General features: G+C 37.7%; 3 protein-coding genes across 5 annotated transcripts in view; 1 reads left to right on the top strand and 2 right to left on the bottom strand.

The window, feature by feature from the left end:
* Positions 1-11,732: 11,732 nt before the first annotated feature.
* Positions 11,733-23,820, bottom strand: LOC121387561 (receptor-type tyrosine-protein phosphatase alpha-like). The gene is made up of 12 exons (XM_041518716.1): positions 23,796-23,820; positions 23,015-23,140; positions 22,506-22,657; positions 22,032-22,167; positions 21,073-21,219; positions 20,462-20,495; positions 19,413-19,477; positions 16,279-16,395; positions 15,165-15,290; positions 14,301-14,458; positions 13,291-13,429; positions 11,733-12,618 (listed from the first exon to the last, which is right to left on the bottom strand). The coding sequence occupies exons 1-12, from the start codon at positions 23,808-23,810 to the stop codon at positions 12,547-12,549; spliced, it is 1,287 nt and encodes a 428-aa protein (XP_041374650.1). The 5' UTR covers positions 23,811-23,820; the 3' UTR covers positions 11,733-12,546.
* A 4,449-nt stretch (positions 23,821-28,269) lies between these two features.
* Positions 28,270-37,294, bottom strand: LOC121387699 (protein draper-like). Of its 3 annotated transcripts, none has more exons than XR_005959853.1 (6): positions 37,157-37,294; positions 33,811-33,954; positions 32,976-33,122; positions 32,463-32,629; positions 31,715-31,858; positions 28,275-28,500 (listed from the first exon to the last, which is right to left on the bottom strand). XR_005959853.1 is itself a non-coding variant. In XM_041518891.1 (5 exons), exons 1-5 carry the CDS (start codon positions 37,158-37,160, stop codon positions 28,400-28,402), a joined length of 540 nt encoding a protein of 179 aa, XP_041374825.1. In that variant the 5' UTR covers positions 37,161-37,294; the 3' UTR covers positions 28,270-28,399. The 3 variants fall into 3 exon arrangements, 1 of the variants encoding a protein (XP_041374825.1); XR_005959852.1 differs by having other exon boundaries at positions 28,276-28,500; positions 32,468-32,629; XM_041518891.1 differs by lacking the exon at positions 32,463-32,629 and having other exon boundaries at positions 28,270-28,500.
* A 34,079-nt stretch (positions 37,295-71,373) lies between these two features.
* LOC121387186 (mucin-17-like) overlaps positions 71,374-72,089 on the top strand; it is a 3,833-nt gene continuing 3,117 nt past the window's right edge. The window contains exon 1 of the mRNA XM_041518212.1: positions 71,374-72,089. This exon is cut by the window's right edge and continues 848 nt beyond it. Within this exon, the coding sequence (XP_041374146.1) occupies positions 71,374-72,089 (716 nt within the window).

Here is a 72,089-nt window from a genome sequence, read left to right on the forward strand (position 1 = left end):
CTGCTACAGCCACAAAGTTTACTTCGACAATACATCGAATACCATTTTATATGACATCTCCCACAGACGGGACAGTACATACCACGGACGTGTGTCACAAGGGAAGAGACATGGGAAGGAAGATGTGGTGTACAAATGCATGTATGTATGTCTCTATGTGTATGTATGCATTTATATATGAATATCTATATATTGTATGTATGTCGAGGTTGACTGTTACATACATAGATATTAACGCACTGGCACAGGGGATAATTAAATCCTTTCTGGCCTCACAAATTATTCCATGCCTTTGCTGAGAACCTGTGGCACCGAATCGCCCACAAACTGCAGACTAACCACGATGCGCTCTGAGCTATCGAGGCATGTATGTATGTATGTGTGTGTATGTATTTATATGTATGTATGTGCGTAGGTATATGCATGTATGTATGCATGTGTTTATGTATGTATGTATTTCGTTTACTCTTGAAACGTTTTGTTCACCCTCCCTCAAAAAATCCTGCATCCGCTAATGTATGTGTACGTTAAGTTTATAATCAGCAGTCTATCACGGTATCCATAGTTTATCCATAGTATTAAGTCATAATAGCAGTGCTGAAGACGTTTGGAAAGAACATTCTGTCGTTGACATTCCCAAATAGAGTATCAGTGAGTTTACAATGAGTTTCTATTATCTGTGTCACTGTTTTCCTTTCTAGGAGTTTGTCCAGGTGGTCGGTATGGCTTAGGCTGCAGCTACACGTGTCACTGCACTTCCGGTTGTGATGATGTCATCGGATGTTCTGGGAACTGCAAAAGCGGATGGTCTGGACCAACATGCAGTAAAAAACATATTAAACTGTTATTTGTATTGTGTTTTTATTAGGTAATAACAGATTTGTAATTTCTGAACCCTTAAACTTAGCAGTCAGATACCCAATTTCAAATACTTCACTGACCTGAGTAATATTAAAGATGTGTCTCCTGAGTGTTTGAATTAGAAATGTATTATCAATCATGCATTGCAGAAAGAAAGAATGAAAAACAAAGAATGAAAGGAAGAACGAACGGACGAAAGAAAAGAAATGTTTGTTAAGGAACCTCGGAATATGTTTAACAATTAATATAATTATTTTGACACTTGGTTGAGAGAGAAAAGGAGGAACCCACTATTACTATTACTACAAGGGGTCTTGTATTTGCACTTTCACACAGAGAAGACAATACACACAAAGGCCTTTGATTAATCAGTCGTGTGGCACTGGTTGCGACAAGGAAACACGAAGTTAGTATAGGGTGATCGACCCCCTGACCTATTTTGGGGTAGGTATACAGTGCTACCCGGTGTATTGGCGCATCTAAGCATTCAAATATCATTGATTGTATTTGAGAAAACTATGAAATACGTAGTAAAATTCGTCTTTCACCAAAAAACTAAATATAAAAAATAAATAATAACAATAATAATAATAATAATAATAATCTAAAATATACAATATATTTGTTTTAATGTCAGTAGTAAATAAACATTTGAAATTATTAAACGTAGGCTCCCCATGTGTCCAAAATGATATCTATGTCCAGTGATTCGGCACAGTAAATGTGGTCATGTCAGGTCAAACACTTGTTCCATGCCCATATCCTCTCAAGGTTCAGGCTTGCCTACACTGGGTCCCGTCCCTGGTATGATCATATCCACTCACGGTTCAGGCACGCTCATACTGGGTCCTGTCTCTGCTGTGACCATATCCAATCAAGGTTCAGGCACGCCCACACTGGATCCGGTCCCTGGTATGACAATATCCAATCAAGGTTCAGACATGTCCACCCTGGGTCCAGTCTATGGTATGTCCAGTGGCCGATATTATTATTGCAACTACTGATGTTTATATTATTATTATTATTATTATTATTATTATTATTATTATTATTATTATATTACTAGATGTAACCCGTACTGACAAGTAACATTCAGGTGGGGTATGGTGACCTAACTATCCAGCCCTCATTAGTCATGGGGCGGAACGTAGCCCAGTGGTAAAGCGCTCGCTTGATGTTCTCGTTCCGTGGTATGTGCTATCTTATCTGTGGGATAGTGGATACAAAAACAATTCCTTGCTGCTGACTGAAAAATGTAGTGGATGTTCTCTCTAAGACTATACGTCAAAATGTTTGATATGCAACAGCCGGCGATTAATAAATCAGTGTGCTCTAATGGTATCGTTAAAAAAACTCCCTTTCTTTGTTTCATTAAACAATGTTGTGTATACGGCCGCTGTGTATATATTGCCACTTCTGTGTAAAGTGAAAACCATGGCGGTTTCCATTAACGTTGTGTCTACGGATTTCTTCTTTGTAAGTTATATTTAGCACGATGTGTGTACGGTAGACTAGTGGAATGGACCCGAGCGCGAAAAGATCAAAGTACAAATAAGGCAGTAGACTATTCCGATAAGCCTATATAAATGCCTCTCCAGGAGATTATGTTGCATACTGTATTTGTTGTGTTTAACGACACCACTGGAGCACATTGATTAATTAATCGTCGGATATTGGATGTCAAAAATGCATGACGTAAAACATAACATTACAAAACTATAATTTCATCCATTACATAAAAACTACAAATACTGAGCTGGGTTTGAGCATAGAGTACACATACTTGAACCAAGCCAAGAACTCGCACACCTATACCTATATATATGAAGTACGTGTTATATATATATATATATTCTTAAAAAAAACTAGGGGAACTCAAACAAGAATTTACAATTGCCAAAATTGTAAGGTATATTAGCTTTGGGGAATGGTTGTATGATAATAGTGAATTAATTGGGCAAACATTACAACCGGTAGTTCAGTATTACAGTAGGTTTTATGATCTTGAAGGACGATTGGGGTCAAAAGTGAAATTTGAAAGTTGACGGGGTTTTTTATCAGTAGTGGGTGATACCGCCACGATGTTTCATACATTTATTCAGTCGATGAGGCATACTGCGTATGAGTCTCCAAATGGCCATTTGAGGGAGTCTGTTCCACACCTCTTGCATTGCCTGACGAAATTCCGCTAACGTGGTCGGCGGTCTTTGACGTTGACGCGCCCGTCCCCCTATCATGTCCCATACGTCTTCAATGGGGGAAAGGTCTGGGTCATTGCTGGCCATGGCATTCGATAGATGTTGTGCTGCTGGAGGTGAACATTGACGATTTGTGCACGGTGAGAACGGGCATTGTCGTCCTGAAAAAACAAAACGTCGACCCACACGCCTGGCAAACGGGACGACAAAGGGTGTCAGTATGTTGTCCCGGTAGTACTGCGCAGTGACCCTTCCTTGCACAATATGGAGGGGGGTTCTGTCAGTCGAAATGATACCACCCCACACCATAACCGATCCACCGCCAAATCTGTCATGAATTTGCATTGTGACTTTGGTGTGCCGTTCATTTCGTTGTCGCCAGACTCGACCACGCCTGTCAAGGAAGTCCAAAGAGAATAGGGACTCATCTGCAAACATGACACGTGACCAACGACTAATACCCCAGTTCTGACTCTCCCTACACCATTCACGTATGTGAGCAATGTGACGATTTGTCAAGATAGGCACCACCCGGGGCCGTCAATCATGAAGATTTCGTAGAGCCTGGTTACGGATGAATCGATCTTGTACTCCTGTCGTTGCCCTGGGACGACCTGAACGGGGTCGATCGTCAACATTTTGGGTTTGTTGGTACCTGTTCCATAGTCTGCTAATCCCTGACTTCGAATCACTGAATGTATTGGCCACTTCACGCTGACTTCTGCCCGTTTGCAGCATGTCAATAGCCCGTAGAAGGTCATCGCATTGCATATACGCCGCATCGCAAATTCAAACAATAAACATTACCAAAAATAAAACAATAAAAACTGTATGATCCACAGAATGAAAAAGAATTGACAGAAATAATGTTCCACAGTGATTAATCGACCATTGTCAAAATCGAGAATGACACCCCACGCACGTGTACGGGGCAACTGCGTGATGCATGTGCAAACATTGAAATTATTTCCGGTGTGTTGATAAACAGACCTGATCGTTTTTTACTAGTATGTCTGTGGTCAAAATGTATGTTTCAATATTTCAGGTTCCCCTACTTTTTTATATATATTCTGTTTAAATTCTCATCATATTTCATTTAATGTTAGTGATGATATTGAAAGGAAGCAAACCGATGACTGAATGGCCGAAACAGGATATATATATGACTAAAAGAAAATTAATAGAATAGTTGGACATTCGAGACGTTTTTGTAATTATTGAATGTTGTTGTTGTTGTTGCTGCTGTTCCCTCTCCTCCTCCTGCTACTACTACTTCTGCTTGTACAGGTGCCGCTGTCATAACTACGGCTACTACTACTGCTACTGTTGCCGCTTCTACTACTACTGCTGCTGCTGATACTGCTGCTGCAGTCGTAGTAGTAACAGCAGCAGCAACAGTGGTAGTAGTAACAGCGGTGCTCATCATCAGCAGTCGCAGTAGCGATGGAAGTATCAGATGCAACAACTGTAGTAGTAGCAGCAGCACCAACTGCAGCAGTAACAAACAGGTGATCAGTAACAGCAACAGTTAAAGTAGCAGCAGTGGTAGTAGCAACAGCAACGCTGGTAGTAGTAGTACTGGATCTAGTGCGATTTCTTCAGTCTTAATAAACACGTGTTTAATGATCTTTCGTTACACAAACTAGTTGGAAACAGGGCCCAATTTCACAAAAAAAATCGTAAGCCTAGTTTTGCACGTAAACGTAAATCTACGACTAAATCAGTTTTTATTAATATTATAGTGCAATAATTATAGTTAAAAGTACACATTTTAATTTTATTTTGTCATTAAAATGCTCCATCTGTTGTAATGATGTAATTTTCTGCGTGAAATAGATGCGAAACAGATGTAAATGAATAACCGGTATAACAGCTAGTCGCAGACGTAAACTTACGATGTTTTGTGAAATAGGCCCCAGGACATATTGGCGTCTGGGATGATATTTTGTTTCTGCTAACCCTACCTACCCCATTTTACCCCTACTCTATTTTTTACCCATACCCTACACGTTGTTAGGAAATTAATGACCAAACGTGTTTTCATGCATAAATATTTTATAATCATTGCAGATATTATATTTCACTTAGAAATTGACATTTTCATTTAGATGTTGCCATGTGTTCATAGATATATGCAAACAGACTTATTTAATTTATAAAACAGTTTTGTTTACAGTTTGTCTCTGACCATAAAAACTTCTTTTAACAAAAAGTATCATGCATACCTATCTACCTTATTGTTTGGAGCACGTTAGTGGAAACAAAACATTTAGTTTAGCTCACCTATTGTGAGCTATTGTGATCAGTCAATGTCCGTCGTCCGTCGTCGTCAACAATTACTTCAAACGACATCTCGTCCTAAACTGCTGGGACAATTTTGATAAAGCGGCGGTATATTGCTTTGCTCATGTCGGTCGGTAGACAAGATGGTTTCCAATCAATAACTTGAGAACGGTTGAGCCTTGATATGAAGGTTGACCATGACCGATAGATGACCCCTAGCAATGTCGCTAGGTCAAAGGTCAAGGTCACAGTGACCTTGAGAAGTTAAGCGCTTTCTGACCAATACATTCCCAGTCTGGAGCTCGACATGGTGAGACATGTTTGTTTCGCTTGTGCACACTGCACGTGCTTTCGTGTGCTCGACTTGGGGATCCTTCATTTCGTTGTTTTTGTCAGCGAAATGAAGTTTTCTACTGGGATGTATGCCGCCATTGGAATTGATTGAACGCTAAAACGCCTCTCGTTTCGGCAGCCTGCACCACCAGGTTGGATTCTTTTTTTAGCGAGGTTCCTTCCCTCCGCGTCATTTCTCCGGCTGACTATGTCGACTTGTTTTTTCGTGACTCGTATGACGGCCATTCTGCAGAACGCCACGATTGTTCGCGTTTAGTCTCTACACGTCCGAGCCTGTCCTAGCAGCACTGGAAGATTGACCGCCCTACTCTAAGAAGAAATAGGAAGCGGGGTGGCCCCTACTACTCTTTTCTAGACTTTACTATGATTTATAATGATGCCATCTCGTATCCTCCGAAGTCTGGCCCGTCCGTACTACTATTCCAACCCATGACGACTGGACTAGTCTGATACTCTTTCTCGTTCAGACGGATCCGGGTTCTCAAAATCTGTATGACTGTCAATCTAGGGAATACAGAAATAGTATGAATCAAGATACGAAACTTGTAACAGTAATGATTCATCTATACATGTCCTACAGTGACTGCAATAAAGACAATATTGTAGACATAAATAGGAATAATAGAGTATTCCAGTTTTGTAGTGTGACAGAATACTAATTTTAAACACATTACAGGAATACACGAGTGTCTGTACACGACTACAAATAATACCTAAGACAGGTGAGAAAACAAAAATGTTCATATATTAGAGTTAATTTTGTTGTCCACTGAAACAGAAGTAAAAGACTAAATTTTACCTTTAAACCCGTTTCTTGTTACATTACATCCTGGCACTTGGTGAAAAAATAGCAGATGACTATGTCGGTCAGATGTCAATTTATTTTAACTGATGACTATTGTCAGAAGAGGAAATTTGGGACTAGTGAAAACTGTTAAATGTTCCATTGTATATTCATTTACAGAGGCGGATCGGGCCCACCCCCTAAATTTTGCGACGGTTATAATTTTATTATATATTATTGTTCACCCACTCTAAACCTAACCCAAAGTTCCTTTGGCATTCTGCCTCATGTCATTTGCCTCCCCCCCCCCCCCCCCCCACACACACACACACTAAATGGATTTTCTGGATCCGCCACTGATTATATATATATATTGTTGGGTTTTTTTTTACTATTTCTACAGCTGGATATCATACAGAACAAGTTATTGCGTGAGATATCGATATTTTTCGGGCCCGAACTAAAACAGAACTCGAACGAAAATGAGACCTCTTGCCATATAATAGCTATTTTGCAGTAACACGAACCACTAATTCCAACTTTGGGAAATGTTCAAAATATTACTTGTCACTGATTCAAACATTTCAGGGTTCTGACACCATATTGTGTTATATTTGGGATTAGGTTCTAAATCCTTGCGGGAATAGAGGGACGAAGTATGAGTAAACAAGAAACTTTGATGTGCTGTAATTTTGATGGGTGCCATTACAAGTGTTGTGCGAAAACGTAAGCAAACTATCTTAGACACCCTCCAACCTCATAACTATCTTACACACCCACCAACCTCATAACTATCTTAGACATCCTCCAACCTCATAGCTATCTTAGACACCGTCCAACCTCATAGCTATCTTCCAACCTCATAGCTATCTTAGACACCCTCCAACCTCATAGCTATCTTAGACATCCTCCAACCTCATAACTATCTTAGACACCCTCCAACCTCATAACTATCTTAGACACCCTCCAACCTCATAGCTATCTTAGACATCCTCCAACCTCATAGCTATCTTAGACACCCTCCAACCTCATAACTATCTTAGACACCCTCCAACCTCATAGCTATCTTAGACACCCTCCAACCTCATAACTATCTTACACACCCTCCAACCTCATAGCTATCTTAGACACCCTCCAACCTCATAACTATCTTAGACACCCTCCAACCTCATAGCTATCTTAGACACCCTCCAACCTCATAACTATCTTAGACACCCTCCAACCTCATAACTATCTTAGACACCCTCCAACCTCATAACTATCTTAGACACCCTCCAACCTCATAGCTATCTTAGACACCCTCCAACCTCATAGCTATCTTAGTTACCCTCCGACCCAATAGTTTTAACTGATTCTGCATCCATCTCTTCCGCCATTATGTATTGTGTGCTTCTCATTCAAATCTGAACTTTGCTACAGCAGTTCCCGTAATGATCATGCTCAAATTAATTGATAAAAAAGTGTCCTTTCCCAATTTGAACAAGATTTGCACCACCAATTCTGATACATAATAGTATAATAATACAACAACAAATTTGTCATCTAAATGTTTTATTGTATTCTCCTGCTACTTGTAACATATGCGTATTAAGCTTTTATTTCAGTTATGCTAATTAGCTCATTAATATACACAAACACAATACATACGATTAACTTAATTTAGGAAATTAATATGATAACTGTAAAACACAAGATCAGCTAGAAACAAGTTACTTGGTATGAATTAGCAAAGCTAAAATTCAGTAATATTATCATCACCACTGTCCGCTATTTATAAAGTATTCATAAGCATGTACACGTTTTCAATTGTATGTACTTTGCTCTCTACTGCAGTCCCACAATGTGTTAGTTGCAAGTTCTCCGAAACACGCAGTGCATACTCAGTTCAGATTACACTCAGTGTACATTCAGCACTGTTTCTCACGTCGGTGTACACTCACGACATTCAGCACTGTTTCACACATCAGCATACACTCAGTGTACATTCAGCACTGTTTCTAACGTCGAGGTACACTCGGTGTATATTTAGTAGTTTCTCACGTCAGCATACACTCACCAGTTTCACTCATGTTGATGTATGCTCAGTATACATTCAGCACTGTTCCTCACGCTGACCTACACTGGCTGTACATTCAGCACTGTTTACCTGTCACACATTGGAGTACACTCAATGTGCATGCAACAATTTCTCTTATGTTGTCATTCACTCATTATACATTTAGCACTGTTTCGGTCATGTTTACATACAATCGGTGTACATTTAGCACTAATTATTTTCATGTTGGCATAAACCCAGTGTACAATCAGCACTTTTTCGCCTATGTTGGCGTACACTCAGTGTACATTTAGAACTGATTATGTTCATGTTGTCGTATACCCAGTCTACAATTAGCATTTTTTCTCCTATGTTGGCGTACACTCAGTGTACATTTAGCGCTGTTTCTCTGCTGTGTACCACATACACTACACATTAGACATGTCTTTGGGGCATTTTTAAACAAACATTGATTTCTGATTAAACAATGTACAGATATGGCATTTAACAAACATTCCTTTCCTCCTAATAGCTTCTGATTAAATAGTATTTACAATAGCTGCAGATTAAGTAAAAGTGTCAAAATGTTGATGAACAAAAATCAATTTCCCATTAGATTTTGATGGAATAATGTGATAGGGTGTCTTTGAACATTTATTTCATTTCGTATATTTGTTGATTAAACACTGTACTAAGATGTCTCTAAAACATCAAGCAAGGTACTAAGATGTCTATAAAGCATTAAACAATGTACTGAAGTGTTTATGAAACATTAAACAATGTACAATGTACTAAAGTGTCTATGAAACATTAAACAATGTACAATGTACTGAAGTGTTTATGAAACATTAAACAATGTACAATGTACTAAAGTGTCTATGAAACATTAAACAATGTACAATGTACTGAAGTGTCTATGAAACATTAAACAATGTACAGAAGTGTCTATGAAACACTAAACAATGTACTGAAGTGTCTATGAAACATTAAACAATGTACAATGTACTGAAGTGTCTATGAAACATTAAACAATGTACATAAGTGTCTATGAAACACTAAACAATGTACTGAAGTGTCTATGAAACATTAAACAATGTACAATGTACTGAAGTGTATATGAAACAGTAAACAATGTACTGAATTGTCTATGAAACAGTAAACAATGTACTGAAGTGTATATGAAACACTAAACAATGTATTGAAGTGTCTATGAAACACTAAACAATGTACTGAAGTCTCTATGAAACATTAAACAATGTACAATGTACTGAAGTGTATATGAAACAGTAAACAATGTACTGAGATGTCTATATAGGGTGTATACTACCAAATCAAATCCCATAGATGGCAATAGTGACATATGTGGCTAAAACCCCGACCTGCAGCGTATCAATCGACATAAACGCCACGGGTATGAATACTACCACCCCTCACCCTTAAAGTGAATCAGAAAAACATGGGGGTCAATATGCTCATTTCTGAGATAATGGGTAGCGTCTATGACTACCCTAGTTCAGCACAAAATTTTAGTACTTTTTTTAAAGGTACCCCATACATGTTTCAAGCACAAGGCTACTTGACACAGTGATTCTAGATGAAATAAAATTTCATACAGTGTTTGCCCAGATGAAACTTTTTACAATTAACACACTCACATTTATCACCAATCTCAGAACTTGTGGTGTTCACTTCTCTATCGAAAGTTGGGTGCACCTGGAACTTTGACCCAGCCAGAAGTTATTAGTACTACCTAAGGCATTAAACAAATGACTGAAGTGTCTATAAAACATTAAACAGTGTAGAATGTACTAAGATGTCTATAAAACATTAAACAATGTACTGACATGTCTATAAAACATTAAACAATGTATTCATGTGTCTTTAAAGCATTAAACAATGTGCTGAAATGTCTACAAAACATTGAACAATGTACTTAGGCATCCATAAAACATTTAACAATGCACCGAGGTGTCTATAAAGCATTAAACAATGTGCTCAGGTGTCTCTAAAGTATTTAACAATGTACTCAGGTGTCTCTAAAGTATTTAACAATGTACTCAGGTGTCTCTAAATTATAAAACAATGTACTCAGGTGTCTCTAAAGTATTAAACAATGTACTCAGGTGTCTCTAAAGTATTAAACAATGTACTCAGGTTTCTATAAAGTATTAAACAATGTACTCAGGTGTCTCTAAAGTATTTAACAATGTACTCAAGTGTATCGATAGCATTAAACAATGTACTCAGGATTCTCTAAATTATTAAACAATGTACTCAGGTGTCTATAAAGTAGAAAACAATGTACTCAGGTGTCTATAAAGTATTAAACAATGTACTCAGGTGTCTCTAAATTATTTAACAATGTACCCAAGTGTCTCGAAAGCATTAAACAATGTACTCAGGTGTCTCTAAATTATTTAACAATGTACTCAGGTGTCTCTAAATTATTTAACAATGTACTCAAGTGTCTCGAAAGCATTAAACAATGTACTCAGGTGTCTCTAAATTATTAAACAATGTACTCAGGTGTCTATAAAGTAGTAAACAATGTACTCAGGTGTCTATAAAGTATTCAACAATGTACTCAGGTGTCTATAAAGTATTAAACAATGTACTCAGGTGTCTCTAAAGTATTTAACAATGTACTCAGGTGTCTCTAAAGCATTAAGCAATGCGCTGACGTGTGTAGTCCTTCCGTTGCCAGTGTCACATATTGGTGTACACTCCAGTCGATTCCAGGTACACAAACGCCAGCTGGCAAAAGAGTCTAAAGGTTTCCTGAAAATAACAAAAATATAATTGTATAGGTATTTAATGAAATTAGTACATGGAAGGTATAATGGGCATATCATATTTAAAAACACGAAGTCACAATTGGCAATGTACTCAAGTGTCGCAAAAGCATTAAACAATGTACTCAGGTGTCTCTAAAGTATTTAACAATGTACTCAGGTGTCTCGAAAGCATTAAACAATGTACTCAGGTGTCTCTAAATTATAAAACAATGTACTCAGGTGTCTCTAAAGTATTTAACAATGTACTCAGGTGTCTCTAAATTATTTAACAATGTACACAGGTGTCTCTAAAGTATTTAACAATGTACTCAAGTGTCTCGAAAGCATTAAACAATGTACTCAGGTGTCTCTAAAGTATTTAACAATGTACTCAGGTGTCTCTAAATTATTAAACAATGTACTCAGGTGTCTATAAAGTAGAAAACAATGTACTCAGGTGTCTCTAAATTATTTAACAATGTACTCAAGTGTCTCGAAAGCATTAAACAATGTAGTCAGGTGTCTCTAAATTATTTAACAATGTACTCAGGTGTCTCTAAATTATTTAACAATGTACTCAAGTGTCTCGAAAGCATTAAACAATGTACTCAGGTGTTTCTAAATTGTTAAACAATGTACTCAGTTGTCTATAAAGTAGAAAACAATGTACTCAGGTGTCTATAAAGTATTAAACAATGTACTCAGGTGTCTCTAAATTATTTAACAATGTACTCAAGTGTCTCGAAAGCATTAAACAATGTACTCAGGTGTCTCTAAATTATTTAACAATGTACTCAGGTGTCTCTAAATTGTTAAACAATGTACTCAGGTGTCTATAAAGTAGAAAACAATGTACTCAGGTGTCTATAAAGTATTAAACAATGTACTCAGGTGTCTCTAAATTATTTAACAATGTACTCAAGTGTCTCGAAAGCATTAAACAATGTACTCAGGTGTCTCTAAATTATTTAACAATGTACTCAGGTGTCTCTAAATTATTTAACAATGTACTCAAGTGTCTCGAAAGCATTAAACAATGTACTCAGGTGTCTCTAAATTGTTAAACAATGTACTCAGGTGTCTATAAAGTAGTAAACAATGTACTCAGGTGTCTATAAATTATTCAACAATGTACTCAGGTGTCTATAAAGTATTAAACAATGTACTCAGGTGTCTCTAAAGTATTTAACAATGTACTCAGGTGTCTCTAAAGCATTAAGCAATGCGCTGACGTGTGTAGTCCTTCCATTGCCAGTGTCACATATTGGTGTACACTCCAGTCGATTCCAGGTACACAAACGCCAGCTGGCAAAAGAGTCTAAAGGTTTCCTGAAAATAACAAAAATATAATTGTATAGGTATTTAATGAAATTAGTACATGGAAGGTATAATGGGCATATCATATTTAAAAACACGAAGTCACAATTGGCAGAATTCGAAACTACCGATTCACATAACACATCCACGACCTTAACCACTCGGCCAAGCAGGTATTTGACAAAAATGGAAATCTGGTTGACCAAAGTTAAGAAACTATCCCATACCAACCACTCTTAACATAACTGATTCAGAAAAAACATAGAAAAATAAAACACTAATCCAACAACAACAACCAACTATCCACTAAATCTAAATTATAATTTACATTAAATTATGGTTTGAAAATTTATAAATTTACTATAGGCCTATTGGTAGATTCAGTAATTAGATGAGCTGATCCAGTTTGATTTCTAGCCTAAACAGCGAGTGGAGTGTTTAGTCTAAAAGATTACGGCCTCTATGTAGCTAAACAACAGAGTATTTCTAAACTAAAAAGTAATTTTTTCGTATTTCTTTAACGTGAGATTCCCTCATACCACATCAGTTATAGCATCTGATTACTCAATAAAAGTGTTTCCTAAAGTAAATTTCACTGAATCATTAACACAAACAAAAATGTATAAAAATATGTGTGTTATTAAATGTTTAACATTAAACAAGTTCATAGTTATCTCGAAATACCTCAGTGAATTCCACATTTGGCAAGACATCTTGGAATCGTCTGACGTTGTTGAAAATCTCAACCCCCTTATGGACCGAAATAGTAGACATGATGTTGTTCATGATACAGAGTGATATCGCTTGTTTTGTGTCGGAAACACTGGGGAAAACAAATAACAAAGATTCTGAAAGTACAGCTAGAGCAATACATGTCCCTGTCGGGGACCAATTTGTTTTCGTGTCTGCTACGTTCTATGGTTGTAACTCTAAAAATAGGTAAATTGCCATGGAAGTCAAACTTGATCTGTAACTACATGATCAAGGTATATACACAATTTAGCTCAATATCTTGAGGCATTGCAAACAAAAAATATCCTTGACACTATATGTGGAACAGACGGACCTATAGGTTGGACTGGTAGGTGACTTAATAAAACGAAAATTAATATAACTTATGTTATGTTGTGAAAAACAGAGAAACACGTGGACAGGAATGTCACAGAAGTAAAATGTTACATGAAATTATTAATAACATGTTGACTTTATACACTAGGTTTTTTTACAATTCAACATTTTATGGCTCTTGAATATCATCGTACTGCAATTGTTGTGTTGGTGTCTCTAAAAGAAAAACCCAACAGAAACAACATGAGCATGGTTACATTGATACATTGCTGACACTATATGCTGACTCAAGGGGTGCATGGGAAAAGAAGTTGAAGAAACGGATTTTTCTATATAACTAATAAACCTCACCTGCACCTGATCCCTAGGGACTAGTGGGACACCCAACCATAGATTGACCTTTATATATATATATATATATATATATATATATATATATATATATTAAAACTATTTGGTTGTAGTGTTTCTGGGAGATGAGAAAAAAATAATGCTTGTTTTTCAAATTGGTGTAATATTTTCTCTGTCTTGGCCCGGCCTGTTAGGGTCCTGGAGTAAGGGCGAGTCAAAATGACCAAATTCACAAATTTGTTTAATTTGTAATAATGTTTTGTTATTTGACGTACTTGAACACAATGGTGACAGGGTGAGACTTTAGTTTCTTCTGTCTGTTTTCCATCTGTTCCATCAAGATGATGAGATGCTCTATCACAGAGGAAGAGTCAGTCTCATCCGACCACAGATCAACAGAGTAATTCGCAATCTCCTTCTTTTCGGAATCGCTCTGTCAAAAATACACAGTATTTACATATGGGCTTATTACCCAGGATCATCAGCCTCGGCGGTGTAGTGGTTAAGCCATCGGACATAAGGCTGGCAGGTACTGGATTCACACCACAGGAGCGGTCCCACCCAGACTGATTTTAACGACTCATTGGGTAGGTGTAAGACCACTAAACTTATTTGTATCTCACTAACAACTAACCACTAACCTACTGGACAGACAACCCAAATAGCTGAGGTGTTTGCCAACGACAGCGTGCTTGACGCATAAAGTATAAATGATTGAACGAAATGAATCCACAATCAGCAAGGAAAATGGTCTCAATCATCACCTGCTGCCTGCTGACTCTAGGGCATTTATAGGTTGTAATTGATTATTGAAGTAAAGTTCTATAGGTGACATGATATTAAAAAACACACATTTAAAATCACTTCTAAAATAAAAGAAAACTTAGTTGTGTTATCCCCTTCTCCACTTACACATTTCATAAACATTTCATAATGAATATTTGGAAAACGTATGTTATCTTTCACTGTCAAATTTGATATTATCCCAAAGATCTCTTATGCTAGCAACACTTTAAAGAATATATAGCTTACGTCTCTCTGACATGAACACAGCTGAAATAAAAGCTAAGAAAAAAAGTTAACTATAAATTAATGCAGTTCAAAAGCAGCTGCAAAAAGGTAATAACAACACATTTTACCGTCTTTCCAACAGAGAGAGTTTTCAGAGTTACTCCCCTTGTTAAACGTGTTTCGTTGACTGTGGCCACAGTCACTCGTCCATACTCGCAGATGTGACTTGGATGTGGAATGAATTCAAGCCCAGTCTAAAATATAGTGAGATATACATAATACTACGAGTGGCTATTTGATGATATTTATCTTACAAATACTTTCAAACATATCTAAGTCATTTTTCCCCTCTCCCCGAGGGGGTTGCAAAATATATATCCTGGGAAGGCGCTATTATTTGTCCTACAGGCCCCGCGGATCCTTAAACTGGTTCTGCTGTGCATATAGTATTTCATTTCTTACATGACATCATAAAATGGTTTAATATAATTTAAACCCTCAAAATTAAACGCAAATACGGCACTTGTACAGTTAACATTGATGTTGTCATATCAATTAGTTTTAGATTGTGCTTATATGAAGTCATCACCGTGGAGGTGGCAATCAGACATGTTTCAATCAATATCTCACATATCTGCAATGTGAATAAATTGTTTTTATGATGATGACAAAAATTATGATGATGACGACGATGATTATAATCCATATTAAAAGTACATAGATATATATCTTCATATTCAATGTATTTCAATGCTTAGGTCTTTGGTGTCTTGGGCACAAGTGTCTATTCTTTCCAGTACAGAGTGTAATGTTGAGAAGTTCGAGAGAAAGATAAGTTGCCGCTGTCACCTTGCACATTCCCCCTGGACCATTAAAACACACGCACACGCTCTCTCTCTCTCTCTCTCTCTCTCTCTCTCTCTCTCTCTCTCTCTCTCTCTCTCTCTCTCTCTCTCTCTCTCTCTCTCTCTCTCTCTCTCTCTCTCTCTCTCTCGGCACCTCAGACGACCTACCGAGCTATATCCCATCCCTTTGATGTCAGACAATTGTGATTAGTTTACACCTACCTGAGTTCCCAGTGTGATGAGTGTCAGAGTCGTTATCTGTGATCAGTGTACACCTACCTCAGTTCCGGGTGTGATGAGTGTCAGAGAGTAGTTATCTGTGATTAGTGTACACATACCTCAGCTCCCAGTGTGATCAATGTCAGAGAGTCGTTTTCTGTGATTAGTGTACACCTACCTCGGCTCCCAGTGTGATGAGTGTCAGAGAGTTGGTTTCTGTGATTAGTTTCCACAGCAGGTGCTCAGTTTTGTACGGTGTGTGAGCCAACAGATAGCCTTGCTTCAGCAACTGTGACTATAGAAACAAAACAACATAGCGTCGTTGAACTAAGTAAAACTCGTATATGCATGTTTTATGTTTTACAGGAGACGAAAAAAAATTTTTTTTTGGTACAAACTGATTCAGTGTAACAAATGGTTCTTAAGATCTATAACATGACGGATAAAGTCGTTTTAAACTGATGAATAGTATTTATCAATAACTGAAATGTAATTTACGAGTATTTCACTGTAAAAATCTGAATTAAAGGTTACTTATGAGTTTTTCATATTAATAATTTCTTCATTTATTATGACCAGTAGACCTACATTGTTTTTCAAATTATCCTGATACTTAAACCTAGCCAAATAAGGTGTATCTTATTATAAACACTCCCAGTCTCAGTTGTGTCATGGGCCCTGTCCCACGACGCAATCTTAGCGCTAAGATGAATAACTATATTATGTAATTAAGGTGATGTTAACTCTAAGATCGCTTCATTGAACGAGGCCCTGAATCAGTTAGCATACTTGTCATGTGTACTTGTACTCATTTTCAACAGTTAAGCCGCGCACATGGCCAGGTATCCTTTGCTGGACCAGGAATTCCTCATTAAAATTAATAATAATAAAAAAAGAAACATGTCTTGCCCAATCAGTCAGAGGCCTAGCAACATACAGGTTGTTTAGTTTAACTAACATAATCTGCTGTTGGTAAAAAAAAAAAATGAAAGTGATCTGCAGGTACATGATATGCAGGATATTGTGCAGGGGCGGTGGCCTAGACTGGTAAGCGATGTTTGTAGAACAGTTCTCCGGACAATATTTTGTATTTTAAATCGCTTAAATCAGGGGCAGTTCAATGAACCCCCCTCTCCATCCCCACCCCACATATATTCTTGACCAGGCTGCAATATGTGGGGGCCAGATTTAAAACTGTATTTTCTAGAAATTACGATTTGTATTGTTCATTAGTATTGTCTGCTACATTCAAGAATGTGGCACACTATTGTATTTACTTAAAAAATGGCCAAAGAAAACATTTTCACTAGCGACTACTTAACAGGTGGTTACATTAAATACCTTTGTGAAACTGGCCCCGGGTCACCAATAGATTAGGTGTGTCAACGTTTTAATAAACTTTGTATATTAGACCTTAAAGGTTACATGATAGGTTTCCCATAGAGTGACTGTCTGCCAATTTTTGGGTGTATAACAATATAATGTGTATACGAATTGTTTATTGTCCATTTAAGTTAACCAACAAAAATATTCATCAATGGTTTAGAAAATGTCCTTTAAGAGATTATCCACAAATATTTTCAAAGTAATACATTTCGTTTTAGCTGAACATACTTGTCTCAAGTTTTCAGGAATAAACTAAAATGTTTAAAATGATTTACTTCATTCCAAGGTTATTGGAATTCACGTGAAATGAAGCCCATAGGTTTAAAAACAGGAACATTCGCCGCATTTAAGACTATTGACATGAATTCGGATAAAAGTTTAGTAGAAATATTCCCTGTGCTAACAAATGACATCTTATTTACTGTGTAACTGGAGGAAATTTTATAACGAGATATTTTAAAAGAACTTTTAAGTAAAGATGCATCATCATGTTTGCTCTCTTTACATAAATAATAATAATAACAATAACAACAAAATAAAATAAACAAATAAACCTACATATTAATCGATAACATACATTGTTTTTGCGTAATTAATAACTGGATAATCTAAAACCTGTGTAGTGACTTCCCAAAGAATCCTTTACCTAAAAACTGAAATTTTACATCAGGTATCAATTAAAATAACCCAAAACAGACAGTTATATCTTGAACTTTTCCCCTTTATTATATGTCCACGTATAGCATACATTTTTCTTTTCAGCTTCTTAATGTAAGTTCCAGGCTTAAATTTAGATAAACCTTTATCTTCTCCAAGATGATAAATATTTTTTGTATTTATGCTTGGATCTTAAATACGGAAATTCCTGGTGGATCTACACTTCTTTTCTGATATTACAGGTTTTCCTTGACCACCAGTTGAATACATAATAAGTATATATATACAATATAGACATTTTGGTCACTAACAATTTACCTTTACCTGCTAGAAAAGGTCGAAATATGATAGAGATAAAAATAATCGATTGGTAAATACGAGGTTTTCATAACAGATAAACAATGGTTTTCAAATACGTGTTGTACTTATTTGACATTTTCCATACTTTCCATTGCCTGGACATGTACGAGGTTTTGACAACAAAAAGATAATAGATATCTGCTTCTGAAAGAATAAACAAGTGCAAATCGCCAAAACTGCACATACGAGGTTTTCTTAGTTCAGCGACAATAGTTTAAAATCTTAAAGGCTCTTGGACGCCTGGCAACAGATAACCCTGTTTCAGCATTTTCTAAAAATACACATTTTAAGGTACTTGATACTCTGACAACATATAGCCTTGTTGCATCATTGTAGACTATAAGAGGAAAACAACATATTGTAAAGGTACTTGATACTCTTGCAACAGATAGCCTTGTTGCATCATTGTAGACTATAAGAGGAAAACAACATATTGTAAAGGTACTTGGACCTTTGACAACAGATAATCGCGCTTCAGAATCTCAGATTGCTAGTATTACCAATACATATTTTAAAGGTACAGATTTAATACTGAATGAGATTCATATTTTCCCCAGTTGTTTTGTTTATTTTTTGTTACGTTTTTGTTGTTTTTTTTTTTTTTTTTTTTTTTTTTGTGTTGGGTTTTGTTTATTTGTGTTTATTTATTATAACAAAAAATAAATCGTAGTTTAGTTTAGTTTTATTTACTTTTTATTCTGTTTTACTTAGTTTTGTTTTTGTTTTTGTATATTTTTGTTTAGTTGTTTTGTTGTTTGGTTTTGGTTTCATTTGGTTTTGATTTATTTCTTTAGTTTGGTTTTGTTTCTGTGTTTTTGTCTTTGTTTTCTTTTGTGATGTGATTTTTGTGGGTTATAGACTTGCATTCCAAGGACGAAAGTTCATTGTTATATACACATCTTTACATACTGGGGCTCCCACTACGAACTGATCCTGTTGTCCGTTCACCCAGAGTCTGTTCTTCACTTGTGCATCTAAGTGAAATATAAGAAAAACGCTTTATAAAACAACACATTTGCGTCGGCAATTCTGAAAATATAGTTGGTATATCTCTATTTTAATTTCAACTGTGGGTTTTTTGTGGGGGTTTTCTGAAACAAACTGTAACAGATACTAGTGTGCGTAAACCAATTTAAATCAAATTATCCCTACAGTCAACATATAAGTACAGTGTTCCCTTCATAGTCTATGCTTAGCTGTGTTTCACTGAATACTAACATTATAAATAAAACAAATAATAGGCAATAACACATAACAATTACTCAGTATTGGAGGAATTACAATGACATTGTCTAAGCATTAGGGTTTTTTTTAAATATAGGAGACATACGACTTCATTTATTGTTACTGGAAATTTGTTATATAATTGTGCTAATGGATTATTGAAATATAGACTTCAAGCTCCTTCTGGCAAGAGGCATTTAGTTTTGGTAACTGAAATGTATATGGCAACATTTTCAGTTCCGTTTCATGGTGTGAATAGTGTAGGTTGTAAATTGTTTTCACGCCTCGGGGACTATATTTTAGCAACCTTTACAGCACTCCAGTAAGTGTGTCCATACAATATAGCCTATAAACATAACTATATCAATTTATATATTGTATAGACAGACGTCCTGAAGTGTAATACTATAATAACTATTACTATCTATGTCAAGTAATAATTACCCTGACGTCTGGCACTTGTAGACAAATAAATGTGTTCGTATGAATGACAAAAAAAACACGCATTTCGACATAGAAATCTGCAGATTCGTTCTTACAAAAGCGTTGATTCAGAAAGAAAAGTCATTGTAATGAAAACCAACAGCACCAAAATATATGATATTCAGAATATTTAAATACTCCAAAATGTGCTTCAATCAGCATTTAGTTATATTTAAAGAACAGCTGTCTTTTGTATTAGTGTAAAAGTCCTCAACATAAGTGAATGCACAGTTTTTGTCAAATATACATACCTGCATTGTGTGGACTATTCATGGAAACGATGTCCTGAAAAAAGTTATCAAATAGTCAGACATATAGCACGATTATCCTTTAGCTTCACCTGTAATGAATATACTAACGATAAGCAGGGACGCTCTGGACCGAATATACGATGGCTGTTTTTATGAGATTAATGCCAAGAGTGGATATTCTGTGCTGAATTTACTAAGCCTGATTTATAGTAAACACTGTAAATGTATTTTTGTTACACCCATGTAGGACACAAACTGGCTTTGTAGATACTGCCCTCTGTGTTTGATCCAAGCTAACCAGATTGCAAAATCCCTACAATTGCTATAAGGTTTTCAATGTGGCGGCGAATACAGACCACAATCACCTGTATCTTTTAAATGTTTTAAACTAAGTTATGTAAGCATCAACCTGTTATATTTGCACATACATTTCGTCACTCTGTTTGATCGGTAGTATTAATAGGTTTTGTTTTGGTGTTTAGTTTTGGTGGACACTTTTAGCAACATTTATAATAACAAACAGAATCAGAGCATTTCATTATCAAACAATGTGTTTGATCTGGAGATATGAACGTGGCGTTTAGTTATATTTGGTCATGTTCCTTCCATACCTCAGCTAGTTGGTCAATCGTCTTCCTGCCCATAGTCAAGTTGCCTCCCTTTGTAGGATATGCCTGTAGGTAGTGATTCGTGGGCATGCTCGTCTGCCCATATTTTACTACCTCCAGCAGTGTGATGAAAACACATTCATATTGTTCCTAGAAAGAGAGAACATATTATTTTACTACATTTGTATTCATGGAAATGGCAATTATAATTGTGTCAGTGCATATCCATGTATGCATACAAACACACTGAGATGGAGAGAGGAAGATAAAAGGACAGACAGAGAGAGAGAGAGAGAGAGAGAGAGAGAGAGAGAGAGAGAGAGAGAGAGAGAGAGAGAGAGAGAGAGGGGGGGGGGGTAGCATCGCTATCTTGATCCAATACAAGTAATAAAATCACTTTGATATATAAATAATAATACAAGTGATCTCATCGCATTGGTCTGTATAGATCGAATACATGTGATAACATCACCTTGTTGTGTATCAAAATGAAGTGATAACATCACCTTGGTGTGTATCAAAATGAAGTGATATTATCACCTTGGTGTGTATCAAAATGAAGTGATATCATCACCTTGGCGTGTATCAAAATGAAGTGATATCATCACCTTGGCGTGTATCAAAATGAAGTGATATCATAAAGTATGAAGTGATAACATCACCCTGGCGTATATCAAAATGAAGTGATATTATCACCTTGGCATGTATCAAAATGAAGTAATATTATCACCTTGGTGTATACCAAAATGAAGTGATATAACCTTGGCGTGTATCAAAATGAAGTGATATCATCACCTTGGCGTGTATCAAAATGAAGTGATAACATCACCTTGGCGTGTATCAAAATGAAGTGATATCATCACCTTGGCGTGTATCAAAATGAAGTGATATCATCACCTTGGCGTGTATCAAAATGAAGTGATATCATCAACTGGTGTATCTATTACAAGTGATATCATCACCTTGGTTTGTATCATGTTCTTCCTCTGGTGTCTCATCTTGGTGATGGTCTGTAGAATGTTAAGTTGTCCAGTGGCGTTCATCTCGTCTATGAGAATGTGGAGAGCTATGTACGTCCCTGTTCTGCCAATCCCGGCACTGGTCAACACAAAATACAGTACATACAGATAAATGTACCATAGTAGGTAAACACATAACAGACATAGTCTGTTTGCATCAAATAAGGGAACCGAAGAAATGGCATGTAACCTTATAGTTAATAATGTTAAAACTTATCTAAAAACGTATGATTAAGTTTTGGACCCATACTAACTCTCCCAGGGCGTGGCCAAGGCGTGTCTCTAGTTTTCCAGAGAAAGTCCAACCGATCGATACATACAAGTTAAAACAGAATCCAGCAGTCTACAAGGATGGGGCTAGTGTGAAGGGACTTTTCAACACAGTCTATCAAACCCTTCATTCAAGATAAAATATACCTGCAGTGTACGAGGACTGGACCAGGGCGTGGTCTCGGAGTGTCTCTAGTCTTCCACAGAAAATCTAACAGATCAAGCACGTTAGGAACTCCGTGGTCCGGCCACGATGTAAAGTGATAATGATCAAACGTCTTCTGTGTCAGTTTTCCAGACTGAAATATACAAAAATATAGGATCTGTGTTAAATGTTTGTTCTGTCTCTCTGTCTCTTTCTTTGTCTCTCTCTCATTCTCACTCTGTCTTTCTCAATCACCTCACTCGTTCTGTCGTTCTGTTTATCTGTCTGTCTTTCATGCCTCCCTTTCTCTCTGTTTTGCTGTATCTAAAATGTCTGCCCCCCCCCCCCTCTCTCTCTCTCTCTCTCTCTCTCTCTCTCTCTCTCTCTCTCTCTCTCTCTCTCTCTCTCTCTCTCTCTCTCTCTCTGACTAAAACAACATCAATTATGTGTACTAGTATATGGATGGGTGGATGTGCTGTACTATTATTTGTTTCTAATAAAAAATATTCACCTTTGTCTGAGTGACCTGGATTTTTCTGATGCTGTATTCCGCTAGGTGGAACGTTTCTTTGACCGCAACATTAAAGAAAGACACAGCCATTGGTTTGTCGTCATCCCAGTAAGGTTCGCATTTGTGCTGCAGAAAAGAACGCCAACTTTTTTTAGGTTTTAACGAATGTGCTGGTTTAGCATCTTTCCTTCACAGCAGTTATAACATTAACCTGGTTTGCGTTTATTAAAAACAAAAATCCATTTCCAGGCGCAGTTACGTAACGCTGTATAAAGGACAATTATGGGATGCGTTGTAAAATGTGGTGGGGGAGGACAAATTGTTTGCAAGTGGTGCTTCACATTTTCAAAACAATGTTTGATTGTTATTCATGAAGTAAAATGCAGCCAGGCATAGTCATGTTGTTCCTTAACAAGGGGTTTTATAACTGGTATTTATTACCAAAGAAACAAAACAAACATACATACAGAAAATCCTAAAATATATGTCAACTTAAGTCACAGTGAAAGGAAAAGCAGGGCGTGGATATTTGTGTACATTCCACAATGGTATAATGTTGAAGATGTATTTCTTCTGAACTTCCAGATTTGAAAGGAAGAGTGACACCACCTGCTCAATCATACATTTAACACAATAGGTGTAAATCTAGTTTGATGAGAGTAATGAAGTGGGGTGGGTACCATTATATATTACATTATTACTTATTTTGATGAGAATGTATTGTGCTAGTTTTTATTTAGTAAACTAACTAGTTTTACCTACATCCCTCTATGGTACCTACCCTTCCGGCTTCCATGAGGTTTGTAAAGCATATCCTTGAGTGGACAGTCTCCTCCTATAAACGAGACACTGACCAGAGATCATCCTCCTGAAGTCAACAACAGTTCCTTCTCTCGGTGCTGAAATATCATACACACTAGGACTTTTGACTTTGATGCAATAGTATGACTTGTGTTTAAAATAGTGTAAATCATATAGAATATTGATGCTTACACCAATACTACAGAATGCTCTATTACGAAGGAACAATTAACTTACTTGTAGGAGAATCAAAGGGCATAATGATACTAAGGGTTATGGAAGAATGGATAATTAGCCAATTGGTACCTACTTTTGATATTCCATGAGGTTTGTAAGCAGTATCTTAATGGTATAGGATTGTTTTAATCATCCTAAACATCACTAAACAGTTATTTCTCGGTGCTGAAATATCACATTGTTTTATTAGTTTTGAGATTTTGATATCTATTATAACTGATTTTTGGCAATTCTCTTGTAACAAATGACATCATGGAATATATTTGCTTAAAAACAATCATATCAGTATGCAAGGTATGACTTACATCACGATAACGGAGAATGAAATGGCATAGGATATGTTGACATAAAGTTTTCATCCTGGAAATAAAGCTTGGGTTGTGGCAGATTTTTTTTAATGGTTTTTGTAAATGATATTGACAATAGAATACCGATGATTTTTAATATCTATACAGCATAATCCATTCTTATGGATCACACAACATGAAAGTTATTTTTGCCATGGACATGGATGATATATTATTCATATATTCCAGAATTGTGTTGTTGTGGGGTTCATGTTAAAATTAAAGGAAATCAGAAAATAATGGAAGGTATGCTACTAGTTTTAGATATAAGGAAAAAACGACTATAACTAGCTTAGTTCCACAGAAACAAAATATCATCCTAAATTTACTAGAGCCAAGCACATGTTTTAAGCACAGTAGTACCTGGAATATAGATTCTAGTTCAAATGAAATTAGAGGAAATTACTGGCCAGACGAAACAGCATTTTATGATAAATGTCTTCTGACAATTCTCATCAATGGCTTCCATGGAAACACTGACACTAACGTATCTCATGTCGGACGATCAGTAGTTTCATATCAAATGATAGCTAATATGTATTTGACACAAAATAAAAATGTATTTTATAATCATACCTTGAGCTGCAATGAAATAATCCTTCTTGTTGTAGGCCTGGAAACATGAAGCAGAAATGTCATCAATACATTCGGGTGTAAAATTAAGCTACATTTACAAATGCGTCTATCTCCTTACGAATTTCCTCACTATTTCTGTCCAGTATAATACATAATGATGCAGAATGATTCAACTCAATCTTCGTTTTAGGTTTTATAACACGCCTCATGTTTCTGTAATTCAAATCATCATTTTACAATCTTCTTTCTTTTACATTATTCAGTTTCAAGACCATTAGGTGCTTTTTGTTTTGTCTATTAAAATATAAGCTATTTAATAGCATCTTAAGCCCATTTGATCAGTTTATATATAATACATGTAGCTATAAAGTGCACAACATAATGGTGTAAACAAGCAACAATTTATAAAATAATCACATGTATAAGGCATATTAGACAACCATAGACAAACGCGTCTGTTGAACTGTATAAAGGTAGCCTGTTCATGAATGGCAGAGTACGTGTACATTTTGGATGACAGTTATGCACAGGTGCCACTGTATGTGTTAGTTATATACTCACGTCCACGTGACTTGCGTTGATGTAGTCAGAATCAGGGCAATTGGGTAGTTTTGACAAAACAACGCGGTTGTTGTCATCTGAAAAAAAAAAAAAATATTATTCATGTAAAGGGAAAAAAGAATGAAGATATGAAAATATTTTGTTTTGTATATATAATTCCCATCACAGCCTATTCTAAAAAGAAACAAAACAGACCTTAAAATGAAACAACATAATTTAACACATATCAATATAAATGTTTACAAAAGTTAATGAAAGATCAAAAGAATGAATAAAATAAAAACATGTCGCTTTATTAATCCACCCCATCAATACTTATTAAAGAAAGCACCATCCAAAGCTTCTCAGTAATAGTAAAAAACATACAATCCTTAAATACACCAAAATATAATTGACTTACATGGGTAGTACCCAACAAATCTATTCTTCCCTTTATGTTGGGGTTTCTGTGACTCTGCATAGGCATGTTTGAATCCACTGGGTAGTTTCTGAAATCACACGTTAACAGAACATATGATCATAGATATAGCTGTTAGAAAAAAGTGTTAGAACGTATACGCCCCTAACCAGAATATTTGAAACAATCTAAAATTATCGTTCATATTACTGAATTACATTTTTTTCTATACCAGAATATCACTATTTCTGTTGTGTTATCATTTGAGGTAGTCATAATAATATTATCAATATATTCGGAGACAAAATGATCATGAATAAAACAAATCATAAGGGTTTGTAAGGATTTGTACGTTCTCACAACCGTATTTCGATTAGAGGTACCAGGCATGAATTTAGGCGGCAATTTTTGTAAAAGTAACTTTTTTTACAGTATGTAAGTAAGCTTGTCATCACCCACCACCCCCACCCCCCACCCCCCCAAAAAAAATCAAAACAATCTGACCCCATAATGCTACCAGCTCACTTTTATTTCAAAATACTTGATAGTTGTGTTATATAATAGGTAGCGGAATTTTTTTCTTTATATCTATTGTAATATTATTAAATATACTAACAGTATTTGTATATATTCACACATGTAACAAATCATGTCCCATTGCCTTTTGCAAAGTGGACCTCTCCAATATATATTTTTTCTGAGTATGTATTTTAATATAATACAAAATTAAGAATTTATAATAAGTGATAATTTGAATTTAAAACATACACACACTTATTATATATACCCATCGGGTACTACATCCTAACCATTCGGTCAACTTCGAGTAAGTGTGACTCGAGACTGTTTTTGGTTCGAGTGTTGTGGTGTTTTCCGACCCTTCCGAGTTCGAACCAACATTTCTACTGTACACACACACACACGTACGCACGCACGCACGCACGCACGCACACACACAGAGATAGAGAGACAGAGAGACAGACATACATACATACATACATACATACATACATATAATTATATTGTTTTTCTTCTATTAATTCAGTTTTGGATGTCATACCAAGAACTCTGCTTCAAATCCTCCACGCTGGTTCCTGATTCGCTGAATTATAGTTTCAAGCTCCATCATGTCAAAACCTCCTTCCGGTAGACTGGTCGTCTTATTATAATATGCATCATGTTCATCAACGTCATTTCCTGTCTGACCTTCATCACTCTTATCGTCTGCTTCTATAATGGCGACGGCATCAGTAATATCTTCATCATCTTGGTCGCTAATCTTCACGTTACAGTATGTGTTACCTCCCTTGGCTTTGTCCTTGTTTTCTCCCTTTGCTGTTTCATTATGAGCATTTACTCTTTGCTGCACAGCAACTACGGGGGCATGGTCTGGTTGATGTCCTATGGGCTGTTCCTTCAACGTCGACGTCATGCCAACATTGACATAGACGTTTGATTCTCCCGTTTCGTGAGGTTTGTCTGAAATATATTTAAATACATTAAAGGCGAGGTATAGCTCACTGCAGACGTGTGTGTAGACACGGGGTTGTGGTTGGGTGTCGAAATATCCCTTCTTCAATCATATTTTCTTTTTTAAAATGTATTCTCCGGGAAAGCATGGCCTTTTTTCCAATAAAATCTTCACTCCCCACAGTCTGGACCCCCGCCGGCAGAATTGTCTGCAGTGAAAGAGTATCCTCCTGAGACACGATTAATCACCCTCTATGGCCTCTATTTTCACCCATCCCAACTGGTGTTCCACAATTGGTACATCAAAGGCAGTAGTATGTACTGTCCCACATGTGGGAAACTATATATATATATATATATATATATATATATATAGATATATATATATACATACATGCATACATACATACATACATACATACATACATACATACATACATACATATATATATAGCAAGTCTAAAACTGATCAATAGTGTGGAGTAATTTGAAATCCTACCCACGTTTCTTGAAGGTGTTCCCAAAACAAATGTTTCGTAGGAATTATCTTTCCGTATTCGCCTTCTCCTCCATCTTTAACAGAAACAAAAAACAGGATTTGAATCAGATTTTAAGCTTGGTGTCAAAATAGCTATCACACTGCAACATTAACATATCCTTGTTGTTATAGTACTTGTATTAAAAGTACAAAGTGTATGGTGGTGGGATTCGAACCTACCGTACTAAATCTGCATGGTATTTGACAGTCAATTACCTCACCTTTTGTCCATCGGCCTCGATGGTGTTGTTAAGCCATAGTACTCAAGTCTGATAGGTTCTGGGTTTAGCTCCTGGTACTGGCTCAAACCTAGAGCGAGTTTAACGATTTAGTCGGCAGGTGTAAGACCACTACACCATCTTCCTTCTCACTTACCATAAAACCTACTCACTAATCCACTGTTCTGGACAGACAGTCCAGATAGCTGCGGTGTCTATAGTGTACTATAAAATATCTGATTACCTGACAAACACCACCACGATGACGACCACGATGATAGCGACAGCAACAGCAACAACAATGCTACTAATAAGCAATGCATCTATTGCAGAGTCAGTCTCTGTAATTAAGTTAAACAAAACACTCACAAGCATAATAACAAATTAGACATATTTTTAATATTAAAGGTACATGTTCCACCAAACACGATCATGTTAAGACTGTTAATTCCAAAGGTTTACAAATGGGAGAACCTTCTTTTATCGACAGTCCCAGATTTTAACAGCTTAGATTGTTTTGAAAATAGCAGAAAAAAGTATACAATATATAATTAGGAGAAACAGTACGTAGCAACATTAAACATGCTCATCCTGGGAACACGAATATGTTAAATTCAAAACGTGATATTACTAAGAATGCACATTAAAAACATTTTATATAGCTGACATTTGGTACTTATATTTTCTGTTCCATCTAAAATAACATGAATCTTACGTTATACAGTTATTTAAGATATATCAAGGCATTGACAAACAAAACCATATGGAAAACTATGTGTGTGACAGACAGACGGACAGACAAAAGGAAACAAAATGAAATGGTTTATTTTACGAGACACACAACACCTTTTATTTACGGTTATATGGCATCGGACATATTGTAAAGGACCACACAGACATTGAGGGAGGAAACCCGCTGTCGCCACTTCATGGGCTACTCTTTTCGATTAGTAGCAAGGGATCTTTTATATGCACCATCCCATAGACAGGATAGCACATACCACGGCCTTTGATGTATCAGTCGTGGTCCACTGGCTGGAGCGAGAAATAGCTCAACGGGCCCACTGATGGGGATCGATCCAAACCGACTGCGCATCAAGCGAGCGCTTTTCCACTGGGCTACGTCTCGCCCCAGAGAGACAAAAGGATGAAGATGAAACTAATTCACTAAACTAGAAACCACGTTACCAGACTCAATAGTCAAGTGCTACAATCCCCAGCTGAGTATTCAAGGAGCACACTAGTGTAGACATGGCAAAAGTAACATCTGAGTGACAGACAATAACTCTTTCTTCTCACACCCTTGATTTTCAAGATGTAAATGTATTATGTTTAGACAAATCACGTGCCGCAAATTTGTAGATCAATATATCTTGCTGCCTTTTTTTTTTCCAATGACCCATAACTGTTCACTATTAAAATAACTGCAAGCCATACAGTACACTTTAACAGGAATTCGCTCACCAGTCACGTGCGTTAAACATAGGTTCAAATGGAATCCTGTTGGCTCTTTTCCAGGTCGCACACCCTCCACAAACCAGACCCGTATATTAAAAAAAGAAATTACGTTGTCCTGTTACCAGTACAGTCAACTCTTATCCAGGATCCCTCAAGTGCACATGAGCCAGTCACTATGTATTTACTATGAAACTTCACATACCAGTAGCTGTAAAATTACTTTAATTAATATGTTCTAGTGGAGTAGTTAAACAAAACAATTGAATGTAAACTTTATTGACAAAATTATCAGATATTTGACATAAAGTATCTGATGATTAATTAATCAATGTTTTCTAGTGTTATTAAACAAAACAAAGTTACCGTTACCAGTACAGTCAACTCTTATCCAGGATCCCTCACACCCTCCTCCACATGAGCCAGTCACTAGTGTCATTAAACAAAAGAAAATTCACGTTACCAGTACAGTCAACTCTTTTCCAGGATCCCTCACACCCTCCTCCACATGAACCAGTCACTAGTTTCATTAAACAAAACAAACTTCACGTTACCAGTTACCAGTACAGTCAACTCTTATCCAGGATCCCTCACACCCTCCTCCACACGAACCAGTCACTAGTGTCATTAAACAAAACAAACGTCACGTTACCAGTTACTGTACAGTATTCTCCTTTCCAGGATCCCTCACACACTCCTCCACACGAACCAGTCACTAGTATCATTAAACAAAAGAAACGTCACGTTACCAGTTACCTGTACAGTCAACTCTTATCCAGGATCCCTCACACTCTCCTCCACATGAGCCAGTCACTAGTGTCATTAAACAAAAGAAACTTCACGTTACCAGTACAGTCAACTCTTATCCAGGATCCCTCACACCCTCCTCCCCTCGAACCAGTCACTAGTGTCATTAAACAAAAGAAACGTCACGTTACCAGTTACCTGTACAGTATTCTACTTTCCAGGATCCCTCACACACTCCTCCACACGAACCAGTCACTAGTATCATTAAACAAAAGAAACTTCACGTTACCAGTTACCAGTACAGTCAACTCTTATCCAGGATCCCTCACACCCTCCTCCACATGAGCCAGTCACTAGTGTCATTAAACAAAAGAAACTTCACGTTACCAGTTACCTGTACAGTCAACTCTTATCCAGAATCCCTCACCCCCTCCTCCACACGAACCAGTCACTAGTGTCATTCAACAAAAGAAACTTCATGTTACCAGTTACCTGTACAGTCTTCTCCTCTCCAGGATCCCTCACACACTTCTTCACATGAACCAATCACTAGTATCATTAAACAAAAGAAACTTCACGTTACCAGTTACCTGTACAGTCAACTCTTATCCAGGATCCCTCACACCCTCCTCCACATGAGCCAGTCACTAGTGTCATTAAACAAAAGAAAATTCACGTTACCAGTACAGTCAACTCTTTTCCGGGATCCCTCACACCCTCCTCCACATGAACCAGTCACTAGTTTCATTAAACAAAACAAACTTCACGTTACCAGTTACCAGTACAGTCAACTCTTATCCAGGATCCCTCACACTCTCCTCCACATGAGCCAGTCACTAGTGTCATTAAACAAAAGAAACTTCACGTTACCAGTACAGTCAACTCTTATCCAGGATCCCTCACACCCTCCTCCACACGGACCAGTCACTAGTGTCATTAAACAAAAGAAACTTCACGTTACCAGTTACCTGTACAGCCTTCTCCTTCCCAGGATCCCTCACACACTCCTCCACACGAACCAGTCACTAGTGCCATTAAACAAAAGAAACGTCACGTTAACCGTTACCTGTACAGTCTTCTCCTTCCCAGGATCCCTCACACCCTCCTCCACACGAACCAGTCACTAGTGCCATTAAACAAAAGAAACTTCACGTTACCAGTTACCTGTACAGCCTTCTCCTTCCCAGGATCCCTCACACACTCCTCCACACGAACCAGTCACTAGTGCCATTAAACAAAAGAAACGTCACGTTAACCGTTACCTGTACAGTCTTCTCCTTCCCAGGATCCCTCACACCCTCCTCCACACGAACCAGTCACTAGTGCCATTAAACAAAAGAAACTTCACGTTACCTGTACAGTCTTCTCCTTTCCAGGATCCCTCACACCCTCCTCCACATGAACCAGTCGAGTGATCACATTTCGCAGCTTTATTCAGACAGTGTCTTCTTGTGCAGACAGACGAACAATCGGCGCCATACAGACCAGTGTCGCATGCTGGTAGGAAACATATTTAAGGGTAAAATATTAATATGAATCGTTCTTGAGCAGATTCAAACTGGTGCATTGATGATGCTAATAATGTTTTGTTTGATTGTTGTTTGTTGGGTTTGTTGGGGTTTGTTGGTTTTTTTTATGTTTTTGTTTACAAAGCAAAACAAAAATAAATAAAAATAAATAAATAAAAGCAGTATAAATAAGGTAATATAGAACAACGTAAGTGAACAGATGAACACATACAAAATAGAGAGATCCTATTAATAAAAACACCTTGCTCTCTTATAAAACTGTTTGATATTTCCGTGTAAAAAACATTTTTTATAAAGTGTTTTCCTTCAAATATAGTTTTGTCTGAAAACTGGCAGTGTAAAAAATATCTTTGTCGGGGCGAATGCAGAATGTTTCTGCCAAAGGGGTGCAATATGTTTCAAAAGGCACCTACAGTATCCAGTGGGTATATGTAATATATACAAAGGACACATACAGTATTCAAAAGTACACTAACATGCCATTTAACATTTCATGACCACCAGTAAAAAGTTAAGCATTTATTGTATTAATTTGTTTTCATTTCATAAACACTGGATTTGTTTTTAATAACTTCACAATTGGGGAGATACACATGTCCAGCATCCTTCTTCTGGACCAGCGCCTACTCTGAGTGTATACAGATCTTCAAATTCGTCCAACATTCTAGCGGCTTCTGTTTTTAATCAGTTAACGTGTTCTGAATTTTCACACTACCTGACGAGTCACTAGGATGTATGTCTGAAAAGCATTTAAAAAAATTCAATATCATCAAAATTCTGATGATCACACGACCGTCTTGAGTTACTCTATAAACATTAGGACAACAAGAATGAAGTCGCATGTACAAAAATTTAAAACACTACACAATAATATGTACGGTCAACCAGATGTACCACACACTATTTTAGAGGACTATGTACATTTATGTCAATATTATACTTACTGAAATGATAAGCCATAGCCAAGACATTAATATAGGCAGGTGTAACTGAAGTTTACGTTTAATCAAAACATCACAATGTTTAATTCTTATACAGGATAGACTATTAATGCATTTCAAACAACTTGATATAGATCTTCTTACGTTCAGTACAATTTTCTTTCTTCCATCCTGGCGTACAGCCATGTTGACATGTTCCGATTTTTGCATCACACGTTTTATTGTCTCCATCACAATGTCGTTCACTGCATCTTAATTTACACCCAGATCCAAACGTCCCACCGCGACATGCTGTAGAATGATATAGTATGATATTATATTATTAGAACACCCGGTATGACTCATATTTACATCCAAAACAGTCAAATAATACAATATCTAACGCATAATTATTTTACTTTTTCAAATAATAAAAGTATATGATGTGTTTCGTGCTAAGGATTTTATTATTTCATTTGATATATATAGAGGATACTCCCCGAGTGTCTTGTGATATAATGTATCAGCACGAGTTGATAAAAGTATGAAATCCGAAGCTTGCCGAGGATTTTTATACTTTTATTAACGAGTGTTGATAAATTATGATATCACAAGACACGAGGTGGGTATTCTTTTTTATCATCCATTATCATTATTTTCATTTGCGACAATTGTAAACAATGTCAGTAATGTAGGTTGAATGCCACTATATTTGGCAGCGATAGACTCGTTAACTAGCAGAACAACAGTGGCGTGACGTCATTAATGATACGTTTAGCGCTGAAACACACAGTGACGTATCAAAAAGAAGTGATATCTCCTAGGAGAATATCGCAGGAGATATCGTAAATTATAGAGACAGCGACATCTCCTATAAAAGCCTTTAATGGATGATAAATATGTAATATAAATATTTTCATTATCAATATTTTAACGGTATATAGCATAATAAGGTGGGATGTACATGCAACACACTTAATATTAACAGGTAATCACATACCAGTTGCACAGTCTGGTAATTCAAATCCATCCAAGCATTTCCCTGTGCAGTTTCCATAAAACTGGTCACATTTTGAGGACGCGTTGGAACAGTTCCGAGAGCTACAAGACATATTACAGTTGAAGCCATAGGCACCACTGCAGTCTGAAAATATCAGTACAATGGTATAAATATCTTTACAATTTGAAAATATCAGTACAGTGTAACAGATGTGTTTACAATCTGAAAACAAAAACTCAGTGTTATAGATATGTTTACAAAAAGAAAGAAATGTTGTATTTAACGATGCACTCAACACGTTTTATTTACGGTTATATGGTGTCTGACATATGGTTAAAGACCAAACAGATATTGAGAGAGGAAACCCGCTGTCGCCACTTCATGGGCTACTCTTTTCGATTAGCAGCAAGGGATCTTTTATATGCACCATCCCACAGACAGGATAACACATACCACGACCTTTGATATACCAAGTCGTGGTGCACTGGCTGGAGCGAAACATAGCCCAATGGGCACACCGACAGAGATCGATCCCAGACCAACCGCGCATCAAGCGAACGCTTTACCACTGGGCTACGTCCCGCCCAAGATATGTTTACAAGTGGGTAATATCAATACAGTGTGATAGATGTCTTTACAGTTTACAAATATCAATACAGTGTGATAGATGTTTTTAGTTTACAAATATCAATACAGTGTGATAGATGTCTTTACAGTTTACAAATATCAATACAGTGTGATGGATGTTTCTACAGTTTACAAATATCAATACAGTGTGATGGATGTTTCTACAGTTTACAAATATCAATACAGTGTGATGGATGTCTTTACAGTGTACAAATATCAATACAGTGTGATGGATGTGATGGATGTCTTTACAGTGTACAAATATCAATACAGTGTGATGGATGTCTTTACAGTGTACAAATATCAATACAGTGTGATGGTCACAAATATCAATACAGAGGTGTCTTTACAGTGTACAAATATCAATACAGTGTGATGGATGTCTTTACAGTGTACAAATATCAATACAGTGTGATGGATGTCTTTACAGTGTACAAATATCAATACAGTGTGATGGATGTCTTTACAGTTTACAAATATCAATACAGTGTGATGGATGTCTTTACAGTTTACAAATAGCAATGCAGTGTGATGGATGTCTTTACAGTGTACAAATATCAATACAGTCTGATGGATGTCTTTACAGTTTACAAATATCAATACAGTCTGGTGGATGTCTTATTCCTTCCATATTTGTAAAAAGAAACATAACACGTGCGTCGTAATTAATGAAACAACTGTGTTTTGTTGTACGTCTTACAACAGTGACACAAGAAGCACAAAGAAGGGCTTATTTTTCTTTGACAAACTCAAATTGTCCTCTTTACAATTGTGCAACCCCCTTTAATAACCCTGGTACCGCTCTGGGGGAATCCGTCGGAACCATCCGAACCCTTCCCACCCTTAACCCCAGCTTTATTCCGTTTGTATCTGTAGAGAAACGTGGTAGACATGTCCCCCCCCCCCCCCCCCCCCCCCAAAAAAAAAAGAGTCATACTGTTATACCTCATTTGAAAACTTGTTATGTCTGGTTTATCATAAGCCAAATATGGTCACATCTTTGTGAAAAGGACGTCTTTATTTCCAAATAAATTGCTATATGCTTCTTTGGGTGTTTTTTTTTTTTTTTTTTTTATTATGACCAAAGTTTTTTTAATGATGGTAATTCAAATAATCTTGAAAATTTAGTAATTTGGTAAATGTACTGAAACATTTTTTTTTTTTTAAATCTTGACTTACAAATGAAATCAGACACTGGATTTAGGTAAAGCGTCATTTGTCAGTATAAGAAACATGATATTTTCTATTTAAAAAAAATGAAATGTGTAACTGTCACGTTGTAAAATGGTGTTTTGGGGTCTATGCACGAACATGTATCAGAGCTCCTTGAACATTGTCAGTGGTACAACGTCGCCTCATGTACTGAATGTGACGTGTGTGGTGGTGGTAATGTCATGGTGTGGGCAGGAATTGTTTACATCGAAAAAAAAACTATTTTCATCATTCTAAGTATTACAGTGATGAAAACATCACTCCAGTTGTCATTCTGTTCATGCAGCAATATCCAGGGTTTTTTGTGTTTTTTTCTAGCATTCAGCCTAACTAACGACTGGACTCTTTCAAAGGAACAATACTGAGGTAATAAACTGCCTTGCAAGATCGCCTGGCTTGTTCCCTATTGTGCAGGTTTGGGATTTGTTGGTTCGTAGGGTGCGAGAGAAACAGGCGCATATTCACAACGTCCACAACCTTAAACAAGCTTTATCTCGTGAATGGATCTCTATCACTATAACAGAGATCGGGGCAGGATTTAGTTCAGTCGGTCGAGTGCTCGCTTGAGGTGCTTGCGTCGCATGATCGAACCACCTCGGTGGATCCGTTCAGCTGATTGGGTTTTTTCTCGTTCCAACCACCGAAACACAACTGGACAACGGCCGTGGTATGTTTTCCTGTCTGTTGGAAGGTGCATATAAAAGATCCCTTGCTGCATTAGATATGTAGCGGGTTTCCTCTGATGACTACGGGTGAGAATTACCAAATGTTTGGCATCCAATAGCCAATGATTCACTTTAACTTTAACTTTATTCCAAAGATCCGCCATCTCGTCAGAAGCATGAGCCGACGTTGTACTGCTGTCAACATGCAATTCCCAAGGTGCTCAGACATGTTACTGACAATGTTCACATGTTCGTGCACGGACCCCCAATAATCATTTAACAACGTGACAGTAACACATTTCATTTTGTAATGAAAATCTCATGTTACTTAAATGGCAACTGACGCCTCAATTAAAATGAGTGTCCGGTTTAATTTTGTAAGCATATATTTGTTACTGGGGTTTTTTCATTAGCATATTCATAACATTTGTTCTAAACTTTTCTCTTCTTTTTTCTTCCTTTTCTCAAAACTAGTCCTAAACGTCATGTGGCTACTTATCAGGAAGTTTCAAAGGGGTTCCTTGTTGCAAGTAACTATATAGTACATTTTATGCTAATCAGAAAATGTTATCAGTGCAATTTAGTGATGTATATTGTAGATAATTAATTTAATGTCATACTTTTTTTTTGTGTAAGCAAGGAATGAAAATAATAATATTAATAAAAACAATAATAATAATAATAATAATAATAATAATAATAATAATAATAATAAATCGACGAAATGGGTCGGGGTGCTATTTTCTTACTGGTGTTTCCTGCATGCATGTTACATCAGTAAGTGATTTATTTACCATTTTCCCCGCACACATTGTTTGTTAAACAAACTATAACACACATACTCATAGTGCAGTCTGGTTGTTCATATCCCCGATCACAGCCATAGACACATGTTCCAGTCACATGATCACATGTCGAGTTTCCAAGACAATGTCTGTTTGCGCAGGATCCGTTACAATCTTTGCCATAGCTACCATTTGAACATTCTGTAATAATAATAATAATAATAATAATAATAATAATCAAAAATGCTGCAAGAAAGTTCATGTTCACAGTCAATAATATTAACAACACCTTGCATAACAGCTTTGATATTTCACATTCTAAACAATATATACTATTCTACATGACAGCATTAGTATGTCTTCAAACACGCATTATTTATCTCTGAAGTTATCATGTAGCCTTGGAAATCAATTAAATGTCACTCAAACTGCATTGCTATTGCTTTCAGTGAAATACTAACAGTGTACTTGAAAACAGTCTTGGTATATCTTCAGACACAATCTGCACGTTGAATGCGATTCCCCAAGGCATGCTTAATTCACGTTTGGAACAGTTTTCGTTAGATCTGTTTCAATGTTTCATTATTTTAGTGATCTGGTAAATCTCTCTAATGCTACAAAGTGACGAATGGTTTGTACAAATGCCTCGGACGATGGCGGCAACTGGCCAGGTTAGTTATATGAATTCGCATTAAAGCTGTCCGAGTTCAAGACCTAGTGTCCCTTGCATCCCTTTTTCAGCACATGTATGGCAAGGAGAATGTCGCAAATTTCTTGCTGGGGTGTTATTATTTCATCAAATAAACATTTCCACCTCATGCTTATGTAATGTAGTACAACACATATACACACACACACACACACACACACACACACACACACACACACACACACACACACACACACACACACACACAATGCTGGTTATCTATGTGCGCGAGACTTGCTTTTAGACTGAGAAATGTAGTCGGCAGTGACATATGCATCGGCAGCCGGCGGCTGTAGAATTTTGTTTTTGTTTACAGTGGGGGTGCAACATCTAAAAGGACACCTATAGTATGCTAGAGTACTATAAAATTAATGAACGTTCCATGCCAAGAAAAGGAATGTTAAAATACGAGTTGCAATGATCCATTTTTAGTTTAAAAGCTTACTATGGCATTAACTACACACACACACACACACACACACACACACACACACACACACACACACACACACACCAGCGTACGTTCGTATGACTGTGAACATGTTTATAATTGTGAAAGACATATTGTCAAAATACAAAGTAACACTTAATATGTCAAGAACAAGTTATTATAAATTAAGATAAATGTCTTACTGTATGTACAATCTAGTCCAGTCCAGCCTGGTTGACATCCATTTTCACACTCCCCAGTTTTGTTGTCACATGAAGATTTTACGGTAGAATTATCACACTGTCTACTGGAACAGCTACCATTGCATAGTAAACCATAGTGACCAGTATCACACACTGGAATTAACATCGTGTATATATAACTGATTAGAAGAGTACACAGAGCAACACTTGTACATATAACTGATTAGAAGATTACACAGAGCAACACTTATACATATAACTGATTAGAAGATTACACAGAACAACACTTGTACATATAACTGATTGAAGATAACAGAGAAACAATATTGTACATATAACTGATAAGAAGATACACAGGAAAACTGCTCGTAGATATAGGGGATTAGAAGACAACACAGAAAAACAGTCGAACACACACACACACACACACACACACACACACACACAAACACACACACACACATACACACACACATATATATATATATATATATATATATATATATATATATATATATATATATATATATAGATATATATATATATATATATATCTGATTAGAAGATAACACAGATAAACACTTGAACATATAACTGGATAAAAATAACACAGAGAAACACTCGTGCATATAACTGATTAGAAGATAACACCGAGAAACACTCGTACATATAACATAATAGACGATAACACAGATAAACACTCGTACATATAAGAGAATAGACGATAACACAGAGAAACACTCGTACATATAACATAATAGACGACAACACAGACAAACACTCGTACGTATAAGTGATTAGAAGATAACACAGAGAAACAACCGTGCATATAACTGATTGGGATATAACAGAGAAATGCTTGTACATATAACTGATTAGAAAATAACATCAAATACACCTTTGAATAAGGTTTAGTTTATCCTTAAAATAATGGTCTTTGGTATTATTGTGTTTGATATCCCTACCCGTTTAGACAAAAGGCAATATTTTGTTATATAAGTTCACCCAGACATACAGCTCATATTATAGAAACAATTATGGTGAATTAAGTGTATGTACATACAAAACAATGTTGGTTCAGTTCAGCTTTTAAGTTTCGTATACGATTTTAAATATTAAAAATTATAAATGTATCAATGTCGAACATTTGGTGTAACTTAGGAAAAGATGTAATACGTGTTCGTATTCTATTTTTTAGAAAGGTGATTAAATAAATATAGTTTGAAATAATTGTTGCTGTTGTTACAGGGTTGACATAGTAATTATTACCATTACACTGCGTTCCAGTCCAGTTTTGTTTACATCCTCCCTGGCATTCTCCAGTTGTATAGTCACATGATTGACCTTGACAGTGGCAGAACCCAGTGCAGTTGTCTCCAAACGTACCAGCATCACAAACTGAAGATGGCAAAACTTAATACATTAATATACCCACTGTCTGTTTGTTTATTTTCTACATTTTAGTTCAGTCGAGCATTCATTAGATATAAATATTAACTGTGTTACATAGTTTGTAATACGAACTGGTAATATGATTTTAATCATATAAGCAAATTATAATAATAGCCGCAAGATATCTTTCCTATGTATTAGGGTATAAAACAGAAACGCCATATGTCACTAAACTGTTGTATGATTAGCTTACCATCGCCACAACACATTGTCCGATATGAAGCTACTACATTTTCATCCCATCCAGTAATCCACTACTGTGGCATATGTAGGGTAATAGTCATGATATCGTATACCCTGTAGAAATTACATATACTGATGGAAAGAAACAGGGGAATAATGTGGGATTTAATGTCAGTAACGCTCATAACTTGCTGATACTATAGATGAGGAATTTGGGTGCAGTCAAACTTTGATATTACAGTTTTACATCTATTAAAGGCTTTTTGTACGAGATATTGCTGGCGCTATAATTTGCGATATCTCCTGCGATATCCTCCTAGGAGATGTCGCTTCTTATAATCTAAATTGGTCTAATTGGTCAACTTTTAATCACAAGATATTATTTTGTTACGTCACTCTGTATGTTTCAGTGATGAACATATCATTAGCGACGTCACGTCACTGTCATCACGAGTCTACCGCTGCCAAACATAATGACATTCAACCCACATTACTGACATTGTTTACAACTGTTGCAAATGAAACTAATGATAATGAATGATTAAAAAATACCACCTTCGTGTCAGGTGGGCCCATTGGGCTATTTCTCGCTCCAGTCAGTGCACCACGACTGGTACATCAAAGGCCGTGGTATATGATATCCTTTCTATGGGATAGTGCATATAAAAAATTCCTTGCTTCTAATTGAAAAGAGTAGCCCATGACGTAGCGACAGCGGGTTTCCTCCCTCAATATCTGTGTCGTCCTTAACCATATGTCCGACGCCATATAGCCGTAAATAACATGTGTTGAGTGCGTCGTTAAATAAAACATTTCTTTCCTTCCTTCGTTGCTAAAAGTATAAAAATCCTCGGCAAGCATCGGATATCATACGTTTATCAACTCCTGTTGATAAATTATGATATCACAAGACACTCGGGGAGTATCCTCTGTTCATATTTTCAGTATAATATTATTTACTTTTATTAAAAAAGAAAGAAAATAATTTGTTTTGCGTTTGCCTGTTCGTGCATATGTTTAGTTTTCGTCATTTTGCGTGTGTTTGTGAGTACACGTGCGCGTTTGTGTCTACATGTGTGGATTGATTTAGATTAATTGTTTTCAAATAGTATGCGAAACAGTATGCGCTAAAAGTGTATTATTATATTACTTAACATATTGTTTAAAACGTTTTTAAAATTGATTATCCATTTTTGTTAACATAACCATACATACATATGATTTTGTAACATCAAGATACAATTCTTACTACAAGAGCAATGTTATTTGAAAGCGAACAAATAAAATAAAATAAAACATAATATATAAAGAAATTAAAATAATACATAAAAAAATAAATAAATAAATAATTAAATTTATTCCTTAAACAAATTGTGACACACTGACCAAAGTTTAACACATTTATCATATTCACACTTGGAAAAGGCTACACGTTTTGTAATATTATAATATATATCTAATTCTTTTTTAATCCATTCCATATTTGGAATGTATAACGTTTCAAGTGACTCTTAAATATAATCTGTTTAGTTAATAATATTATTAAATTAATGGGATCATTGTTACTTGTTCTAAAACCCACAATTACATTTTTGGGGGTAAAATTGATTGATATACCTGTTCTTCAAGGATTCACTCTGTCAACCCTTTCCAAATGTGATTCATTTTACTACAGTTAAAAAATAAATGAATTAATGTTGATATTTCATCTTCACAAAATTCAGTGATGCATTATATCGACAGAATAGCGTCTGTATTTCTACCATAAAACTTTAATTCTAGGAAGACACCATAAGAGACCAGACGACAAATCCCCAGTCACGGTTGAAGCAAGTACACACTGGGAGGGGGGGGGGGGGGCTGACATCGAGGGCGAGAATAAAGTTTCTAGGGGGGTATGCAAGTAAGAGCCCACCATTTGGAGTCTGAAATCCGGGCCAGCTCATGTTGATATTTTTCCATGTTTCGAAGGAGAATGAATGACGAATATAACAGTCAGCAGGGAATTTGTAAACTTGCATTCATATTTTTGAATTAATTGTCCGATTATTGATGAAATAGGCTGCGTTCAGCGACAGCGAATGATGGAAACTTTCCCCAACTATTTTGACTGTTCTCGAAAACGTCATTCGGTTACACGTGTTGAGTAAACAAAAAATAATAATAAAAAAGTCTATCAAACGTAAGCCACAAACGGTTCAGGTTAAAATGGAACCACTACCAAAAAAAACCGAACTAGTTTCGTTGGCGAAAATGGAACAGATTTGCCAAAAACGTACCTCAAAGTATCGACTCAGTATGGTTAAAACGGTAGGCTACCTTTTAAACATATTCTAATTATTGCATATAATAAACAGGAACCATTCATAGCTACCAACCCTGCCCTCTCATGTGCAGGTCTACACCGAAAGACAAGTATTTAACGTTTTAAACAAACTTCATTTTAATGTTTTATTTTACCGTAACCCGGACCGGTTACACTGGTTCATTTTGATAGAGTATGTCATGAACCCCTCCCTCCCATACGCTCTTTGCGTGTGATATTCAACCCCTCCCATTCATGGCGCGTACATATTTTATTTAGATGTCCCATAACCTGGGGTGAGACGTAGCCCAGTGGTAAAACATTCGTTTGATGCACGGTCGGTCTGGGATCGGTCCCCGTTTGTGGGCCCATTGGGCTATTTCTCGCTCCAGCCAGTGCACCACGACTAGTGTACCAAAGCCGTGGTATGTGTTATCCTGTCTGTAGGATGGTGCATATAAAAGATCCCTTGCTGCTAATCGAAAAGCGCAGCTCATGAAGTGGCAACAGCGGGTTTCCTCTCTCAATATCTGTGTGGTCCTTAACCGTATGTCCGGCACCATATAACCTTAAATAAAATGTGTTGAGTGCGTCGTTAAATAAAATATGTCCTTCCTTCCTTCCGATAACCTATGAACATCATAAAAGTAACAACAGAAAGGTTTACAGCGTCAATACATTGTATTTGTGGCATTAGTCTTATTTTTTTTTTTTTTTTTTTAAAGTTAAAAAGAAACCCTCGCCCATCATAATCAAGATAAAATACTGTTCACATATAAACAAATGACAGATGCAAATTAGAAACAGTCTCTTTGACTTTTCCAGATGAGTTCTGTGAAAATAAAACCAAATTGTGAATTGCTTTAAACATTTGAAAAACACCATCAAATCTTTGTCTCCGTTAATTGGTCACGGAACTTTATCAATTTATTTCAACTATTATTAAGGTATTAACTCACTAAATACTTCAACTTCACAAAAATCCATTGCCGTTCCAGCGTTATTAGTGTTGTTAGTCCCCTGGTACAGTGTGATGTACTGAGCCGTTCTGTCACAGGTAATACGTGTTACATCCGAACTATGCATCGTTGCTGCACCACACAGACGCTTTATTTTAATCTGGTTCTCTGCTAAAGAACTGTACACATGAACACCATTCCTGCGATATTCGTCTGCAAATATAAAACGAAACATAACTGGTATTACTGACCTCTGTCCTGGGCAAAATCTTCCCCACATATATCTGAAGTTGTGCCCAGGATGGACAAGCCAGAAACCTAAGTGTATATGGGGCACATATCCTCTGCTACGCTGTTAATCAGATATAAATCTGGCATAACGTATTACAGATCTAAACATCACATTAGCAGGAATACTAATAATTATGATGTAGAAAGTAGCCAGGATTTTATGTCCGTGAGTCTATTAATTCCCGTTGTTATGGGACAGTATGTTAATATAAACAGTGGCAGGGGAAATAGTTGGTATTGGACGACATTGAATACAATTAATGAGTGGTTAACGACACCACAACACATTGAAACTACATCTACATGCAAACGATTTCACCAACAAAGTCCAACTTTTAAACATGGGTACCTTGACTTTAAAACAAATCTAAAACTAAACATTCATTTCACCATCTCGTGTCAGTTATTCGTTGTTTAATATAGCTAAATTTTGCAGAATAGAAATGTGGTAATCAATATGTACGTGCGTGAGAAATTATAAACCAGGAAAATGTATCTAATTCACGAGAGAGAGAGAGAGAGAGAGAGAGAGAGAGAGAGAGAGAGAGAGAGAGAGAGAGAGAGAGAGAGAGAGAGAGAGAGAGAGAGAGAGAGAGAGAGAAGTAATAATCACCCGGGGTTTTTGTGGTTGTTGTTATTTTTATTTTACTATAAAACCTTTTTTTAAGTTCAGCTATTAACGATTTGTTATTAAACGGTTTAATAAAATCTTAAACATAAAAAATGTATACTCAAGTGGTAAATGATTATAGTTAAGCTGTAGAATTGTTTATGAATAGCTTTGGTTGCTTGTTACGATGCACATGCATACCGTGTCTAACTGGTATTGGACAAGCTTCTCTAAACTAAATTAAGAAATTATAATCAATAATAAGAATTTATTAATGCATAGTCTAAGGTCTAAGATTGGAAATTGGCTTATTCTGTTTATGATATGAATATTTCTACAGTTGGCTTACAGAAGGAGAGAAAGCTTACACGTTACCTTCACGTAGGCTATTCCTACCGATAAAGCAGCAATCGATCTTTTATATGCATTTTTCCATAGGCACGGATTCTTATGTGCCAGTTGTGAAGCACTGGATGGAACGTTTTAAGATCAATCGACCCTGCTACTCTCCACAGTTACATCCTGCCCACGCGCTTTAAGAATATAAGACAGGTTGTAGGTCAGTAGTAGACAAGTTGCTCGAAGTTCAGCAGGAAATATAATCGACAGCGATTTGTAAATCAAATTTGGTATTTACTTTTCCATGTGCATGTGAATCTGTGTGTGCGTGTGTGCGCTGTGTGTGTGTATGTGTGCGCGCGCGTGTATGCGCTGTGTGTGTGTGTGTGTGTGTGTGTGTGTGTGTGTACCAGTATTTAAATATCTACTTACAACCCGTCCTGAAGTGAACAGTCACGTCGTGTATGTAATGTGGTTTTCCCAGATCCACCTCCCACCACGAGGTAACTTGAAAAACATCAGTGAGTATACACGAAGTCGTTTGAGTGTAATCCCCGTCAACACCATTTGATGGAGATGATGTGTCCCCTTTATGGTGAGAACTCTGGGAGGCAGGTTTGTTCAACGCTAAATTATCTGAAATAATAATAATAATAATAATAATAATAATAATCGTTGTCGAAACGTGGATCCCGTGTTTGCCCCGACCGCTCATTGGTGGTAATAAGGATCACTCAAACGGACCACCAATCAGACGTGAAACGTCTCCGGTGTTGTTGGCAGTTAGCAACCTGGCATGCTTGGGGTGTATTGTACTGGCCTTTAGACTCCAAGGTGATGGTTGACTGTCGGATTTTGGTGAGAAACATCGCTAGATCAATCCACCAACCACCCACGAAGTGTTCCTGGTGTCCCATACTAGCAAACTGACATGTTGTAGTTGGGTCTTACTGACCTGGGCCCCGTTCTACGAAGCAATATTAGCGCTAAGGTCACCTTACGTGCATAAGGTAGCTATACACTTAAAATGATCTTAGGACTAAGATTGCTTCGAGGAACAGGGCCTTGTAGGTTCCAAGGCATTGGTTCTGTACCTGGTTGTGGCGTCCTCCATCTTCACAACGGCTCACTGTCGGGCCCCCAGACTCAACAGCTTTACGTTTTCAGCAGTGGCCGTGGTCGTTCTGGAATCGGTGAAGGAGACCAACGGATCACGTAGGGTGTTGGGACTGGCTCGTTGGGCTTGTTAATACTAAATGGTTTTGCAGACTGGACTGGGAGCTACTACGTCACAGAATAAGCCGCTGCAGGTGTTGGCCTCCCCTGAGCAGCCTCTAGCGCACCCTTCCTCTCCCTTGTCCTTCTCTTCTTCATTGGGTCAAAATATACAAGGGTGACTGTAGCACGTTTCCCGTGAATGAATTCCAAACGACGCAGTTTTTACCCATAGAATGGGGTGGGTGGGTGGTCGAGAGATTAACATAGCACATAAAAAAAGGCAAATTATAATCATACATGTAATTGGATTCGGGTACAAAAAAAGAGAAGATTTCATTATATTTAATAAAACAATTCCTGACGATATTTCGGGCAATATCGAGTTATATGGACCGAATAAAAGGCCGATGTCTTGTGTCCGCAGTCAACAAGTGTTCTGAGAATACTGCTAAAGCAACACATGTCCTGTACCGAGCCCAACAAATTTTCGTATCTCCTCAAGGGCCATAACTCTTTGAAAAGGAATTAAATCACCATGAAAGTTAAACTTCATCAGTAACAGTACACGATAAAGCTACATGCAAAATTTCATCTCAGTATCTTCAGGCATTGCAAATCAAAAGTCCGGAAAACAATATTTTATATCTCCTAAGTTCAAGGTCCATAACTCCGTCGAAAATGGGTAAATCGCCATAAAAGTTAAACTTGATCTTTAACAACATACGGTAAACCTATACACAAACTTTTACAAACACATCCAGAAAACTACATGTGAGACATGCGGACGGACAGACGGACGGGCAGACAGACCGACAGAAGGATGGATATAAAACATATAGTCTCCCCCGGTTGGTAAGAATGCTACATTCTGGTCTTTTTACGAACTCAACTAATTTTCCCTGTATCAGAGACAAGGAAACTAAGTGGGTTATCCGGTGTTTAACGAAAACGAGTATAACACTTTATTTATTACACACCTTCATTTGATGTAATATCTGTACAAACCTGAGTAACTTCCACATTAAAAGTGGTTATAGTCATTTTGAACTGAGGGAAAATCATTTCAGCCACACCATCCAATGAACTAATCAGGACCAAAATGGATTGGTCTATGACTTATAACTGCTCTGTGACTTATAAGTTAACTGGAAGCACAAATTCCGTAAATAGGTTTTAGTTGCAAAATACATTTAAAAGTAGAAAATTACACGAATGTGTTTTTAGGTATCATGTATGGACGCGTCGTCCTGTGGTTCGGCACAATCGGAATATTGCGTGCGCTTAGGGTCAGGGTTAAGAGCTTACACACTGTACGCGAGCAATTGTAGCCGCGAATTTCGCGTTGACGCTAGCGACATGCGCACTGCTCGCGAAAATGTTTTAAAAAATTCCTGCGATTTTTCAGTTGTCAGTGTAAAATGGCGTCTGTCACAGTCGAAGGTGACCACGAGGATGATGATGAGGAAATGTTGCTATTGACATTATTGTTACGCCGTAGCAAATTCCACGTCACACATTGTCTTTCAGTTCTGCATCTTTGTAGTTGCAGCTGCTTTTATGATAAAGCACTGGATGTTCTTAGATGGCTATTATCAGTTCTACCTTTTTTCTTTTCTTTGGTTGACGGTGCCATTTTTTTAAACCACGTGCTTCTTGACCTTGAACAGGAAATCACGTTGCAGGCGAATTGTCAACGCGTACGAAAAAATAGGATTGATTCTATTATTTTTTTTAAATTCGCTCGCCTAAGTATTCGCTCGCTCACCATTCGTACGCGTGCGGTGTGCATTCACAGTATATAGTGTGTGTTTGTTGTACATTTTTCACTCGCCCGCCTGTCTAATTCGGTCGCGAATTCGCGTATAGTGTGTAAAGGCTTTTAGGCTTAGGGTATACTTAACATAAGTTATCATGTTTTCAGCGTTTTGTAGCTAATTAAAACTAAATTCGTTTTTCGGTGGTTAATCCTCATATGGAAATCAAGTATCAACACACACACACACGCACACGCACACGCACACGCACACGCACACACACACACACACACACATTATTACTATTGTTATTAAGAGTGTGATTAAAAATTATTAGAATTATCAATAATCATAACTTTAAAACAAACAATCATCCACGTGTTTTCTTGTATATAACTACGACCGTTCGTTCATTCGTTATTTCGTTCTTCATTTCTTTATGTCATGCATGACGGGTAATGTAAACATTTCAGCAGACACATCTGTAATATTACTCAAATATTTGAAAATGACTGCTGAGTTTAAGGGTTCAGATATTATAAATCTGTTATTACCTAATACAAACATAATACAAATAATTGTTTTACTCATGTTACATGTTGGTCCAGACCATCCTTTTTTGCACTCCCCAGAACATCCTGTGACATCATTACAACCGGAAGTGCAGTTTCACGTGTAGTTGCAGTCTAAGCCATACTGACCATCTGGACAAACTCCTAGAAATGAAAACAGTGATACAGTTTCGAATAATTCAGATTTACGAAATATATCGCGAGTCGAGGTGGGGGGGGGGGGGGGGGGGGGGGGGGGGGGGGGGGGTGTAATGGGGAAAAAGCCATCCGTCATAAGCGTATCGCAATGGGAAAACATTAAAAGAGGAAAAACAGGGGACACTTGAATATGTTTAGGGTGACGGGTCATCGGTATTGCAAAACAAGCAATTTCCGTATTAACGTATACAAATGTCCACCAAACAGAGCATAGTACATTACGGATAGTACAATAAAGGCGACGCCAAACGACATGAGTGTTTCGTACGATAATAGCCAATTGCATAGCAACAAATGAAATCGTAATGTCTTGCCACAATCGGCTATTTTTGTGGTTATTCTATGTCGTATCGTGTGGTGCTGCCTTAAGGCCAGAACAAATCACATAATATGTATGTACTCAGAGTCAATACATGGTAACAAATACAAAACACCGACGAGTTGAGTGTTTTCTATCCAGTTCTTTATTACCGAGTACAATTACGTGAAGTCAGCTAATAGCGTCCTAATCTTCGCTCTTTTAAATTCATGTCTTTCAAAGTGTAAGTTCTGTACGACCTATTCATGAAAGCTTGTATCAATTTCGTTCTTCTTTTCTTAGGATATTTTTAAACGCCATTATCTGTAGTCGTTCGAATACTTCACAAAACCATATCGAGGACTGACCAGTAGAACTGGTTATGTCTCCAGTGCCGGATCTAAGGGTAGGGGCATATATGTTGGAGAATTCGAGGAACAATTAATAAGCAACGCATGCCTCCCTCCCCCTCCACCACCCCCCAGTGGATTTTCTAGATCCACCACTGGTCTTCTATTTGCAAATGTGCCACAGTTTTCTATATCGCTTTTGTTTATTTCTTATCGGGTCTATCCTGACTTTGGTGCATTGTAAGATATTTTATAATACAATTTTATAACGTCTAGAAAGACATATTAAAGGGACATTTCTGAGGTTGCTGCAATGTTTAAGTTGTTATCGACTAACAGAGACGTTTTAACGACTGTAATTACATAACAAATATATTTTTCTGCATAAAATATTAGTGGCTGTACATTAAATGTGTTTCTGATCGTTATAATATTTGTATCAGATTAAATTTCATTTTATTTTCTAAAAATAAATAAATAGTACGTACGAAATTATTTGAAGACAAAATCCAGTTTGGGATTCTTACAAATATTAAGACGACCAGAAACACATTGAATATACAAACACTGATATTATAAACAAGAAAACATATTTAATATGAAAGTTTAATCGTAGAAATATTTTATTAGTCGGAAACATCGTACAATGGAGCAATATCCGTTTAAATATGTTTTCTCGTTTAGAATATCAGTGTGTCGTGATCGCATCGGTCATACATATTTGACCCATTCGTTTATCTTGAACAAAGATCCTCCACCTCAGTGTGAGCACTGTCAGTGTATTCTGATGGTAAGCCACATTTTGGTCGAATGTAAGCGTCTGAAAGAAACTAGAAAAGATATATTTGGTAAAAAAAAGTTGATGGAATCCTTTCAATTCCATCCAGATTTTTTATTACAATTTCTATGTGATACTGATTTTTATTCTAAATTTTAATTTTATCTACCTGTGGTATTTATATTTCTCGGACAGTTCTTTACACTGTGTTTTTATTAACTTTTGAAATGTTATATTGATGTTGATCATCATTTAACTTTTGCATTTACCATAGTGTGACTCCCAATAGCCGATGTATTTTTTGAGCTGGGGTGTCGTTAAATTCATTCATTAGAATATCAGTGTCTGTATATTCAGTTGTTTTTTGTTTTGTTTTTTTGTTGTTTGTGTTTTGTTTTGTTTTTTATTGTTTGTTTTTATCGTTTTAATGTTTGTACGTAGCCCACACTCGATTTAGTGTCACAATAATTTCGTACGCATGAACAAATATACATGTATATGATGCATTAAAATAAAGGTTGACCTAGTGCAAGAAACTAGGTCGATTACAAACACGTTTAATATATAACCACCGGCCTCGGTGTTGTCGTGATTAAGCCATCGAACATAAGGCTGGTAGGTACAGAGTTCGCAGCCCGGTACCGGCTCCCACCCAGGGCGAGTTTTAACGACTCCATGGTTAGGTGTAAGGCCACTGCACCCTCTTCTCTCTCATTAACCATTAACAACTAACCCACTGTACTGGGCAGAAAGCCCAGATAACTGATATGTGTGTGCCCAGGACAGCGTGCTTGAACCTTACTTGGATATAAGCACGGAAATAAGTTGACATGAAATAAAATATATAACCACTAATACTGCATTTAAAAAGAGACAATAAATCAATTTTAAAAGTGCGTTACGTAGCGCTGTTCTGTAAACCCACACCCTGTAACGCTACATAAAGTTTGTACCTACACCCACCCACCTCCTAGAGCAATACATACTATTAGAATGGCCCCTATGAATAATAATCTATCAATTGCATACCCACTCCATATCATATATAGTATAAAATCATACCTGATACTGCAGTGATCTGGATGCAACTCCATATTGCAGAGAGAAACGCAAACGTCAAACGGTTCGACATTTTGTGATGCATGACAAACCGGTATGTTATATCTCGCCCGTAGGCTTGCAGATAGCTAGGTATTCAGTATTGAAATCTGAATTTATAATCTGTATATGTGCATGTGACCATAAAGGGTATGCGGCAGAGGCTGTTTTTTATATTAGATATTTGTGTAATGGTATTGAAAACTATTTCTTTCTTTCTTTTGGCGTATTGATTGATTGATTGAACACCTATTTCATTGTACAAAGAATAAAAGAATCGGGCACAAGTTTGACAACTTACGAGGAACTTTTTTGGCGTATTGGTGTTACATGGAGCATGACGATCTATATCCCCGCTCAATGCATTTGGTCGACAGTGAAAAAAGAAGTAAGGAAGAAAGGAAAGTGTTTTATTTAAGGACGCTCTCAACATATTTTATTTACGGTTATATAGCGTCAGACATATGGTTAAGGACCACACATATATAGAGAGAGGAAACCCGCTGTCACCACTTCAGGGGCTACACTTTTCGATTAGCAGAAAGAGATCTTTTATATGCACTATCCCACATACATGATACCACGGCCTTTGTTACACCAGTTGCGGAGCACTGGCTGGAACGATAAATAGCCCAATGGGGAAGGCGACGGGGATCGAACCTAAACCGAAACAGATGTCGAGTACCCTGTCGATGGTACAGCAGGTTTAACCTTAAAGTTAGTAGCATGCATTATCGTACACTTTCGCTCTGTACCAAAGTGATCATTTTACCGTATTATTAATCTTTACACAACATTTCAGTGTTCTGTGTTGCATACTTCTTTTTGTTATTCGATTTTAAAACATAGGATGTTTGTTGGTTTTGTACGAATCACTCGTAGGGATGAGAGGTAACCCTGCAATGAAGCGTTCGCTGGGTGCGCGATGGATCTAGAGCATATACAAGATCACTTGCTGTTAATCGGAAATATTACCCCACTGCGAGGCAGAAGTGGGTTTCGTCTCTCATTTAATGAGGCTTCCGTTGATGTGCGATTAACTGATGCTGTAATAGTGTCACTATACAAACGTTCCTCAAACACACAGTCTACTGAAGAGAGAGAGAGAGAGAGAGAGAGAGAGAGAGAGAGAGAGAGAGAGAGAGAGAGAGAGAGAGAGAGAGAGAGAGAGAGAGAGAGAGAGAGAGAGAGAGAGAGAGAGAGAGAGAGAGAGAGAGAGAGAGAGAGAGAGAGAGAGAGAGAGAGAGAGAAAAGTCAGTCAGTCAGTCAGAAGAGGTACAGAAGAAGAGTCGGGATGTTGAATACAAGTCTGTTAACCTGTATATTTGAATCGTTTCACAATCATTTTATTACCCAAATAAAAGGAATATTGTGTTTTATTAGTTTAACAATAAAGCGCATTTGGTTTTTCTAACAAGTAGTCGTCAGAGAAAAACCACTACATTTTTCCATTGGCAGAAACGAATGTTGTTTTTTTTTTTTTTTTTTACAAATACACTTTCCCACAGACAGGACAGTACATACCACGGCCTTTGGTGTTTCCCTTTCCTTTCTTTCTTATTGACCACTAACAACTACAGACTGACCCAGAATGATAGCTAGCGGATTTGTTTCGTCAGGATAGTGTACCTGAATCTTGGATGTAAGCGCCGAAATGAACGCACTTAATTCAATGAAATATATTATACAGATCTTATATATATATATATATATATATATATATATATATATATATATATATATATGCACCAAATCATATGATAAACATGTTTTCTCATATGTGTCTTTTCTTCTTTCCAGACCGGCCTCGGTGGCGTCGTGGTTAGTTCATCGGTCTACAGGCTGGTAGGTACTAGGTTCGGATCCCAGTCGAGGCATGGGATTTTTAATCCAGATACCGACTCCAAACCCTGAGTGAATGCTCCGCAAGGCTCAATGGGTAGGTGTAAACCACTTGCACCGACCAGTGATTCATAACTGGTTCAACAAAGGCCATGGTGTGTGCTATCCTACCTGTGGGAAGCACAAATAAAAGATCCGTTGTTGCTAATCGGAACGAGTAACCAATCAAGTGACGACAGCGGGTTTCCTCTCAAAATCTGTGTGATCCTTAACCATATGTCTTACGCCATATAACCGTAAATAAACTGTGTAGATTGCGTCGTTAAATAAAACATTTCTTTCTTTCTTTCTTTCCAATTAACCACTTAAACATTTATCACGACAGCTAGTTGTGTTCAGGACAGCGTTGACTTTACCTGAATATAAGATCGAATCCTAGCTGAAATGAAAGCTTTGACTGAAGCGCATTACACAGACCTTTCAAAGAGACGAATGTATTATTATGTTCTATACTATGACAACAAAAGTGTTTTGTCCTCGCCGGTTTCACATAATATAACGATACCATAAGAGCTGAATTGAAACGTATAGAACATGTAAATCAGTACACTAGCTCAATACCCAAACAGTTACCCTAGCCAAATACCTACTCATTTACATTCCTGTTTCACTGTGTTACAAAATGTCGGAATACTCGATGTGTATGTTCTTCGTCATAATCTGGACGTATACGTGTTTTCGTGTAACATCAGGTAGGATTTGTGTAAATTATCATTATAGTTGTGCCGAATTTATAACGCCTATGTTGTCTCTGACAAAGTCATGTTCTAACAACAGGCTTAAACACCGGCATTTAAGAACAACAGACTTTGTAAATTCGGTCCGTATTTTACACTTTCTGCATGCAGTAATTGTTTTGATAACATTTGAATGTGTTAATGTTTTAATATGAAAATCAAGACTAAATTACTGTTGCAATTTATCTGAATGCATGCTCTAGTAACTGAACGTGATTGAGGACATACATAAGTGGACTTCAGTCCATTGTAGTTCTAAGTATTGCATATGTATTTGTATGTCATTACAGGTGAACGTTTAAGAGATATGAAAGGTGCGACTGCCTCTTGTTCTAAAGTGGGTGTGGGTGGGTGTAACACAGAGAGACGGACAGACAGACAGACAGACAGACAGACAGATACACAAACATATAGACAGTAAGATAGACAGACATATACAGGGAGATCAATCCTGCTGCAGCCACATAGTTTACTGAGATATAGCACTCAGAGATATTTTACATGTGCTTTCCCACATACAGGAAAGTACATACCACGGACTTTGATGTACTTTGTCTGCTAACAAAGTTTCTAAGGGAAGACTTGGAGAGGAATGTGTTTTATTTTTTAATTCAATTTAGGCATGTACTGATGCATATATGTATATATTGTATGTATGTATGTATGCATAATTATATATATATATATATATATATATATATATATATATGTATTTATATATATATATATATATATATATATATATATATATATATATATATATATATATATATATATATATATATATATTGTATTATGTCGGGTGTTGGCCTATTACATACATAAATATTAACGCACTGATCCAGGGAATAATTAAGTCATTTCTGGCCTCACAGATTGTCTAATTTCGTTGCTGGGACTCCAACCTGATGCACCGAATCGCATCAAATCAACTTGCAGACTTGCCATATGTTCTGAGCTATCGAGCTATACTTAACAATAATGATCTTAAATCCAGCCATATGCATGGGGCTTACAAACTACGCGGTCGATCCCGCTTACGTACATGACCAGTATGTATGAATTTCTATATATTGTATCGTTTTGGTATATATACTCTTCAAAAAAAGAAACGCAAAAGGGTACAAATGGGTTATAACTCCGATTTTATGTTTCCTACCGGTTCATGCTTTGTGAATATAAGGTCATTGCATGTCCCAAACACATTCCCACGGTTACATTCGATAAAACGCAGCTACTGTACAATAAAGTTCCAAAATGTGAATATTCGCAAAAACGCAGCCACGTGCAAACCATGTCACCACTGCACGTGCGTTGTCTGCACGTGCAACATGAACACCGACAGTATAAAAGTGCAGGATGTTCGCTTGCCTGGTCTCTGTATCTGGCCGACAGTTGACAATCCAGGACATGCCACGTCTCAGTGAACCGCAGAGAAACAATGCCATCGGCCGACTAGACGCAGGCGAATCCAGAACGGCCGTTGCCAGGGCATTCCATGTGTCCCCAAGCACCATCTCCAGACTGTGGGACCGTTACCAGCAACATGGATCAACACGTGACCTCCCTAGATCCGGTCGACCACGGGTCACTACCCCCGGGCAGGACCGCTACATCCGGGTACGCCACCTTCGGAACGATTGACTACTGCCACCTCCACAGCCGCAGCAAATACCAGGTTTGCGCAGGATATCCGACCAGACCGTACGGAACCGCCTACGTGAGGTAGGAATTCGTGCCAGACGTCCAGTTCGAGGTGTCATCTTAACACCACAACACCGTCGACTCCGACTGCAGTGGTGCCAGATTCATCGACAATGGCCTCAACTGCGATGGAGACAGGTGTGGTTCAGTGACGAGTCCCGATTTCTGCTCCGACGTCATGATGGAAGATGTCGCGTGTATAGGCGTCGTGGTTAACGTTATGCGGCAAACTGCGTGCAGGAAGTGGACAGATTCGGCGGGGGTAGTGTCATGGTGTGGGCAGCCATCTCACACACTGGCAGAACTGACCTGGTCCACGTGCAGGGCAACCTGAATGCACAGGGCTACATTGACCAGATCCTCCGGCCACACATCGTTCCAGTTATGGCCAACGCCAACGCAGTGTTCCAACATGACAACGCCAGGCCTCACACAGGACGTCTCACAACGGCTTTCCTACAGAACAACAACATTAATGTCCTTCCTTGGCCATCGATATCACCGGATTTGAACCCAATTGAGCATATATGGGACGAGTTGGACCGACGCCTCCGACAGCGACAACCACAGCCCCAGACCCTGCCAGAGCTGGCAGCAGCCTTGCAGGCCGAGTGGGCCACCATCCCCCGGGACGTCATCCGTACTCTGGTTGCTTCAATGGGCAGGCGGTGCCAGGCAGTTGTCAACACACGCGGAGGCCACACCCGGTATTGACTCCAGATGACCTTGACCTTGGTGGTGTGTCCTATCACTTACTCACAATGGACTAGAGTGAATTGTGAACAATCCTGCAACATTTGGTAATTATCGGACTCACCATTCAATAATTAAATCAATTCTCCAATATTATGACGCGGTATGTATTTTGGTGAGCTATCTTCAAATAGCAATCGTGCATCATCAAAGAATAGCTATGACGTCAAATGCAGACGTTTTTTGTTGACGGAAGTATTTTTTATTGATAAGAATAAAGCAATTTTTACAATTTACCAGTTTGCGGTAAGAATAATCAATTAAAAATACCATGTAACTAAAAGTACTATTTTCCGTAAGACACTTTTTTAACATACATACTAATAGAATCTATCACCGTTGTGAGGAGTAGATAAAACATTAATTTTGTAAGCTACGGTTTGTTTATTGTAGAACGATTCATAAACATTTCACCTACAAACTCTTTTAATCATACGAGGAAAAATATGGTCCACATTATGCAACGACATACAAATGTAACAACTTACCAATAAATATAAAGTTGAAAATATTAATTTGTTTAAATATTTTTAAAAACATGATACGTTAAATGCCAAACAGAATTCTGAAGAAAAAAAACAACATGAGTTATGACGTGAATCGTCGTAAAACACGAGTTATGACGCCACGCGCATGTGCATATGTAGAAATCGTCTAGCCCTCGGGTCGGACAGATTTATCTAGCCCTAGGGTCAGACAGATTTTTCTAGCACCGTGCAAAAGCTGGATATCTCTGTCCAATGGGCAAAAAAACATCCCTCTATCTCCAAATTTCCACAATGACTTTTACTCACCTACTGCACGAAACACTGTCGTCTGCTACTAGTGAAATCAACATACAGTAATTAGATCAACCCTACGTCAATCTATTTTTATGGACGTCCGAACGAGTACATTGTCCTTACATGCACTGCATACGATTATATCGAGTCAGGATTAAACGACGTATTCATATTACATCTTAAAATAGTATCTATTCAACATGAAATGTGTAGTGGACATTGTTTTGAATAATAGTAATAATCAACAAACAAACAAAAATGCTCTAAAAAAATGCTCTAAAGTCTGTCAAATTTATCCCACCATATCAATATACAAATAGTGACTATGTTTCCACTGAGCTATATGTTTTACATGTGACAATAGGGTTAAAATTTATTTTAATGGTCTTATTTTTTACTTGTATTATTAATATGGAATATATGGACCACCACACATCGTTTTCAGTTGTGTGGAGTTATTTTTCTTGAATATTGGTCAATCAGACGTTATTTGGATGTTCCGCTTCAAAATACATACCGCATGAAAAAGGTTAGAATATTACAGCATACACAAGTAAACTCAAACTAAAACTAAAAGTATCAGTATATATTGAATTTAATGTGAATATTTTAATGATATATATAGCTTATGTCTGTCAATAATGACAAGAAAAACATCGTTATTTTTACACTACGCGGGGTCGTTGTTTATCCGCAGCAAAACTCATAACGCGAGGATATATATATATATATATATATATATATATATATATATATATATATACTCTTCAAAAGAAGAAACGCAAAACCACATTGTCGTAACATTTGGAGAATTGATTTAATTATTGAATGGTGAGTCCGATAATTACCAAATGTTGCAGGATTGTTCACAATTCACTCTAGTCCATTGTGAGTAAGTGATAGGACACACCACCAAGGTCAAGGTCATCTGGAGTCAATACCGGGTGTGGCCTCCGCGTGTGTCGACAACTGCCTGGCACCGCCTGCCCATTGAAGCAACCAGAGTACGGATGACGTCCCGGGGGATGGTGGCCCACTCGGCCTGCAAGGCTGCTGCCAGCTCGGGCAGGGTCTGGGGCTGTGGTTGTCGCTGTCGGAGGCGTCGGTCCAACTCGTCCCATATATGCTCAATTGGGTTCAAATCCGGTGATATCGATGGCCAAGGAAGGACATTAATGTTGTTGTTCTGTAGGAAAGCCGTTGTGAGACGTGCTGTGTGAGGTCTGGCGTTGTCATGTTGGAACACTGCGTTGGCGTTGGCCATAACTGGAACGATGTGTGGCCGGAGGATCTGGTCAATGTAGCCCTGTGCATTCAGGTTGCCCTGCACGTGGACCAGGTCAGTTCTGCCAGTGTGTGAGATGGCTGCCCACACATGACACTACCCCCGCCGAATCTGTCCACTTCCCGCACGCAGTTTGCCGCATAACGTTCACCACGACGCCTATACACGCGACATCTTCCATCATGACGTCGGAGCAGAAATCGGGACTCGTCACTGAACCACACCTGTCTCCATCGCAGTTGAGGCCATTGTCGATGAATCTGGCACCACTGCAGTCGGAGTCGACGGTGTTGTGGTGTTAAGATGACACCTCGAACTGGACGTCTGGCACGAATTCCTACCTCACGTAGGCGGTTCCGTACGGTCTGGTCGGATATCCTGCGCAAACCTGGTATTGCTGCGGCTGTGGAGGTGGCAGTAGTCAATCGTTCCCGAAGGTGGCGTACCCGGATGTAGCGGTCCTGCCCGGGGGTAGAGACCCGTGGTCGACCGGATCTAGGGAGGTCACGTGTTGATCCATGTTGCTGGTAACGGTCCCACAGTCTGGAGATGGTGCTTGGGGACACATGGAATGCCCTGGCAACGGCCGTTCTGGATTCGCCTGCGTCTAGTCGGCCGATGGCATTGTTTCTCTGCGGTTCACTGAGACGTGGCATGTCCTGGATTGTCAACTGTCGGCCAGATACAGAGGCCAGGCAAGCGAACACCCTGCACTTTTATACTGTCGGTGTTCATGTTGCACGTGCAGACAACGCACGTGCAGTGGTGACATGGTTTGCACGTGGCTGCGTTTTTGCGAATATTCACATTTTGGAACTTTATTGTACAGTAGCTGCGTTTTATCGAATGTAACCGTGGGAATGTGTTTGGGACATGCAATGACCTTATATTCACAAAGCATGAACCGGTAGGAAACATAAAATCGGAGTTATAACCCATTTGTACCCTTTTGCGTTTCTTTTTTTGAAGAGTATATATATATATATATATATATATATATATATATATATTATTGTGTTTTACCATTGATAATAACAGCCCTGCAGGACGTGGCAATATTCTCCTAATGACTTGTCACTACACCAAAAGAACATTATGTCATTGACATTCTCAAAAAGAGTACCAGGGAGTGTACCTCTCGCTCTGCATAATGGTTTAAAACATCTTTTTTTTGGTATACATTGCTATCCGGTGTATCGGAGCATCTAAGCATTCAAAGATCATTAATTTTATCTGTGAAAACTGTGAAGTACGTAGTAAAATTTGTCTTTCACCAAGAAAACCCCCCAAAAAACACAAGAAAAACCACAAAAAACCCCACAACAACAGTGCATAATCTGTTTTTATGCCTGTAGTAAAGAAACATTTAAAAGTATGCATAAACGTAGGCTACCCCTGTATCCAAAACGATATACATGTCCGATCATTCGACACAGTAAATGTTATCAGGTCAGGTCAAACACTTATTCCATGCCCATATCCTCTCAAGGTTCAGGCACGCCCACACTGGGTCCAGTCCCTGGCATGACCATATCCACTCAAGTTTCAGGCATGTTCACCCTGGGTCCGGTTCCAGGTATGACCATATCCACTCGAGGCTTAGGCACGCCCTCACTTGGTCCGGTCCCTGGTAAGACCATAATATCCACTCAAGTTTCAGGCACGCCCACACTGGTTCTGGCCCCTGTTATGACCATATCCACTCAAGGTTCAGGCACGCCAACACTGGTTCTGGCCCCTGGTATGACCATATCCACTCAAGGTTCAGGCACGCCAACACTGGTTCTGGCCCCTGGTATGACCATATCCATTCAAGGTTCAGGCACGTCCACATTGGGCCCTGCCTCTCGTATGACCATATCTACTCAAGGTTCAGGCACGCCCACACTGGGCCCTGTCTATCTTAAGACCATATTCACTCAAGGTTCAGGCACGCCCACACTGGCCCTGTCTCTCGTATGACCATATCTACTCACGGTTCAGGCACGCTCACACTGGGCCCTGTCTATCATATGACCATATCCACTCAAGGTTCAGGCACGCTCAAACTGAGTCCGGTCTCTGGTATGTCTATATCCACTCAAGGTTCAGGCACACCCTGTGGGATAGTGGATATATAATAATTCCTTGCTACTAAATGAAAAATGTAGTGGATCTTCTCTCTAAGACTGTACGTCAAAATGTTTGACATGCAACAGCCGATGATTAATAAATCAGTGTGCTCCAGTAGTGTCGTTAAAGAAAACAAACTTCCTTTCTGTGTTTCCTTAAACAATGTTGTGTATACGGCTGCTGTGTATATTGCCACTTCTAAGTTAAGTGAAAAAGATGGTGGCTTCCATTACCGTTATTTCTATGGAATTAATCTGTGTACGTTATATTTAGCACGATGTTTGTACGATATACTAGTGGAATGGACCTGAATGCGAACAAATCAAAGTACAAAGATGGTCATGCTTAGGGTACGCTTAACATACGTTATTATCTTTTCAGCGTTTTTGTAGCGAATTAAAACACAATTCCTTTTCCAGTGGTTAATCCCCATATGGAAATCAAGTATTTATATATATATATATATATATATATATATATATATATATATATATATATATATATATATATATATATATATATATATGTATATATATATATATATATGTATATATATATATATGTATATATATATATATATATATATATATATATATATATATATATATATATATATACAGGCCTCACGCAAGGTCAAAACATAGAGTGAAGTCACTTCTCTCTCAATCTTTATAGAAGGTGATGTTTTTAACAACAGGGATACTTGAATTTTGAATCCAAAAATAAAATACGCAAAAAGAAGTTATCTTAATACAGGTGGAACTTTTAAAATCTGTATTTTTTTTTATTTTATTTTTTTTATTGTTTACCGTCTGTACTGCTAATTGATGGATATGTGCTCTATAGTTGTTGTTTTTTAAATCACCTTAAATGAACTTGAACTTGAACTTGAACTTGAACTCTTCTCATTTAATTTAATAGCTACTCCATGCAAAGTATTGTCCTAGTAGATTCATCTACCACGGTCAAGCTTAGATTATCCAGAGGCAATTAAATTCGTTCCACCGTCACACTTTCTTAATTAATACAATGTGGAGTTGTCAGACTGAATGGGTACTAATATCCGTGAAGGTGTGAACATTGCTTATTTGCTGCACCGTGTCACTGTTTTTTGTTTTTTACAATATTTTTTTTAAAATAATTTACAGTGGCCGCTTATAGGTCACAGCTTACTATGAGTGCATATACATTAAAAATCCGCTAGGACAGGTTTGCCGTTACTATTTTATAATTTCGTTATCTGTTTTGTGTGTTGAATGTATTCATTATGACAAAGTCTACGTAAAACTAGTTAATTACTCCCCGCATTTGTTTTACGTCGAGGTCTGCTGCTCCAAACGAATATTTTTTGTTTAATGTATTTTCAGGTGGAACATAGTCATAGTCTAGATCCCCGCCCTTGTAAAATTTCCAGCACATTCGCCTGACAATACGCTTCAACAGTCAGTAGCACGTTTAGGCCAACTATTCGTGCTAGACATGGGTGCTGTCTGAGCTAGACCGTCTATTTGTGAGCCTGTCGCATGATCTTGTGGCGCCAATCTCTCTTCAAACTCTCAGACACTTCACACCTAATTACTATCTATGAATAAGTGTTCCTCAAGTTATTCACCATTCATCCATTAGTGTGTGCATTGCAAGTGATGGCTATTTTTTAAAAGGCGACACAGGCGAAGTCAAGCTGGTCAGAGCGAAGTTTGGGCTCGCTTTGCCCGGTCGCTATATGTATACTCTTCAAAACAAACTAGGGGAATACTAATGAAGTAATTGAGCAAACATTACAACCGGTAGTTCAGTATTACGGGGGAAAAAGAATTCGTAATAAACGTATCGCAATGGGAAAAACATTAAAAGAGGAAAAACAGGGGGCACTTGAATATTTTTAAATGAGCGGGTCATTGGTATTGTAAAACGAGCAATTTCCGTATTAACGTATACAAACGTGCAGAAGCCAGAGCATAGTACAATACGGATAGTACAATAAATGCGACGCCAAACGACAAGAGTGCTTCGTACCGTAATAGCCAATTGCATAGCAACCGATGAAGTCGTAATGTCTTGTCACAATCGGCTATTTTTGTGGTTATTCTATGTCGTGTCGTGTGTTGTTGCCTTAAGGACAGAAGCAATTAAATATGTACTCAGAGTCAAAACATGGTAACAAATACGCCTACGTGTTGAATGGATATGTCGTATTGGGTCAATGTCACATTCTGCGTGTTTTCTATTCAGTTCTTTATTACTGAGTACTATTTCGTGAAGTCAGCTAATAGCGTCCTCATCTTAGCTCTTTTTAAATTCATGTCTTTCAAAGTGTAAGGTCTGTACGACCTATTCATGGAGGCTTGCATCAAACTTGTTTTGCTTCTTTTGTTAGGAAATGTTTAAACGTCATTGCCTGTAGTCTTTTGAATACTTCACGCAACCACATCGATGGCTGACTAGCAGAACTGGTTATGTCTCCAGTGGCGGTTTAAGGGTGGATAGCATGGGCCTGCCCCCCCCCCCCTAAATGTTTTTTTTAAATTAATTAATTTTAACGTTGGAGAATCAGAGGAACATCTAATTAAAAAAGGTTTGTCCTTACGCATGCCCTTCCCTCCTAAATGGATTTTCTGGATTAGCCACTGGTCTCCTATGTGGAAATATTACACTGTTTACTATATCGCTGTTTCTTATTTCTTAAAGGGACTATTCTGAGTTTGTCGCATTGTAAGATGTTTTAACTAATAAAATGTTGTAACGACTAGTTTAGAATATCAGTGTCTGTATATTCAGTATCTCTGGTCGTCCTAATATTTATAAGTAGCCCAAACATGATTTGGTATCACAATAATTTCGTATATATAAAATAAAATAAAGTTTGACCTGGTGTAAACACTAGATGGATCAGAATCGCCTTTAATATATAACCACTAATATTGTATTTAAAAAGATACAATAGAGAAATTTTAAAATGGCGTTACTTAGCGCTGTTCTGTACAACAACCACGCCCTGTAACACTACATAAATGTCACTCATTTAAAATAATTTTATACCACACATGTTTATTAGTTTGTTGTTGTTGTTTTGTGTGTTGTGTTGTTGTTTGGTGTTGGATGTTTTGTGTTTGTTTGTTGTTGTTTTTTTCGTTTTTTTTTTTGTTTGGGTTGTTTTTTCTTGGGTTTTTTGTGGGGGTTGGGGTTTTTTTGTGTTGGTTTTTTGGTTGTTGTTGTTGGGTTTTTTGGTGGGTTTTTTTTTTTTTTTTTTTTTTTTGGGGGGGGGGGGTAGTGTTATTGTCAGAGTGTAACATTTAGAACTATATTAAAATGTAATTTATATATTTAGCTGTGCATGTACTATTCAGTTAATTGCTATTGTGATACCTGCCATGCAAGCATTAACTTAGTATTTAGGTAATTAGGGGTTAGCAATCAGACCAATTAGTGTCCACCTAAATTACAGCAATTAAGATACCTACGGATTTTAATTGTTGTGCCCAACTTAACAGCTAAGAATTAGAACCCATTATAGCACGTGTCAACAAGCATATGTATCTTATAAATATTAGTGTTTCTATGCATGAAAGAGAGACCCACGGGAAGAACAAGAGGAGATCCAAAGAGATACTCAAGGGCAGATATCCAAGGGAAGACCCAAGGAGGACCCTGAAGGTTTTCAGTCGCAATGTTAACAATGTCAGAGAGACCTGTGTGCCATTCATCCAAGACCTGAGACCTGTATAATATCTGCATTATCATGTTGTTAACTTGTAAACCATCACCAACTTGTGACATATGTTCCTTCATTTACATTTGTTAGAAATAAGAAAAGGAAAAATTACACAGATCCATGGGGAGACTCAAGGAGGACAGCTCTGCTGTTTTACCCTTGAGGTTCTCAGTCGCAATATTAACTCTATCGGGAGACCCGCGTGTCATTCACGAGCTGAGACCTATATTATTATATGTATTAACACGTTGTATACAATGTTTCATGTCGCAAAGGAAAATAGAAATTACATCACCAACTTGTGACTTCTGTTCCTTCATTTACATTTGTCAGAAAATAAAAGAAGGAAACCTACACTGTATTATTATTATATGAGGGAATCATAATAACCATATCAATATATTTTAAAGAAAGAAATGTTTTATTTAACGACGCACTCAACACATTTTAGTTACGGTTACATGGCGTCAGATATATGGTTAAGGACCACACAGATATTGAGAGAGGAAACGCGCTGTCGCCACTTCATGGGCTACTCTTTTCGATTAGCAGCAAGGGATCTTTTATATGCACTATCCCACAGACAGGGTAGTACATAGCACGGTATTTGATATATCAGTCGTGCAATATATTCTAAGACAAATTTGTCATGAATAATAACAAAAACGGGGTGGGGTCTAGTTGGACCCCACGAGTAGGCTACGGATTAGTAAGTTCCTGCAACTGCACTGATGAGTGTTAATAGGAATAATAATCTCTCAACTGAATACCTGCTCCATAACATATATAGTATAAAAATATACCTGATACTGTAATGATTTGGAAGCAAATCCACATTACAGAGAGAAACACGAACGTCAAACAGTTCGACATTTTGTGATGCAGGACGAACCGGGATACTGGCGCCTCTCATTATTTAAACAGTTCCTATTTATTCCAATATTTTCCATTTATTTTATTTTCAAGTGTATGTACCGCATTTGTATTACATGACCATAACCAAGGAATTTATCCATTGCATTTTTACATGGATTTTACTAATATTGTGAGTGGAAATGGAAATCCATGGTGAAGTTGTCAGGTCAGGTCAGCTCATTTTGCACGAACGTATCTATCGTCCCCCCCCCCCCCCCTCCCCACCAGCACTGGGGAGTTAACCTCGCTTATCCTCACCCTACCCTGTCTTGTACGGTTATGGTGTTCCCAACAGCCAGGTATAATAATACAGAGACCCTTTCCCCAACTCGTCTCTTATGCTTATGATGGTCAATGATAATCACCTTTAAGTGTTGTGATGCTATTTGTAATTGTTCATCTATAAAAGGTAATGTTTCCATTAGTAGAAAGGGCTCTTATATATGCACCATCCCACAAAACAGGATTGCACATACGACGGCCTTTGATATAACAGTCGTGGTGCACTGGCTGGAACGAGAAATAGCCCACTGCGTCAACCGACGGGGGTCGATCCAAGACTGACAGCGCTTCAAGCGAGTGTTTTACCACTGGGCTACGTCCCGCCCCTCTTAGTTGGATATAACTACGAAACTCAAACAGAAAGCATCCAGTGAAGCATATACACAGGTCTTTACCACAGGGCCACGTCCAGCCCCTCTTAGTTGGATATAACTACGAAACTCAAACAGAAAGCATTCAGTGAAACATATACATAGGTCTTTACCACAGGGCCACGTCCAGCCCGTCTTAGTTGGATATAACTACGATGATTATTTCTTTCATATTAAACTGACAAGTAAATAAATTGTAAATATATATTTAATGATACTCTACCTAATTTAGCATTTACCTGTTTGGGTTTTCATTGATGTGCAAGGTGGTGTTTACTCTTGAAATTAGAAAGAAAGACATGTTTTATTTAACAACGCACTCAACACATTTTATTTACGGTTATATGGCGTCAGACATATGGTTAAGGACCACACAGAGTTTGAGAGGAAACCTGATGTCGCCACTACATGGGCTACTCTTTCCGATTAGCAGCAAGGGATCGTTTATTTGCGCTTCCCACAGGCAGGATAGCACAAGCCATGGCCTTTGTTGAACCAGTTATGGATCAATGGTCGGTGCAAGTGGTTTACACCTACCCATTGAGCCTTGCGGAGCACTCACTCAGGGTTTGGAGTCGGTATCTGGATTACAAATCTCTTTATTGGAGTAGATTACAAAACAAATTGATCGACATATGTTAATTTCATTGCTGTTGCAATATGTGAGGGACTGTCTCTGATGACGATTTACCCTTATCCCTCTCAAAAACAAAATATTTGTAGATATTTCTTAGTAAGGTTTGAGCAAAACTGTCAAGAACCATTCTGAGTGTGTGATATATTATACCGGTATTAAATGTTCTATGTACATGAGTTAAAGGTGCTATCTCCAGGTTGCATAATCACAGGTATTGCAAACAATTTTTTTTTAAATTAAATTTTGCTTCAAAATTAAAAAAAACTACACCTTCAACTATATGCCCATAAATGATTCTAACAATATAAATGTATCTACTAGTAGAAAATACATTTTTATTGGAGAATCGTTATCACAAACAGATGGTCACATATAACTATGATATAGCACCTTTAAGTGGTTGCAAGATTGTGTAAATTTCTAATGTACTTAGATTTAATTTATATTCACTAAATATGCTGATCATAATTAATAACGTATGCTACAATTCAAAATACTCAGTTAACTTGCACTTTTAAAGTAAAAGTGTGTTTAAAGATAAATGAAATTGACACATGTCGATCAAAATGTGTTATAGTCTGTTCCAATAAATTACACAAATCACCTGTGTATTGACATATTTCTTTTAATTTCAAGAGTAAACACCACCTTGTACATCAATGAGAGCCCAAACAAATAAATGCTAAATTAGGTAGAGTATCATTAAATAGATATTTACAAAATGTTTACTTGTCATTTTAATATGAAAGACATAATCGACGAAAATTAGTGTTATTCTATTTCCGAAACTACTTTAGTATTACATATTAAAGGGACTGCCCTGAATTTGCACCATTATAAGATGTTTGCGATAACATAGCCTTGTTGCCGACCACTATTTCATAATAAATTCATTTTCTTGTTTAGAATACCAGTGTCTGTATATCGAATGCATTTGCGATTGTATACTAATGTTTGTAGCACTCAATTTTTACTTTAATTCGTGATATATATTTTGTTCGTACGTACGAAATTATTGGGAGGTAAAATCCGGTTTTGGCTACTATACAAGCATTAGAACAACAACAAACACCTTGTAAATACAGACACTGATATTCTAAATAAAAAAATGTATTTAATTTGTATATTACGTCGTCGAAAAGGCTCCATTTGTCGGAAACATTATACAATGGTTGCAAACTCAGGTTTGTCCCTTTAAATATGTTTTCTGATTTAGAATATCGATGTCTGTATACACAGTGTGTTTCTGAACATTCTAATATTTGTAAGTAGCCCAAACTCGATTTAGTGGCCCAATAATTCAGAAAGTACGAACATATAATACATGTATATGATGAAATAAAATAAAGTTTGACATAATGCAAACACTAGAAAGATTACAAACACGGTTAATATATAACCACTAATATTGTATTTAAAAAGAGACAATAAGGTTATTTAAAACGTGGGTTACGTAACGCTGTTTTGTAAAACCACACCCTGTAACGCTACATAAAGTCTGGACCCTACACCCACCCACCTCCTAGAGCGTTACGTAATATTAGAATGGCCCCTATGAATAATAATCTCTCAATTGCATACCCACTCCATATTATAATTATAGTATAAAATCATACCTGATACTGTACTGATTTGGATGCAACTCCACATTACAGAGAGAAACGCAAACGTCAAACAGTTCGACATTTTTAATGCATGAAGAACCAGGATGTTATATCTCGACACTACGCTTGCTGATAGCAAGGTATTCAGTATTGTAAACTGAATTTATAATCTCTATATGTGAACATAAAAGGTATGCAGCCGAGGCTGGGTTTTATGTTACATATTTGTGTGCAGGTATTGAAAACTATTTCATTCTTGACGTATTGGTGTTACAAAGAGCAAGACGATGTATTTCCCCGCACAATGCATTTGGTGAATCGAGAAAAAGTAAATTCGCCATCGAACCAGAGGCTACTCCTAACATTAAAGCAGTACGTCTTACAGAGTTCGACAAATCCGCTAGCCCGACGTCCGACGTTAGTGACAAATGCATAACTAGTAGCTAGTGGCTTAATAAAAAAAATAAAAACCATTCAGGGGTCGTTTAAATGCACTTCCTGATAGTACACACCACAACACATGATGTACTAATCATGGTCACTAGTTGCGATTGAGGAAATGCTGATAAACGGTTCTGAATATCCCAATATTTGTTCTTTCTAATACACAACTCAAGGGTTTCGAGTTACAATCTCCCGGAAAATATGTTTTTAAAAGGAGCCCCAAACCATGCACACGCACCTGCTATTTATATACACAGCCGAGCACCGTCGTGTCGAACTTGCTTGAGTCGATATATCGATTGTGTCGATATGACTGGCTGGTGCCGGTTTTAACGGAATGCAAGTCCGTAGGAACAGTTATCCGCCCGGACTAGGAATCTCCTAGGAATGCAGGTCCTAGGTCTACTATACATCGAAATGCAAGTCCTATGTCTGTTATACATAGAAATGCAAGTCCTATGTCTTACGTTCCTTAGGAATGCTGGTCTGACTTCCAGGATATCAAAACCGGGCCGGACTTGCATTCCTGGACAATCAATGGTACACATAAAAATTAAATTATAATGTAAACAACACGAAAAGCAGTTTCCTTTCTGCGTATTTAATTAACTTAGGATACTGGCGCCTCTCATTATTTAAACAGTTCCTATTTATTCCAATATTTCCCATTTATTTTATTTTCAAGTGCATGTACCGCATTTGTATTACATGACCATAACCAAGGAATTTATCCATTGCATTTTGAAATGGATTTTTCTAATATTGTGAGTGGAATGATGGAAATGCATAGTGAAGTTGTCAGGTCAGCTAATTTTGCACGAACCCAGCCATCTCTCTACTTATTTAACTTCCTGGTGTACGGTGTATTACAAAATGTCGGAACACTTGATATGTATGCTCGTCTTTACAATTTGAGCGTGTTGTCGTGTAACATCAGGTAAGATTTGTGTAAATTATCGCTATAGTTGTATCATTAGTAAGTACGAACTAATCGCGCCGAATTTACAAAGCCTGTTTTTCTCTTACGACATATGTTAACAGTGCTACAACCACAAAGTTTACTTCGATAGACAACCAAGAGATCTTTTATATGCACTTTCCCACAGGCAGGGATTTGATGTACAGCCGTGGGTCACACAGTTTCTCGATAGAGAACCAATAGTTATCTTATATGCACTCTCCCACATACAGGACGTTGAAAAGTAAAGTTTGTTTTATTTAACGACGCCACTAGAGCACATTGATTTTTTTTTTATCAAACATATGGTCATTCTGACACTGTTTTAGAGGAAACCCGATGTCGCCACATAGGCTACTCTTTTACGACAGGCAGCAAGGGATATTTTATTTGCGCTTCCCACATGCAGGATAGCACAAACCATGGCCTTTGTTGAACCAGTTATGGATCACTGGTCGGTGCAAGTTGTTTACATCTACCCATTGAGCCTTGCGGAGCATTCACTCAGGGTTTGGAGTCGGTATCTGGATTAAAAACCCCATGCCTCGACTGGGATCCGAACCCAATACCTACCAGCCTGTAGATCGATGGCCTAACCACGACGCCACCGAGGCCGGTCACAGGACGTTGAAGTACAGTCGTGGGTCACACAGTTTCTCGATAGAGAACCAATAGCTATTTGATATGCACTCTCCCACATACAGGACGTTGACGTACAGTCGTGGGTCACACAGTTTCTTGAGGGACGACTCCAAAAGGAAGGTTTCCTTTTTATTCGATTTGGTGTACAGCTGGATATGTATAATTTATGTTAGGACACTCTGGAAACATGCAGGTTTACTCTGTCTAAAGAAAGCCAACATCCGCCCCTGTATGTGAACTTTTTGTTTAGGATCAGCAGTCTAGCACGAGCGACAGGATTTAAATCAATCGGTTCAGTGCTTGCTTGAGGTGGTTACGTCGCAGGATCGAACCATTTCGGTGGATCGATTCAATTGATTTGGATTGTTTTCGTTCCAACCAGTGCACTACCACTGGTCAAAGGCCATGGTATGTGCTTTTCTGTCTGTGGGAAAGTGCATATAAAAGATCCCTTTTTCTCTGATGACTATGTTTTAGAATTAGTAAATGTTTGATATCCAATAGCCGATGATTAATTAATCAATCTGCTCTAGTGGTATCGTTAATCTATTAAGTAATAATAACAGTGCTGAAAGTGAAAATATTCTTCTAATGACCTGTTTACTACACCCGAAGAACATCCTGTCGTTGATATTCCCAAATAGAGTATCAGCGAGTGTACAATGAGTTCCTATGATCTATGTCACTGTTTTTGTGTGTGTTTTTTCTAGGAGTTTGTCCAGACGGTCAGTATGGCGTAGACTGCAGCTACATGTGTCACTGTACTTCCGGATGTGATGATATCACAGGGTGTTCTGGGAACTGCAAAAACGTATGGTCTGGACCAACATGCAACATGAGTAAAAATATACATATATTAAACAGTTATTTGTAATATATTTTTATTAGGTAATAACAGATTTGTAATTTCTGAACCCTTAAAACGTAGCAGTCAAATACCCAATTACAAATACTTCACTGACCTGAGTAATATTACGGATGTGTCTCCTGAATGTTTGAATTAGAAATGTATTACCCGTCATGCATTACAGAAAGAATGAATGAAAGGAAGAACGAACGGACGAAAGAAAAGGAATGTTTGTTAACGAACCTCGGAATATGTTTAACAACGGATGGTTGTCGTCTAACATACAATTATTTCGACACTTGGTTGAGAGAGAAAAGGAGGAACCCGCTATTACTATTACTACAAGGGGTCTTGTATTTGCACTTTCACATAGAACAGACAATACATACAAAGGCCTTGTATGCGACAGGGAAAAACGGAGTTAGTTTAGGGCGATCGACACGCTAACCTCTCGGTATGCATCCTGGTTTAAAACAATTTGAGTAGGACTGATTTTTTAAATTATTATACAGTGCTACCCAGTATATCGGCGGTTCTAAGCATTCAAAGATAATTGTATCTGTGAAAACTGTGAAGTAATGTACGTAGAAAAATTTGTCTTTCACCAAAAAACAACAACAAAAACACCTCCCAACACAGTACATAATCTAAAACATACAACATATTTGTTTTAATGTCTGTAGTAAACAAGCATTTAAAAGTATGCATAAACGTATGCTCCCCCTGTATCCAAAACGTGTCCAATGATTCGGCACAGTAAATGTGTTCAGGTCAAACACTTGCTCCATGCCTATATCCACACAACGTTCAGGCTTGCCTACACTCGGTCCTGTCTCTGGTATGACCATATTCACTCAAGGTTCAGGCACGCCCACACTGGGCCCTGTCTCTGGTGTGACCATATCCATTATATGTTCAGGCACGCTCACACTGGGTCCTGTCTTTGGTATGACCATATCCATTCAGTGTTCAGGCACGCCCACACTGGTTCCTGTCTCTGGTATGAACATATCCATTCATTGTTCAGGCACGCCCACACTGGCTCCTGTCTCTGGTATGACCATATCCATTCAATGTTCAGGCACGCCCACACTGGCTCCTGTCTCTGGTATGACCATATCCATTCAATGTTCAGGCACACCCACACTGGGTCCGGTCTCTGATCTGACGATATCCATTCAAGGTTCAGGCACGCCCACACTGGGTCCGGTCTCTGATATGACCATATTCAGTCAAGGTTCAGGCACGCTCACACTGGGTCCGGTCCGTGGTATGACCATATCCACTCAATGTTCAGGCACGCCCACACTAGGTCCTGTCTCAGGTCTGACCATATCCAGTTACGGTTCAGGCACGCCCACACTGGGTCCGGTCCGTGGTATGACCATATCCACTCAAGGTTCAGGCTTGCCCACACTAGGTCCTGTCTCCAGGATGACCATATCTACTCAAGGTTCAGGCACGCTCACACTGGGTCTCGTCTCTGGTATGACCATATCCACTCAATGTTCAGGCAGGCTCACACTCGGTCCTATCTCTGGTATGACTATACCCAC

This window comes from Gigantopelta aegis, chromosome 13, assembly GCF_016097555.1.
Source record: "Gigantopelta aegis isolate Gae_Host chromosome 13, Gae_host_genome, whole genome shotgun sequence".
NCBI classification, from domain to species: domain Eukaryota; kingdom Metazoa; phylum Mollusca; class Gastropoda; order Neomphalida; family Peltospiridae; genus Gigantopelta; species Gigantopelta aegis.

Excerpts from the sequence above, each read along its gene's own strand:
- LOC121387561 (XM_041518716.1), bottom strand. Across the intron at positions 22,168-22,505 it reads CCAGTCCTCGTACACTGCAG|TGCCGGGATTGGCAGAACAG; the intron begins GTATATTTTATC and ends TGTGTTGACCAG. Across the intron at positions 13,430-14,300 it reads CCTGTCACCATTGTGTTCAA|TGTTTCCGACACAAAACAAG; the intron begins GTACGTCAAATA and ends TGTTTTCCCCAG.
- LOC121387699 (XM_041518891.1), bottom strand. Across the intron at positions 33,123-33,810 it reads ATTACCAGACTGTGCAACTG|CATGTCGCGGTGGGACGTTT; the intron begins GTATGTGATTAC and ends ATCATTCTACAG. Across the intron at positions 31,859-32,975 it reads GAAAGAAAATTGTACTGAAC|CATGCGACACTGGTCTGTAT; the intron begins GTAAGAAGATCT and ends GTTTCCTACCAG.